Genomic DNA, 72,089 nt, shown 5'->3' on the forward strand with positions numbered 1-72,089 from the left:
CCATTCCAAGAGACTAAAAACGAGGGACACCGAAGCCGCTCGCCACTGGGGACATTTCTTTCGGGGATATTTTTTCCTGGACCCCAAATACATACAAGGAATTTCACTTGCGCACACTGAAAAAAAAGAAAGAAAAGAGAAAGGAAAAAAAAGGAAGCGTATTTTGATGTTTGGTTCCAACTATCCATTCCACCCAACACGTAAATTTTCAGCTTAAAATATACTTTTGCATAGTCTCACTACTCGTATTGTTTACCTAAAAAAGAAAAAAAAAATAGTGCAGAAAATAACGAGCAGAATAACGACGCTAACATCCTCCATGTTTTTCCTAACCCCAATAACGTCGTTTACATAGACTGCAAGAAATGAGGAGGCCGGATCCATTGCTGACTGGCCATTTTCCTGCGGCCTCCCGCCTTTTGTGCCCCCATTTTGCTTGACCGTCTTCCCGGATTCCCTTAACCCCCATGAGTCATACTGCCTTTCTTTGACACGAGACTCTACAAAGGACACACATGTCAGTGCCAGTGGTTGGTTGGTACTTCTCCTACTGTCCTCAAGTTCTGACCTACATAAACCAAGCATCACACCGTACTGGAGTCACTTCCACACGCTTCGTGGATCCGAGGAGATGGCGGCGTCACGTTGTCTCGCAGTTTTCGGCGAAAAGAAACGAGTGATATTCGTTGGGGACAAACGGCGAAGGATCGACATCTTAGCAGCCCTTTTGGAAACGGATCTGAGCTATCTGGTGGATGACAACTTACAGCTCCAAGTAAGTCGGTTTGTTTTGATTTCACATTTCACATGTCTGTGACCAAAGCTATCTGTATTAAACCAGGTCTACGATAAGGGATTTGAAGAATATCTCGAATTTGGAGATGACAGCACAGTGACAGACAACGATAAGATAAAGCTGATTTCCAAGATAGCAGCCTCGCCATCACGCGATGGTCCTGTTGCGGAAGGAGTTGGGGTGACCGTCAATGTCGTTGCGTAAGTCGTAACACAGCAATTCACCGTGTCTATTATGGTTAGGACGATAATTGCAATTCGGGGCAGCAGTGTTTGAACTGGAGATGTTCTTATATAATTTGTTTCGCGCACTCGTTTTTTTCGTTCTATTTACGTCAACCGTTTGTGCGTCAGACCCCCCTCCCTCGTCTGCAAGTCGCTATACGTTTTCTATATTGTCACGTCGTCATGTGTTTTTTTTATTTGTCAGGTTTATCAAATCGGCAGGCCGCAACGGCCCAAGCAACACTTTAGCGATTTTGTCCTATATATTTAGCGACGTTTTGCTTTGTAATATAACAGTTTGATATTTATTTTTCTGTTATCTGGTCCACTGCCCATTTCCACTTTTATAGGAGTTCGTGCTTATGAAGCAGCCGTATTAAATATTTCCGATTACAAAACGTGACTGAATTTACCCGTGTCAGAGCACGTCAAATCTTCGAGAACCCACTCGCCGGCCACGGTCAATGGGCGCGCTACATTTTCGGATAGCGGAGGAATACACGTGTGCATGCAGTGTGTATACAGGTATACACGTGTGTGCAAAACCATAAACCATTCAAGATAGGGCATGCCGCCATCTTGGCCCTGGGAACGAGGCCAACCGGAAGTTGCGCGTGCGCCAGTAATGAATTACGCTGTTGTTTGTACATTTCTACTTGAGGTTAGGTTAGTGAGACTAGCGAAGCCGTTAGTTAGGTCGGTGCGCAATGGCAGAAGCCCTGCGGCAGGCGAAACAACCGTGCTGCACTTCCGTCTAAGCCTCGTTCGCAGGGTTAGATATGAGCGTGCCCTATCTTGAAAATGTGTTTTACCCGCGTAGTGCGGGTGGTACGTAGTTTGTTCTGTGCCACTCAATTGCGCTTCGGCCACATGCATGTTATAAACCTCAGCTACTTTTCCTTCTTTTCTACAGTGCCGACGCGGCGTGTCCTGGTGCCACGGGGGAGTATACTTTTCCCACACCACCATTGGACCTGCAGGAGCGATTGAAAAGTGTTAAGGCTAGTGCCATCCCGGATGAACTTCGAACGAAAGTCGTCAGGTGGCTCCACATGGATGTATGCCGGTACACCTTGTAAGTGCCTTTTTCTTCAAAACCGTGCGAATGCAATGACGTGCCCCAAACAGTTATGCAATGAGTGCACCCCAGACTTGTGTTAGTTTAGGTAGCTCAGGTACATCCGTCCCTTTCCCTGTCTGTGTGCGCGGATTACCAGTCATATGACTCTCATGAAACAACCTGGTTTAAATCAGCTCATCTTTTTCAAGGAAGGGAACAAGTCTATTGTCCCAATTTTACCTAAACGCTCCCCTCATAACTTGATTGAGTCCATATTGGTCAGTAAGTAATTGCCCACCAATCAGAGTTCCAACTTATTTTGCTATGTTTTGCAAGAATTTATAACTGACCTCAGGCCATCTCCAACACTAGTGCATACATGCTAGTATGGCACTAATGTAACAGTGCGCCCACTTGTTGCTCTCAGGTACCCTGGAGAGAGGAATCTGTATTATGAAGCGGCACGACTGCTGGTGTTTTTCTACCCTGTTCTTCGAGATATCAATGGACCTGGCTTTGTAAGTATTATATTCTATACTTGCTGCCCGAGTAGGCGTAGCATGAACTAAGCTACGTCGAATCTCAATGTGTCAACTGGACGAAATACTATGGGCGTCAAGATGGAAGCTGGCAATATTTTGAATGGGAGTCTGTTCTTACACTTCAGAAATCTGTTTCCTGTTCAAAGCATCGGTAGCTTTCATTCTGGGGTTCCTTACTTTTAAGCGTGAGTGCTAATTTGCCTTGGTGCCAGTGTACTGAAGGACTACTTATATGTACTTGTTCATTTTCAGAACTCATGGTGGCGGCAGAACAAAGAACCAGCGGAAGTCTTTAAATGAAGTCCAAATCGTGCAGGCCCAGCGTGAAAAGTTTGGGAAGAGAAAGCGACAAGAAGAGACGCAGGGCTGCTCAGCTCCCAGAAGCTGTCTCCGAAAAACGGTAGCCTTCAATTGTCCACCTGTTCCGATATACATTATCTAATGAGACATAGGCTTGTATGCTTTACAGCGTAGTGCAGATGCCAACTGTTTATTCAGCTTTGCACAGTGGATAGCATTCCCCAAGGTACCATTGGTGTCGAATGGTGAAATTGATTTCTGGTTTTGCAGGTGACTTTACAATGCCAATCTGAGGATGCTGAAATAATAAATGCTCATCAGCTATTCATGATCAAGGAGATGCGGAAAAGCCCTGGAGAGAGGAACATGAGCCGTATCTCGGATGCCATGGCAAGGACTCACACCACGAGAAGAAGCCTGGTTGAGCAAAAGGATGGAGGCAACAATGCATCGCAGTGCCTCTCAGTGGCCGAGATACTTTCTGAGTACCCAGCTCTCATGTTAGAAACTGAGGTGAGCTGAATGTGGATCTTCCTGTTTCGAGGGTATCTACCTTTTCATCACACAGACACAAGTAATACACAGCGAGAAGTTGTTGGTGCAGCCGTGCCTATATAGAGTAGGACGTCTCAGAGACCTGATGACCAAATGCAAGACTCTTTGCTCACACAATTAGTTTGTTTTTGTTGTAAAACACAAGTTGATGGAATACCGGTGTGACAATTTTCATTGGTTGAAGCGGCAACCTGCCAGTGAACAGGTGCATATACTGAAAAGTGGGTGGAATGTTATTGGTCCCACTGGTTTATCATTCAATATCCTGTTTGCTGTTAGTGTGAGGAATATACCTGTCCAGTGTCCTGTGGCTTTTTATTATTTGTTGATTCTTATTATATTGACTCTTATTATTTTATTAAGTAAAGCTCCCTCCCATAATCCTTTTGATTATGTATTTTTTAAACTGATTAACTGGTCTTGTCCATCTGTATTCATGTGTTAACTATCAGATCAAACTTGCTACAGTGAGTTGGCTTGTACTCTACTTCTTGGTTTGATTTTAACCTTCCCAACTTCGTGCTGATGTGCTGATAAATTTGCCTGCTTATTGCAGATCCACAATGAGTTTTTCCGCCTCACAAGCTGCAGGGCTGACAGTGCAATAGGGAGCTTCATTCAAGAGTACGCAAAAGCCATCATTTCTGCTGCAGAGAAAAGGAAGCGGATGCAGAAGCACCTACAACATTTTCCAGCCCCATGCCCAGAGAGTGGAGATGACAAGGGTGAGTGCTTCTGACTTTGTATACAATAAGAAGTAAGATACAGCAAATTTACTGTGACTAATTGATTGCTGAACTTTTCCTCCAGCCTACACAGCTGCCATGGTGTGGACGGTACTACCAGTGCTGCTGAGGGATGTGCCAGGGGATATCATCCATACTGTAAGTACTCTTTCAGTCTTTTCGTATTGGAGACTTCCAAAGTCATGCAGGCTGAATATATATGAATGTAGAATATTTGTTTCCATATGTACCTCCTAATAAGATAATACAGGTTGGTCCATATTTTTCAACTTTAATTTATTGTGTTGTGTGCAGGAACCACTCCCTTCTCACCCGGCACACCCATGCATTGAAGTTTGTGGGCCACTATGGTCTCCGTCTTCCTTGACAGTGAGGCTTGAGAGTTTTGCAGTGGATGTTGTAGACCTCAGCACAGCAATGGCCGTGGTGCTATCACTGTATTGGGTCTACAATATCCACTACACCAAGCGGTCCAAAAAGGTGTTTCAAATGCTTGAAACTGTTGTTGGGCTGCGAAGTCTTGACCAAGAATCTGTACTTGTTACAAAGTTGCAAAACGAAATTGGTTTTGCTACAAGTGCATGTAAATAATTATCATTTTTGAAGTTCTGTAAATAAACATTGTGTTTGTGCTAACAGTTTGTACCTGTCAATTTGACCAACGAGCAGTGACGAGTTAGGAGCCACTAGTTGCAGTGACAGCAAGCAACTGCAAAGTCTCTAATTTCTCTAAGTAATGCTGACCTGAGGGGCAGTTATGATAGCTCATGGAGGCATGAGTGGCTCCTTATTGAAAGCACAGGTGGTGTATAAATGGCCCCATGGCAACTTCCACTCAGGGTATTGATATTAAATCTTTTGTGGGAACAATGGTGACTCCTATGCAGAAAAAGTAAGAGGAGTCTTTGTGGCTCCATGGACAGGCATGGCAGGCACTCCTATTAAGAGTGTGACCTTCACCTCCCATCTCCTCACCCCTTGGAGCAAGGGTGACTCCAGTGTAGAAAGACCTTTAAGTATTATTTGATCTCCACAAGGGGACATAGCGATCACTCCCATTAAGAGTGTGACATGCAGCCCCTGCTGGGAACAAGAGTGACTCCAGTGTAGAAACAAACAACCAAAGGTGTTACCTTAACTTCACGAGGAGGCACTGTGGTCACTCCTGTAAGCGGGGTTTGTACAACCCTACAATGTGGAGTTTCATTCACTCCACTGGGAGGAGTGTATTCTATGCCTTACAGGGCATTGCAGGAATGCCTTTATAAAACTGGAAACAGGCATAAACAACACTCCATGCAAGAGAGTTGGCATGACACCCATGAGTGGTGTCAGTATAGCTCATCTAAATGGTATCGTCATCACTCCCATAACATGGAGTAAAGTTTCACTCCCTATTAGGGGGAGTAAAATTTACTCTTAAAGGGAGTGTCCTACGGGACAAGCCACTTACTCCCCTAAAGGAGTTGTTGCCATACCTTTTTTTTTCGCAGTGTACGCAACACTACCTCAAACTGGACCATGACCCTACAAAGGAGTACACGACGCTAATAGCCCATAACATACAGAACCTCCACGAACGAAAGCTCATCACACGTGATGACCTCAAATATCTCACCCCATCAAACACAGGCGCAGGTCGTTTCTATTTACTGCCCAAAATCCACAAGGTACACGCCAACGAGCTCTATACGGCTGACATCCCCGGCAGGCCAATTGTATCTAACAACAACACACCAACAGGAAGACTCTCGAAATTCCTGGACCACTATTTAAACCATATTCCGACAACACTACCATCGCATGTACAAGACACACCCCACCTCCTCAGAATAATCAGAGATATAAACAACACTCGTATATTTGGTAGGGACACAATACTAGCCACGCTGGATGTGACATCACTGTATACTAATATCCCACACAACGACGGAATCACAGCCCTCTGCAATACCCTTTCTACAACAAACACCAGAAAAGACACGGAAACCATACTCGCTCTAATGGACTTAGTCCTTAAGCTGAACTACTTCGAGTTCAATGGCGAATACTACCTACAAGTACACGGTACAAGTATGGGCACACCTGTTGCACCCACATACGCAAATATCTTCATGGGGTTCTTAGAAAACAAAGTTCTCAGCGCCCTCTCATTGGAACCCACTGTGTACCTTCGATACATCGATGATATACTGATAATATGGAAACACGGTGAACATGAATTTCAAAAGTTCGTAGATCTACTGAACACCGCGCATAGCAACATAAAGTCACACACAACACAACAGTCAACTCACTTCATTAACTTCCTCGACACCACAATATCACTGGACAACGGCAACCTCACCACAACACTATACAAAAAGCCAACTGACAAACAACAATACCTTCACTTCAAGAGTCACCACCCGCGTCACTGTAATGTTGGAATTCCTAATGGGCAGAGTGTAAGACTACGCAGAATTTGTTCAAACGACACAGATTACGCTGAGAAGCTTGACGAACTCTGCAGTACACTTGCCCAAAGGGACTATCCAGACTCCCTCCTAACCGAATTCCGTCGCAAGGCACTCACACTCGATCGAAACCAGGTTCTGGAAAACCGAAAAAATCTATTCTAACGCACTTCCAAACATCAAAGCCATTCTACAGAAGCACGAGCCCCTCCTCCAAAGCAGTGACCGACTTAGCAATATATTCACCCATTCCATACAGGTGACATACCGACGCGCAAAAAACCTAGCAGACTCCTTGGTCAATGCCAAAATCAGCGAAACGAGTGCCCCGTACACGGGAACACGACCCTGCAACCTCCCGCGCTGCAAAACATGCAAGCACGTTCAACACGCTAACTCCATCAAAAGCACTGCGAGCAATTACACCCACGCCGTTAACCACGCATTCACATGCACAAGCTCCAATGTCATATACTGCATTGAATGCGGCGACTGCTCTATGCAGTACATTGGTGAAACCGGCCAACAAATGAACAACCGCCTTACCGGACACAGAACCGACACGTCCAACAAACTCCCCAAAGCAGTCGCCGAACATTTTAACGTTCCTGGTCACAATTTTGACAACATTAAACTATATATTTTAGAAACCGGGTTTAGATCCACACGTGACAGACGTGATAGGGAGTCGTATCTCATATACAGGTTCAACGCTCTTCACCCGTCCGGTATCAACAAATCACAAGGCACCCTGGAAACACTTCACAAATAAAATATGCTTTTCCCTTCTATCTCCATTATCAACAGTTATGTTCTGCATGGCCACTGCCTTCTGCTTTCTTTATTGCATGCCACAACTTTGTATTACAAATATTGAAAAAAAGAAGAAAAAAAACATTGCTCGTTCTGGAATTTTTCCCCACGTAACCACTAACCTCCTTTTCTTTCGCTATGATTGCCAATTCTTGCCTACTGTCCCATTTCGTCCACGTGTTCGTGAACCCCCCTTTTTCTGTAACCGGTCAGGAGCCTAGATGACTTCGTTCACACAATCCCCTGCACACTCTAACAAAGCGGCCATTCACTCCGGCCGTAAAAACCCGTACGGACCCTTTCTTCCCTCCGGGCTGTTGACACACAATTCCCATGAACCTTTAAACACGTCACACCTAACCCTTTAAATACCATGCCAATGATGAGGACGGTGCCCAGAAGAAGAACAGTCTCTGTTCGAAATATCGGCGGCTTCTGTCCTGAGGCAACTCCCTCCCTACATCTCTACCGGTTCGCTGGATTTCTCCCCAGCTACACACAAAGAGAGGTTAGGTATTACAATAGATGTTACACCTTTTTTGGGTTATATTTATTTATTCATGAATACACCTCAAAGACCCTTGCAGGCATTACATGAGGGGGGACAACAACATGGGTCACTTAACAAATACAGAAGTTACAAGGAACATGCATATTTGAAAGACAGACTCTGCTTTTCATTGGTTCATCAGTCTTGCTCAAGAAATTGTAGCAACGGTACACAATGTCAGGAAAGGAGTGCTCATCTATCATTCCGCAAGACTCATTAAAAAGGACTGTTTCAACACAACATGGTAGACAACGAGATTTGGTCGAGGCAGACCACACTTAGGGACGACACAAACATGTAAGCCTCATACGCCCGGAATCATCGAAATGCAACAACTCAGGGAAAAGAGGCGCTGACGCCAGGAATCGAACCTGGGTCTTCTGATTTCCGGTCAGATATGCTACCACTACACCACACCAGCACGCCGTTTCCCATGAGCCATTGAGTGCCGCAAGGTTGGTTGTCCCCCCCCCCCCCCCCCTACTTGCGGCACTCAATGGCTCATGGGAAACGGCGTGCTGGTGTGGTGTAGTGGTAGCATATCTGACCGGAAATCAGAAGACCCAGGTTCGATTCCTGGCGTCAGCGCCTCTTTTCCCTGAGTTGTTGCATTTCGACACAACATATTGAACTGATGAACCATGCATCATCCTGAGAGCTATAAGTAATCCTAAATGCAGATGCTGAATTAGTTTAAATGCGATAGACGAGCTGTGCGAAGAGCTGCCTCCAGTTAGGATGTTGGGTACTTGAAGCCTGTGACAGTTTCTGTGTGGAAGGCTCGCCAGATCCTGTTCACTGCACAGGCTGGGATGACCATGTTCTTGTTTTTCACAAGCTTGTGGCAAAAACACGTTGCGAACTGGCGATATGCAGTATATCCATATCATCTACGCAGATGTGCGTAAAATATAGTTTAGGCAAATAGGTAACCGGTCACAGTACAGGGTGTGTGTCGTGGCATTTCCACAGGTACTTGAAAGCAGGCGCGGATCTAGGGGATGGAGGTCCAGGGGTTTGGACCCCCTCAATTCCAGACTTGAACATAGGGTTCAATGGACCAATTCCAGCATGTACCTGGCACTTGTCCATAGCGGACCCCCCCCCCCCTCGGAAAAATGCCCCTGCTTGAAAGCGACTGTAATTTATCTGCACACGCCTTGTATATTACTATACACATGCTGTATTCTTTTAGAAACGAACATTTTTTACTTTTCAGTGAATCGAAAGTAAGAACACTCAATATCGCTAAAAGCCTACGCTAAAAACGTAAGCACAGGGCAATACACAAAAAGGTGACTAAAGACATATCACCTTTACAATTACACAGTTGCATAACACTGCTTTTCTCCAGTTCACAGTTCTGTATTGTGTCCTCTTTTATGTGGTGCGCCTTGCACTGGTGTTTTTAGCGACCTTAATGCACGACGAAACCAATTTTGAGCGCCCAAATTTTAACATCGTTCGACAGGGCCAAATGTGACTTACTTGTGAATATGCTCGCTCATACGTTCGCGCTGCCCACGGAATTCAATATATGCCATCCTCAGGACAGTCGCATTGAGGCATAGAAGTTGCAAATCTTCGTGGGTTGTAATGCACTCATATTGCTGTCATTCGGCTGCGCATTCGACTCCTTGCAGCACAAGCATTCGATCTCCTTCGGCATTATGACACACCAGCCGTACCGGCACCTTAAACAGGAAGTACGCATTAAATTTCAAGGAAAAGGACACAAAAGGACACAAAATTTCAGAGAACACGTTTACATGTTCGATCACAGTGTGCGTTAAAAAGCTCATCGCTTACCTGTCTGTCGAAGACAGGCGACTGATATCCTGTTTGCTTCATCTGTGACCGATGTTCGTACAGCTTTGACTTCGGCACGCATTTGCAGCATCGGCGACGTCTCGAAAGCGAGGCTTCCGAATTGTTCAGCACACAGAATTTCCTTCTCGATCGCAGAAAGGTCAGAAAAAAGTTACAGGCTCGAAGTCTCAGCATTCCTTGCTTCGACGTCCATATTGAAGATCGCTTTCCGGATGCCGCTGCTCTCACAAACTAACAACAGAACTTCCGGTCCGGGCGCCCAATGAAACGTGAACCTCATGTCTTCGTCACGCACACAGAAATTGGCGGATATCCACTACAAAGAGGCTAGATTTCGGCACCGATAGCGCGAGTTGAGGAGCAAAAGCCAAGCTGGTTTTCAGCTCCCCGTTTGGCAAACTTTGCCGCCGCGCACAGCCAAAATATTTCGCGTGTGGCTTGGAGGCATATTGTACCTTTGTAATAGATGCAAACGAAAGATTTGTTGAACTTCTGGTCAGAGTCCCTTTAATCTAGTATACAGGGTGTCCCAGCTAAATGCAAACAGATTTTTTAAAAATATATATGTCACTTTTTCCGAGATGGAGTCCTTTGCAATATAGCATATGCTGAAGGGCACTTCTTAAGAGGGCACCAGTAAACTCTTATGGCAATGTCCTAATTAACTTTCGATAATTAATATAAAAGCTACGAAGTTGTCCCACTGAGAACATCTGGTCCCTTCGGTCACCTGATACCGTAGCAGTTTTCAGAACAAAAATCCGTTCGATAGATCGTCCCCAAAATATTCGTGTTTTTTTTTCTTCAAAAGATTTTTTCTATATTTTGTTCACTGCGCATCTCCAGAGAGGCGTCTTTCCTTCACCCCCGATGTGAGAGGGCGAAAGAGCACACTATCGCCTCTTGCGTCCTAGCAAACGATGCGTCCTAGCAACCCAAGATAAAGGCAGTTCCGATAGCATTACCCGATCCATTTGTTTTTGTTTTGCTTCCCCAAGTTAAAGCTCATCTTCGACGCATGAGGGGGAACTGTGCTCCTTCACCCTCTCACATTGGAAGCGAAGGAAAGACGCGTCTCTGGAGATGCGCAAGGAACAAAATAAAGAAAAAATTGTGTTCCTTAACGAATCTTTTGCGGACGATCTATTGAAAGAACTTTTGTTCTGAAAACGGCTACGGTATCAGGTGACCGAAGGGACCACCTGTTCTTATTGGGACAACTTCGTAGCTTTTATTAATTTATAAAGTTAATTATTGAAAGCTAATTAGGACATTGCCTCAGGAGCTTACTGGTGCGCTCTTAAGGACTGCCCTTCAGCATATGCTATATTGCAAATGACTTCACCTCGAAAAAAGTGACATATATTTAAAGAAATCTATTCGCATTTAGCTGGGACACACTTTATGTATAATGGCATGAAAAGGATCGCTATTGCCCGTTGCTTGTTTAAGCACTAATATGTGAAATATGGAGAGCGACGTGATTTGTTTTGTGTATTATGAATTATTGTGTATCAAGTGAGTCCATACCAATCTTTCTAGTCCTGTGTGAAGTAACTGTTGAACTGCGCTCCAGGTTTTTCGCTTCACATCACCGACAAAATCGTTGCAGTAAGTTTACCCATGCTCAACAATGCATGTCTGCGTCAACTGTAGGTACGTATCGCAAGACTGATATATGCCTTGTTAATTTTCAATTATACCCATTCATTATTCATTTTGTTGCTGTTCAGTTTATCTGGCGCAAACGTCGTTCTGTTTGCATGAGTTGACAGGCTGCACGAATAAAAAGTTGTGTCTGTGTAATTCTTTGTTGAATGTGCTTACTACCTATTGTTGAAACAAGTTTTTAACTAATGTTCCGACTGTTCTGCATTTTTCAGCACGGAGTGCATGAGGCGGAGTTGTCTCCCCTGAGCCAAGGGTCTTTTTCTGGGACGAGTGGTTCATCTGGTGCAACCACAAGGACAGACCGTCGATGGAACAGAGGGACACACTCGAAATGACTCGGCTTTGCCGTGCAACTGTGTATTAAGTGACGAATTCGACGTGACCCGCTTCATTCGACCTGTTCCTAGGCCTTCTACAGTTATATGCCATAGGCGACAAGAACTTTTGCGAAAGGCATAGAAACGGCCAAGGCTCACTGAGTTACTGCACAAATGCCAAAGTTCGGTAGTGCAATAAAACTCCCTCCACTACATCTTTGTGTCTCATGTGTTCCATTAAATGCCCCGGACACCGGTCAAAGTATGTACCTCTCCTGCTAGTACCCTTCAAGTTAGTTACCTTATGTAGAGCGTACCGGATAGAGAATGCAATTGGTAAACACTGTACCTGATGCTTGGCGTACATCATACCACGTGTAACCCTCATACGCTGTACCCAATTCTTCGCGTACCTCATACCGGGTGTAACGCTTATACACCTAACCGTCTATCGGCTGTACCTTCCACACAGTGAACCTTATAATGTACCTTATAAGAGCCCCACGCCATTATGCTGGGCAGAAGAGCTTAACGGACAATATAGGGCGAGTGCAGTACAGTATAAGAGGCACATTTTTGCAAAAAATTACCTCTTAAACCAGAATTCCAAAAGGGAAGTTTATATTGTGTTTGCGACCACTGGGAAGACTACAGCCTTCTTTAGTGATAACATGTCATGGGATTATTTGGCGATGCTGGTGAGCTTTCCGGTTTTCATATTTTTCCGGACAAATGATACACGAGTATATTTGAGAGCAGATCTATTTATCCCAACACTCTGCACCCGTCTAGTTCGGGCGATCTCCATGCTGATGCAGAGGCATCTTGCTTGTTTATTACCTTTTTTTTTTATGCTTATGACCTTTGTAGTCGCTGCGCCAGAAAAATCCTAATCATCATCATCATCAACCTTTTTATGCATTCAGACGTTTTTGTTTTACGCATATTATGGCATTGCGTTTTTTCCGTCGTCCCTAGTCTTGAATATTTAGTTACGGTTCTATGCCCCAGGTCGCTTGTTTTTCAACGTTTTTTTTTTCAGTACCGGTAAGAAGTTACATTACTAGCTGATATGATCAGGGAATACACCTACCTTGTGAGCACAAACACCATATCGGCCTCTTTGCTGCCGTGGTATTCGTCAACCGCATCCTGGATTAAAGTCAATGAAGAGATGTCTGTTGCATCGAAGTTTTTATCCTGTTGTTGCTTAAGGTGATTCTTATCCTGTTCATCCGTCATCTGAAAATACATGCTGTTCTCAAACGTATCATAGATGTTCAGAGATGACAATCCGTTGACCATGAGACAACTGTCATCATGAGTGCCGATGTGCGAGGATTAGTTCTGACTAAACTACTGAGTTTAAACCCGAGATCAGTATATCCGCTTCATACAGACTAATCATACAATTCAATTTAATACAACCCCATCGAAAAAATATCTCCTGGGGTTAACCCAGAATATTCTTCTGTCTTTAAGGTTACCCAGAGACTGCTTGGGGTGAGGTAACCCCACACACTAAATTCAAAAACACATTTTCTGGGTAAAAAAATGTATTTTTAAGCAAATACACCATTTTAATTTCACAAACTTAACCAAAGGCCGCAAAACGGGTGCTAAAAAGGTGTATGACAAAATACACTCTTTATTACACGAACTGCTGTATCAAAAAGGGTGTTTTTATGCTTTTACACCTGTCTTTACACCCTTCAAGTAACACTGGTGTCGAAAAAGGTGTTTACGTTACGTACACCCTTTCTACACTGGTGTTGAAAATGGTGTTTTCATTCGTGAGAGAAAAATTACATTGGCTTGACAGCTCCGCTCATTAGGTATTCACATTATAGACGATAGCTTGAGTTGAAAACACAATATTTGACAGGGAGGGATGTCAGGAAGCTCGCTGATATCTTTGACTCGTTACAGGCGTACGTGTTAATCGCAAAGACACATTTTCGTCACCGTTACAGACGAGTGTTGCCGCACTAAGCTTAGCGAACGTACTCCAACGAACTGTATTTCAGTATATGATCAATCTAGTACGCCAATTTAGGCTACCGAGGGTGCCCGGGCTCATTACTGGCATCGTCTGAAGATGGCAGCATTGTAACGCCGCTCATTTCACGAGCACAGACGGCGTTACGATGTTGCGATCTTCACCTCTTCCCTTACGCATATCCAACTTTCATTTTATTTGATTTTTTTTTTTTTTTTTGCTCACACACAGTGTTGCTAGGACGATGAGGGTAGCCAGTGACTCGCTGCGCTCCAGTTTAGGTTCTGCGGTGGAACCACGGCTGGAACTGTGCCGTCTCTAGGGTGATTGTTGCCATACAAGCAAAAACGTCGGACTGCATGGCTCGGCATGGTGCCGCGGGAGCTTACACCCTTTTGAAAGGGTGCAAAAGTGTTTACACAAGGGTGTAAAAGTGTAAACACCCTCCTAAAAGGGTGTTTAAAGGGTGCAAAACAAGGCATTTTCAAGGAAAAGCACCCATTCAAAGGGCGTTTTACTCAGAATACACCCTCTAAAAAGGGTGTTCCAGACCATACGGTGTAAAAAGTGGTGGGAGTTATAGGACAAGCCATTTACACCCATAAGGGTGTTTTTCAGTTTACAGTGCAGGACCTTCTGGGGTTACCTAAGGAGCATCTGGGGTTCCCTCAACAGCTTCTGGGGTTGCCGCAGAAAAGCCTGGAGGTTTGCTGTGCTGCCCTAGAAATACTTATGATACTGAGGACCAGTCTGTTTTTTTTTTTAAATTCCGTCTTAGCGCCGTGAAACAACTGTGACTATGAGCGGCGTACAGACGTGGACAGATTGAGAGAGGACAGCGGAAGGAGTGGGGGACAGGGGGATTGGTATGCGTCCTGGGCCTACTTCAGGAGGAACTGTGCCGACATTCGTCTGGAATGTCTTTGGAAAACCCAGGGAAAACTTCAGACAGGACCGGTGACAGGATTCCAATCCGTGTCACCTCCCAGTCTCGGCGTGGAAAGCGATCATCCTAACCAACCATCCATCTTAAAGAAGCATGGAAAGGAGATTTGATTGGCTGAAAATCGTATTTAATTTGTCAAACTGTGTGTAAAAATCACTCTCGTAAAATATTTCAGCTGAACGATGTTTTGTTACAGCGCAATTCAATTTGTAAAATCGCCCTCGTGGCGGGGGGCTCGCGCGTTCGAGCCACAAGCCACTCCCCATTGGCTGTGACGTCAAACGTTAAAAGTGCTCTCATTCGCTACACCAAATCCGTCTGCTTCGGACATGGCATGCTCCTTGTTGACAGCTATTCACCATGTTCTCTTAGTTTAAGCATAAAACGGAGGTGCAAACGAACGAAAAGCATTACGCTCGTAATGGTAATGCGATCGTTTCTCTTATAATCATTGTGTATGCTTAATATGTACGTCTCCAACTAACGAAGACTGCCGGCGTCTCACATGAGGTGGCAGGCAATGTGGCGGTTCGCGCTCTGCGCGAAGCGATGCAACATGACGCGGCTCTCCTCGTATTTGTTCCTGGAAAACAAGACAAACAAACTGCGTTCTTCCTGCCGTTAACTTATTCAACTAGTTCAACGATCGCAACTTTCACTGGCACTGCACCTGCACGTCCCCATTCTCTTTTGGAGGAATGCTGACCTCAATCCACATGAGTTCCCGATTTCGTTGCACTGTGTATCCTTGTCGTGCAACCGAAAAGGAACGCAGAAAGTTCACTGGCGGCAGACTGATCAGACGACCATGTTTCCGACGCCATGTTTAGCAAAATGTGTTATTGATGTACTTTTCCGTAGAGGCGGAACACTAGCCCGTTTTGCGAAGCAAACAGATGTTCCTGATGCTAAAATTGCAGGCAAAATGTTATGTAACGCTATTTATGTTCGACAAATAGGATAGTGACAAATAGTGACCACACCGGCTCCCTCGATAAGCCGACCTTCCTACACCTGACACTTCATGTTGATGTGTGTGACAGTGGGTGCTTAGTTTCGCCTAAGAAAAACTGCGATACTTCGACTTTATAAAACACAACGCGAGCTCTAAATTTTAGCGCGCGCCAGGGTGTCGGCGTTGCGCTGGACAACCCTCCATCCCTCTATCGAACAGGGAGGTAACCTTCTTTGGTCTCCCATGCCATGAACAGTAGTGCTTTATTCGCTCTGCTCCCGATACCCTTTTTTGGCTTGTTGCGTTGACACTTTTCAGTTGATAGCCTGAGCTCGTCCGGTGTTGTTCTTGTGTTTTTCGCAAGTTAAACTTTACACTCTTACTTCGCGTGATTTCGAACGTTAAATATACAGGATGTTTCCTTTTACCTGAAACAAATTTTGATAAAAAGGGGAGTTTCCTTAGGGCGCTTTTACTTTTCGCATTCGATTACTCGGCGGGGCTGCTACAAGGAATCTATTTTTTTCCTCAGTTGGGGGACCAATTAACACATATTTTAATCATCTTTTTAATTATTGACTTTAGGGGACACATTGCAATTGCAATATTAAAGCCTGATCTGTTGAATTAACTCGGTCATGTGCTTCGTACATTCAGCCCGAGCAACCACCCAGTCCGTGATCCGTTCCAGAATGAGCGCGCCGTTGTAGCTCTCTCTCTTTGCCTCACACACAGATAAAGATGATGTAAAGAAAACAAAAAAAAAACGAAACCCGAAGTAGAGTTGACACCTAGTAGTTTGCAACGTGTTAGTCAACATGATCACCACATGATCCGCTCGAACCATTGATGAAGCACTAAAGTAATCTCAGCGCGTGCTATAGACACAAGTATTCCACGTCGGCCGTCCGCTGGAAACAGAAAGTGGTCACAAAAAGAGCGACGGTGACGTCGATACCTCCGCCCTCAGAAAAATGTTATACGCGATGTTGGCAAACCCTTATCGCGGTATGTTTCACAATCTTTGTTTTGTTTTTCTTTTTCCTTCCTTTCGTTCTTTCATGTGTTCGCAGTCGCTTGCCGTATCAGTCACTTCATCCTGCCGAACACAGATCTTGCCCTTCCCCGGTACGATAAGCGCTGATATGTAGTGGTGATGCGCAGAGTTCTTTTCAATCAAAAAGAAAACCAAAAGAAAACAAAGATCGTCAATCATTACGTTTGCCTGTGACGGTAAGTGAGGGCGGTTATATCGACGTCACCGTCGCTTTTTTTGCGATTACTTTGTTTCCAGCGGACGGCCGAGGTGAAATACTCAGGTCTATAGGACGCACTCAGACTACTTTACCGCTTCATCAGTGGTTCGAGCGGATCATGTGGTGACCAGGCTTTAATATTGCAATCGCAACGTGCTCCCTAAAGTCAATAATTAAAAAGTTGATGAAAGTATCTCTGTTAGTTCTCTAATTGAGCAAAAATTGGTTTCCTAGTAGCAGCCCCGTCGAGTAACCCAATGCCAAAAGTAGAACCGCCCTAAGGCAACTCTCCTTATGAAATTTTTTTGCAGATAAAAAGACACACCTGTATATTCCTCTGTGGCTGCAGCGCTGTGGTAGCTTTGTACTGGCATATTTGTATCATTCTCGTAACCCGTGTGACATTGCACTGTTTGTAAGTTGAAGCGACAACCGTAAGAAGATTCGTCAGATGTCAAAGCGTGAAGTAGTTAGCCCGAACCTGTAAAGAATAGCTGTACGCCTTCAGCATTTCAATCGTTTGACGTACGTAACATATCCGAGGGGTATGTATGGGCTGTACCACACTTTCCCATTATTCATTACAGATATTTCTGTTTGCAGGTACACCTTACGCAGCTCGGGAGATACACTCTTAAATTTAAAACACCCTTTAGGGTGTAATCTGGGTGTAACTGGGGTGTAAACTAATTTTTACTCCCATATTACACCAGCTCGAAGAAACATCCTGGGATGAGGGGTGTTAAATGGGTGTAATGATAACGTAACACCTTATTTACAACGTCCACTGAGCTCGGGTGTAAAAGAGGCGTAAAATGGGTGCAGCGGGCATAGAGCTTTTACATTAACTGTATTTCTTTTGAAAGCACAATGATATGCTTCATGTTACCTACAGATGCATATAGGGCACCTCAATAGAAATTTTGAGTCTACACTCTAAATCCTGTGACGAACATGCGCCAGTTAAAAAAGTTCCCTCAGAAAGTACAGCCGGTACACAGCCGTAACCGTCTGGAAGCAGCCGTAACAGCTATCAAATAGCAAGCTCAACGATCCCCATCGCCAGATATGTGTGCCCCGCTGAATAGTATGTGTGCCTCCTGAGCCGTATACTCGTGTACTTGTCGAATAATCCGTGTGCCGGCTATGTGTGCCTTCGCTGGAGCGTACTACGTTGTTCCGCGCCCCGCCCGTGAGGAGTGACGTGGCACCGCGTATTCTACCGCAGTGCATTCGTCGCTGCGTTCGTGCATGTTGTGTGCGCTGCAACCTCGCCTTTGAAAGGACGACAACCTTGCTTTTCAATTACAAGTTTAATGTTTGTTTAAGGTAAGTCAACCTGTCTGTGATGCAACGTACGACGCCTGCGTTTTGCTTGTGTTTAATAATCGTTCTGTTGCAGACGATGGACACATTGCAAATGGCGGCAGGAGTGGATCGGCTACGTCGGTGAAGCGACGATTTATATTACAAGCGAGGCTAATTGTATTCTTTCGTTATAGGTGAACGTGGGACTGTATCGACTGCAAGGACGTGAGTTACAAGAAGCTGTCATATTCTAGCATTAACGTTTGAACAATACCAGCGTGATGTTCACTTCGGTTTCTTTACAGGTAGTGTCCTGTCTCAACGGTCACGCATATGCCTGCAAAACTGCAACTGCTTCTCACATCGAAGAGTGGTCTGGTGCCACATGCTCGGACAATTATTCGTCGGCCATTTCGTTTGAGGAACTGTCGTGTTCGTCACTAAGGATGATCTTGGTTGAGCTTTGCAGTGCCAGCCTGGTGAATCGGAGGGGTTGTGTCCATGCAACGTGTGCTCCATATGTGTGTGCTGGGATTAGTGAACCGTGTTTCCATTCGGCCAACGATGATGTACTGGATGAAATTTAGAGGTATGTGCACGCCAAAAAAAGTTGGTGTTTCAAGTTCAATGTTCTTGGTGCATTTTTCCCCCCATTATCTTCTTCATTTTTCTTTTTTTTTTCCTTTTTGCGAAGCCTGGAGATCATTTTCTGTTAGAGAACTCGAGAGGCATAATGTGTCTCGCGTATTAATTGGTACAAGTATTCCTTCATTACGTCCGGTACACTGCGGCTCCTGGCGTCAGCAGCGATGTCGTACCAGTTGTTTCAGGGGGCACAGGACACCTACAGCTTTCGCAGGCTTCCTCTTGAAGTCATCTGGTGCACTTTTTTAGAAATGTGCCAGTTGATCAGGCTGCACCTATCCGTCAATGGGTTTAGAATGTACATTGTGCCTATTTGAGACATACTTGTCTGAAGTTTGGGTTTCTGGCTTTCACAGCATTTTGCAGCCTCTGTGAAGAGTCGTTGCAAGTAGTAAGCAGCAGGCAGGTCGGGAAAAATCTGCTGTGCCTGTTTATTACTCACTACCTGCAGGATGCCGCAGAAAGCAGCGAAACCATGAAACCCAAATGACAGACAGTATGTCGCCAGCAGTACATGTCCAGCTCAATATGACTTTTTTTCAGAGCATTCAAGAAAACCTGTGAAGCGAAAAAGCCGCTGCTCCTTGCTCGCTCTTTCGCTGCTCCGTGAGGGCACATTAAGCTTTGGCACACTTTGATATACTGGCATCAGGAGTTTTAAAGCAGTGTTGCCCAGCAGGAGTTTACATCATTCTTGTTGAATGTTTCTTTTAAGACCCCAGAACTAAGGGAGACCGAGCTTTGTTATGCAATGCACAAAGCAGGTGCTTTGTATTCTGGCAAGCAAGAGATTCATGCCATATATAGCTTCGGTGGTAATAACGGTTCTAGTATTGATATGTGGTGTTTGTCTGGTTTGCCCTCATTAGCAGTACAAAGGATTGTAACTGTGGTAGCAATTTGACCTCAAGCACTATGAAATAAAGAACCTGTATACTTAACCTACGTCTGGACTTTTCTTTTCAGGTGCATTTCCCAAATGCTGCAGTGGCTGTGCATTTGGTGCTCGTGGACATTTCTTGTGTCCACAGTAATTACCAGAGAGGCACTCCCCTGAATTATGTATGAGTAACTCAACTCCTCATTTATTGGACTGCGTACATGTGCATAGATTCACAGTTTCTGGCAGCTGGCATTTGTGAGAACTATAGCATCTATCTCTCAAGTAACACATGTATTACTTGACAGATAAACAACACCTTTTTGAAGGGTGTAATATTACCATGGGTGTTAAATTACACCCTAAAGGGAGTGAGTTATAGCAATTTTGGATTACACCCTAAAGGGTGTTTTTGAAGTAGCAAATTACACCCTTTTTTGAGGTTGTAGCCGGTGGAAAAGGGTGTAATTTACACCCTAAAGGGAGTGAGTTATCGCACTTTGGGATTACACCCAAAAGGGTGTAAAAAAATTAAGAGTGTAGAATGCAAGATGAAACGCTCAGAGATACAATGGGTATGCTATATATTTGGTGCCTGCCTCGCACGGGTATGCTGCTGTAACCGTGTTTTTACGTGATATTTCTTGCAGAGCAACGTTCTACAAAGCAACAGGCATCATCAATAATGATTCAAGCACTTGCTTCTTGGTCATGGGAATAGGCGTATCACTTATATATTTGATGGTATTTTATGCAAGAAAGAAGTTGGACAATAAAGCAAGACTTCTAAAGCCTACGAAACGCAGAGGAACAGATCACCGAGCCCTCAAAGCAGTGAATTGCAATCGCTCTTCATCGTTTGGACGTTGCGAATGCGCGCCCCATAATACCTTGTGCGTTGCGACAGCGTGTGCTTATGAATGGATACACTTTTAATACGTAAGCGTTGAATAAACTTATTTGTTGATGCTATTTATAGTATTTTTTTACTTTCCTGCGACTGTGCCTTAGAGTTCCCTCAGATCTTACACTAAGAAGAAAAATAGAACTTTCTGTTGCAACCAGAATTGTACTTAAATGAGTAAAACTCCAAGGGTTCAAACGTTTCTACTGGTATGAGTAGAATTGGTTGCACAACAGCTGTACTCAAAATAGTTCAACTGTTGTTAACATAATTATCCGTGCTGGAAATAGTCCTAATTAAAATAACCAAGAAATCTGATTCGGTTTAATTGGATATCATATGCACAATTCTCATGGAAAACGACCCAAATTTCCCATTCCCAATCAACAATTTTCGACAAATGCCATATTGAAAACAACGGCAATTTAGTGGGTTTTAATGAGAAATCACTCTAAGTGTCAATGGGAACGAAGTGGAACCATGCCCACTCACACTCGTTGGAGGCCAGCCTAGTTTCCAATTGGCTTAATGTGCCACAGCAAGGATTTTCCCATTAAACTCACCTTGGAATTGTAATTGTCGATGCACCTTTTGAATGTGCACTAACATTCGATTCTGCTGCATCAAATCAGCAGAAAGCATGTTTTTGCTGTTAAAAGGAATTCCATTCGATGCTTCTTCAGCGTGAACATTTACTCTTACTTATATAACAATGCAGTTGTAGCGGCACTGTGCGTAGCCGACGATAGGATGTAACTAACTATGTCACATAGGATGCAACTTCCCCAGCTGTCTCACTGCTGCCTGCTTGTGGAAAAGACATTCAACGCAGTCATTGATGTAACGCTTTGTGTAACTTTGCATCTGAGGGAACCAGTGACTACGGCGTATGTGCTCCACAGTTTTGTCTGCGGCGAAGTAACACGCGAGGTCATGATGCAGAATCAAAATGAACTTTCTCATCGACCTAGGGAAGACGAGCTGTTACGAAAAGAAGCAGACTTCAGGGTTGCGTCCGTCTTTACTAGCCCGTATCTAACATGTAACTGCCCCGAGCGTTACCCGTTCTCCCCCGTCCCGTGCCCCCATGCTCTCTTCGTGGTCGCTTCCGCTCAATCCCTAACACCATCCCCGGCGGGGGTTGGACATCGACTTCCAGCCGGGAATGACGCTGGACGGGGCGTGCCACGGATGATCCATTCGGTAGGCGCACAAAGCATGCGCGTACGAACGCGCAGGTGCAGAACGAAAACGCTGAAGTTGAAAAAGGAGCCGCTGCTTCGCAGTCTCGCGATTATTGGCCTCTGGGGGCAGTCCTTCACCGTTCACCATCAGCGGAACAACGTAGCGTTCACCAGATTTGTCAAGAAGGGCGGAAAAAAGGGCCAGGGCAATGTCTGCCTTTGGGTCCGAATTGGGGTCAGCAATTCTTAAGAGTCTGACCTCCACATCTCCGATGGATCCAGAAGATCGAAGTGGTCGCAGTCACAGGATACGGAGCCCACGGAAATCGTGCAGGCGGTTACGTCTTGGGACTGCCGCTCTACCCCCTGCACGACCCACCCGAAGACAGTCTCCACTACTGTCAGGGTGTCTGACAGACGCTCCACTCGACCGGTGACAGCTTTCCAATAGTGGTCGGAACCTATAAGAACTCCTATCTCATTCGTGCAACTCGTGTCCGCTAAGTCCAGCCCATGCTGCCACATAGCTTGAGCGTAAACACCTTGCACACGTCTTCCATGCCGGGAGCTTCGACGTCGACGAAGGATGAAACATTTGACAACGCGTGCAGGCGGACCCGGACACGCTCATAGCGGAATGACTTCAGATGATGGCTTGACGCGAAAGAGCAGATGGACATCTCCTCTTCCCCGTCAATCTCGCAACGAAGGTCTCTTAGAAGGTCACGGCGAATGAACGTTCGCTGGCTCCCCGTGTCAAGCAGAGCCCGTATCTGCTTTTTCCCTGCAGGTCCCGATGCCCATACAGTTGCCGTCTACAGGTGGGCGACTCCGGATCTTCGCGAACAGACGTTCGTGGTTAAGGTTGACACAACGGTTTTAGGGGAGATGTGGCTGTGGGGCTGCATCGAGGCGTCATCAACGTACTGGGTTGAAACTAATGCGCTCCCTGTACTGGAAGAGGTTGACGTATGCGGTTGATTCGGTGGATTCTGAACGTCACACAAGATCGTGAGATGACGGCCACGGCATAGGGAGCAACACAGCTGCGCAGCAGAGCCGCATCGTCTGGATATATGGCCGGGCTTGCCACATTTGAAACATCGGCAGGTACGAAAGATGAGGTTCCTCTTCTCCGCCGGTGGAACGCTGGCCGAACAGGACTCCAGGCGATGCTCGGTCGAAAAACATAACGGGCATAAAACATGCGATGCTGAGGAGTGGTTTTCTGCGTCTAGTCGTGTGGCGGACAAAGCAGACGCGGTTGCTGGTCGCAGAGGAACGGATCTGCACGGGCTGGTGAGTCTGCGAGGCACGTGGGGCGCCTTGTCGTGACTTAGGGCTACCTCCTCTTGCGTTTCAACTTGCACCTTCAGAAAAGAAAGCAGGTCATCGATCTCTTCGGTGGCTCCGTCAGCGTCTTCACGACGTTGAAGACTGGTTTCTGTCCTCCGTTGTTGGCGAAAAGAGACGCAGAGTTTCTCGGGGAGGCATCGCACCAGCACCCGACACAAGATGACCGCGTACTTCTCCCGACCGATGCCCAATGCGTCAAGAGCAACAACGCGCATCGTTACTTCATCGTAGAGGTGTCTCAGCTGCTCGACATGCTGCGCGGTCGGAATGGGGCGCAGCTCCAAGAGCCGATCAATGTGCTCAGTCCGATCCATGTGCTCAGCACTAAGCAAGTCAGATCTCCCGAACCTGTCCTTGAGTATCTTGATGGCAGACGGATAGGTATCGCCGCTGATGCGAAGCCCCTCAACCGCCCGTTTTGCAGCGTCGGTAAGGTGGGTGGCTAGGTATTTAAACTTCTCCACGGGCGACAAGGCTTCGTTCGAATGGATAGTGACATCAAAGTGCTCCCAGAACTGGTGCCATTCTGAGAGCTTCCCGGAAAAGGACGGGATCTGAAGCTACGGAAGCTGGACAGTGCGGAGGTGTCCTGCAGAAGACTGCGAGCGATCGGGCATCACATTCTGGCCCGGCGTCAGAAACAGCAGTGCACGAGAGATAGCTTCTTCAATGCCCTCTTCATATTCCATGGCGGAGACCTCTGCCTCCATAGCGTCTTCGGGAGTGTCGTCCAAGATGATCCGGTCCAAGTCGGAGAGCGCTTGACGCCTGGAGATGAGGTAGTCCATTGCGACTTCAACATCAGCGGCGGAGGGCTCAGGTCGAGCCAAAAGCTCGGTCAGGCGAGACTTAGTTCGGGTGAGACCGCTGCGAACTCCGGCACGAGCGCCACGTTGGCGGTCCATACTGACGGTCCGACACGAGCCGACGTACGGGTGTAGACGGGCTTCAACGGGGTCCGGCTCCAACTTTGGAAGTTCCTGGTGAGGCGGGGACTTCAGGGTTGCGACCGTCGTCTTTACTAGCCCGTATCTAACATGTAACTGCCCCAAGCGTGACCCGTTTTCCCCCGTCCCGTGCTCCCATACTCTCTTCGTCGTCGATCTGCTCAATTCCTAACACGAACAAGTCCCTTTTACGGTTTTCGTCCTCGTGTACTCAGTACAAAATGCCCTTTGGAAGCTTATATCCCTCTATCTTGAAGTTCTCTAACGGGTTTCTCCCCCGTTTGGGCTTCGTGAAAGCTTTCATTATTTATTTATTTATTTATTTATTTAAAAAGTGCCCAACAACGAAAAATCCTACTAGATAGTGCACCGTAAATATTCAAATACAGCTCTCAGGAATGTAAGAAAAAAAATCAACCATCATGAACAAAGTGCCTACCGTACCAAGCTAGACAATTCACGTTTAAACACAACATAGGGCGAAAAAATATCAAAGCTACTATCAATACGATGCAAACGGCCAGAATTAAAATGCACAGAAGGGTAAAAAGTCAGACAAGAACGCATGTGTTTACTTGGCGCATAAAAACAAACATTGTTAAGGGGACTGGGAGAATCAATGACATTAATTAATTTATGTAAAAAGAAAAAGTCTCAAAATGTTCTTCTAGAAGACAAAGTAGACAAGTTAATCAAGTGAATTAAGTACAGTGACATAAGTATAAAACAAGCACGTTCAAAGTATCTCTTATAGAAACAGTAAACTTCTTCTGCACTCTCTCAATAGAAGTAGTGTGAGCCAAATTCAAAGAATTCCATATAACTAAAGCGAATTGCAACCTACTGCACACCAAAGATGTATACAACTTAATGAAACAAGTAGGGTCCCGGAAATCACGAGTTATCCTTGATATAAAAGGGACACGTAGGGCAGCATTAGAAATAGAGGACACATGCTGGCAAAGTCGTAGAGCGTTATCTAAGAGTACGCTAAGGTCACGTATAACATCCACTCTATGTATAGTGACATGAGTGAGTTGATAGTAGCAACACAGCTGATATCTTTTTTTAGAAAAAGGTCTTAAATATAGGAACCGCCACCGAATGTTTCCACTGATCAGGAACTATTCTTGATGTTAAAGCCAAATTAAATCAGTGGCAGCGCACCGGCCCAATAAGTCCACACATCCCATAACAATGAAGTTAAGAATGTCATCCAGTTCAGCGGTTACCTAAGGTTCCAACCTCCGTATTGCCAGTTCCACTTCGTGCACTTCAATTGCAACACATATTAAGAAGCCACAACACTCAATCCTACTTTGTAACCGTGTAGGGACAGATGAAAAAGATGAGGCAAAGTGATCAGCAAACATCTTAGCCACTGTACGCGGCTCAGATGTAAAAGTATCACCGCAACGGAGAGAAATTGCACGATGATTATCCTTCCTTCTATCGTTTTCGAACCTATCTATCCAGCCTATCGTTTACGAACTTACAGTCCATCGGCTCAGAGTAGAGGGTATTTTCAACAGACTTCAGGTGCTGCGCCTTACCGCGATCATGCAAACTTTTCACACTAGCCGTGATGTGGCTGAATTTCTCATACCGCGTAAATAGAAGTGGTTTCTTATAAAGACGATGATAGCGAAGTTTGTGGCGTAATTGATATTTAACTTCCTTGGAAAACCATGGAGCGTATTTAGAAGGACGAGATATATGCCTGGGAACGAATGCCTTCATACCGGTCACGAAAATGTCAGTGAGTTTGTTTACCATGGACTGGACAAACATTTAATTGAACACAGAGGCACAGTTACGGTCCCGAATGTAATTATGGAGGTTTAAATAATCCCCATGTGGAAAAGAAAACCAAGAGTGACTTGTGAATGGCACTCGCGAAGGCGGCAATACTACAGAAAAATCGAAAGGAACATGAAACTTATCGATACGCGACAGTGGCTGTACCGCCTCAGTTACCCAAGATAGGCGAGTTAACAAGGGTAAGGTCGAGGACATTTCCAGCACTATTACAAATAGGGTTGAACTGTTGTAGACCATTAAAATGGGCAACATTGAGCAAAGCACATCCTTGAGCTTCAAAGATGTGTAAGCCCAGGAGCTGGAAATAGCCAGTAGCAAAGTCAAGTCCCGGGATATTAAAATCCCCGTATATGTGTACATGAAATTTCGAGAAGTCTTGCGCACCCTGGAGATTACAAAAATGATGCCTGAAAGCATCAACACAGCAGCGTGGTGGAAAGTAGTAATTACCTACGAGGATGTCTGGGCCATCATGGGAGCGAACTTGAATCCGTACACATTCATCGTACATCTCTAAGTCGTGTCTATGCCGTGTCTTTAAGGTTGTATCACAGGCGATTAGTACACCTCCTCCAAATCGCTGCCCAGTAGAAGAGTAATCACGATCACGCCGGAACACTGTGTAGGCTGGACTAAAGTAATCTAAGGTAGAAATAGACTCATCGAACGAAGTTTCTTTAGTACACATCAAAGTGTAGTTACAGCAGATCAACTTAGATATGAATTCAGAAGACTTAGTCCAAAGACCTCGCACATTCTGGTAGTAAATTGTAAATTCCATGAGAGTAGTTAGGAGTCAGAGGAAGGGATTTGCACGGGTGGATCGCCACTCAATCTGCCAAAGAAAGGATGAAAGATACAGCCTTCAGGCCAACTATCTGGATGATTATTCTTCTCGAAGATCTCATCGCTTTCCACGAGGATGTGAAATGAGGCGTGGCTGTCGTGTTTCGATTTCAATTTAGTACATTAGACGGAAATTCCCTCGGCAACAGGGCTCAGTGCTTCAGCAATGTCGACGTCTGTGGTAGTTGGGGCAACCTTGCCTGTCGTTTCGGTGGATGTAGTACAGAGCACAACTTCCTACAAGAGCTCTTGCCCGTGACATTCATTCGAAGTGACATCATTCCGTGACATCATTCGAAGTTCCTGATCTTGCGCCTGTATCATGGCTATCTAGTCTTCGACAGGAACAGTGTAATATACGTTTCTTGTGCATAGCTCTCGCAATCTCTCGGGGTCATATTCGCGGTTCGGCACTTCATCTCGCTAATCCAGCAGTACACGACCCAAGGCGTCTAACGTGTGCAATCTGTTCTCCAGCTCTATATGTTTAAATCTGTAGCCGTACTCGCTCGGTTGGTCTAACCATTGTGCTACTTGATGTCTGATGGATGTTGTTTCCTCATGTGAGCTATTGAACTTCCTTCTCACCGGATGATGAAGAGTGTAGGCGTCCAACGTTCTGTGAATGGCGAGAGCCTTCTTTTCTCTCAAATGACGCACTTTTCTATAGCGGTCCAATCCCCCAGACCACCCTCTGGTTTCTAATATCCCTCCATAAGTCGTCAACGCTATTGAGGCTTGCTCCTGCAGCTGCTGAGGCTCGTGAGATTTGGGTAGGGAAATCACTCAATTGTTGACGAGTTCGTAAACGGAAGAGTGCCTGATGGGATTGCCCGAGACAGAGACGCAACCCTCATGATCCCAGGAAATAACCTTTTTTAATTCCGAGACGACCCTTTTCGCTTCCTCTTCATCAACCTCTGCAGAAAGGAGTGAATAGTCACAGTCATTTGTAGCGTCGGACGTTTTGCTTTTAACGTCGTAGGGATCGAATCCGTACTGCTTGAGCATGCGATACAGTGCCTGCAGTATGAGTTTCACCTTGACGTTGTCACTCTCCTTCGAGGAAAGAATGTTTCCGATGGAGCCGGTCAATTCCCTTGGCCATTGGACTGGGCGTCAAAAAGGTTCAACATAGCGGAAAGCAGGAGAGGAGCCAACATCACCGTTCTGTTCTGCTCCCCAATTAGTGTAGTGACTCCCTGGATGGTCCCAATTACTGTGGGGGTCCTACCCTAAGAACACACTGTCGTCCCTGGGATATCCTGCGATTATCATACCAGGACAGGCAGGACGTCCTCAGGAGGGCGAAGTTGGTCCTCAGGGTATCCCTCAAGTGTTAAAATGGGACTTTCACATGTTCTTACGATATTCTTTTGGTTGTCCCTAGAAGGTCATCAAGAACCGATATAGAAGAGTGTGATGACGCAGCAGCGACATAATCTACCACCGTTTTATTGTACCTTATTTGTTTCCGTCAGAAACCACACGCACCCTTAGCAACTGTTTGGTTTCACTGATTTCACTGATTCATGCTGACAAAGCTGTCGCGTAAAGTGTAGTACTTTCCATAACGGAAATTAGCGCGGCGATTTAAAAAGACAGAAAAGAAGGCAGAAAAAAAGAAAGAAAAAGAAGTCGGTGCCCGGAGCACACAAAGGCCGAGAAACCCACTTCGAAAGGTACTGAAATTCCTTTCCAAAGAAAAATCAGACACTGTTCATTGCTTGCTATGCGATCCTCCGTAGGTTCGGGAGTACTGCTCGCCTCCGACACAAAACAAAAGGTGAGCTACTGAAGTTTAATTACATTTATTAAACACACACTACTCAAGCGACGAATCGCTTCAAGCGTCAACTCGCAAGCGATGCGAAGTCTATGTTTCTGACTCCTTTGGTTTGAGACATCCGGGTAGGACCTTCAACAGTCAAAAACAGTGCTACCGAATCGCGCTTTTCTGACTTTTCCGCGGAAAATGCTCCAAGTATCAAGGTGCCTTTGTAGGTTGTCGCAAGGAGAGATAATGAAGGGACGACCACACAGGCTGACGGTTGGCGTGAGAATGGTTTAATGGCGGTGGAGCGAAGCTTAGGTGCGAGTGGAGCGTGCGCACTTGGCATTCTCATCTTTCTTGGAGTGCCGTGCCACTACAGCTACTCCCCCTCCTTCGAGATGGGTGAAGCGTGAAGGATGAACAGGTGAAGGAAATGGTGAGTCTCCTAGAGTCGGTGCAGGCGACTGTCTTGGGCAGCCGACGCTCTGGCTCAGGGGGGACGTCAGGCGGAATGAGGGTGGGATCACAAAAGGCAGAGCTGGTTGCTTCCACGTAAGGGGGTTTAAGCCGGTCGATTGACACAACTACCTCGCGACCGTTGACGTCGATGGCAAAGGCTTTGCACCCCGGCGGATGACCTTGTGGGGGCCGGAATAAGGGGGCTGGAGAGAGCGCCGGGTAGAGTCGGTGCGCAGGAATACGTGGGAGGAGCTGGTGAGGTCCTGGGCGACGTACGGGGAAGAGGAGGAAACACCTCTCGTAGGTGTTGGACGCAGACGTTAGAGAGCAGCCTTTAAGCATTGGGCGTAGTCTGAAGGGGCTAGGGGTGATGGTTGCGAAGATGGCCGATGGCCGAAAATGTCAGCAGGAAGCCGGATGGACGTGCTGTACACAAACTCTGCTGAGGAGCAGCTGAGGTCGTGCTTCACGGCAGCTCTGATTCCGAGGAGCACCAATGGCAGGTGCTCGGTCCAGCGGGAACCGTTCAAATGGGCCATAAGTGCCTGCTTGAGGTGTCGGTGGAATCTTTCTACCAGGCCGTTACACGCTGGATGGTAAGCGGTCGTGCGCAAACGTTTCGTGCCGAGAAGGCCAGTGAAAAGTCGACTTTCAAATTGCGGGCCCCGGTCGGTGACGATTTCTTCTGGCGCGCCGAATCGGGCAATCCACGTCTGGAGGAAAGTCGCTGCAACAGTTTCAGCTGTGCTGTCCTGCATGGGTGCTGCTTCAGGCCATCTGGTGAATCTGTCGACGCATGTTACAAGGTAGCGATGACGGTCAGAGAGGGGCAGGGGCCCAACCATGTCAATATGGACCTACGAGAAACGGCTTGTTGGTGGGGCGAACTGGCCAAGCGGTAAGATGGTGTGGCGGTGGCACTTGCTGATCTGGCAAGGCGTGCAGGGGCGCACCCAGCGGCACCCAGTAACCAACTTGATGGTGGTGTGAACTCCAGGATGGACGAGGCAGTGGACGCTGTCAAAAAATGCGCGGCGGAGATTAGAAGGGACGACAGGGCGGGGTGACGAGCCCGACGTTTCTCAGACGATGAGAATGGCTGAACCGGGCAGGAGAATGTCAGCGAACATGAGGGACGTGCGCGAGGACGAGCGGAGTTGGCAGAGCTGGTCGTCCGACTTTTGTGCGGCTCCCAGGTTGTCGATGCTGAGGACGGGCTGGCCGGGTATAGCATAGACGCGGCTGAGTGCATCGGCGGCAACGTTGGCGGAGCCCTTCACGTGGCGTACGTCCGTAGAAAATTCCACAATGTACGCAAGGTGGCGAATCTCGTGGGGGGAATAAGTTTGACTGCCGGACGCGAAGGCTCCGACGAGGGGCTTGTGGTCTGTCCAGATAACAAAACGCCGTTCCTCCAAAAGTGGCGAAAGTGGCGCACGGCCGAATAAGCTGGCAGCAGTTCCTTGCCGAAAGCGCTGTAGCGGGGCTCGATTGGAGACATCTTGCGTGAAAAGAAGCCGAGAGGTTGGGTGCAGTGATCTACTTCTTGTTGAAGAACAGCGCCCAAGGCCCGGTCGGAGGTGTAGCATATCGTCAGCATCGGCAATGAGGAAGATAGCGCAGGAAGATAGCACCATTCACTTCATTCCTCTCGGGCTCCTACATATTTGGTGACCCGAACGCCAGGCTTTCCAGGGTATCAAGACCAGTCTTTCTAACGCAACACTCCTTAAGAGGCCATACCAGTCGGGGAGCAACTCCGATTCACGATTTTCCCGGTTCTAGATGGCGCCAAGCTCGCCGATCCTTATCACGCCGTTCGCCTCCGACTCACGAAATAATCCCCATTGCGCATGGTTGACCTCGCGAGATTAAGGCGGCCCGCGCCCTCTGCGCTGTTTGTCGAGTGGTAATGTGTCGGACTTTGCCACGAAAGGTCCGCAGTTCGATTCGAGACATTCACGTCTTTTTGCTTGTCTCCTATTGCTACATGAGTACTTTATTTTTATTTTTTTTGTTCTTATATATTCATGCTACAATTATTGTTTTCACAAGTCACTACCGCCTGTACTGACTGATTATGGAATTTTTAGCTGCTCTTCGTATTGTTTTACTAGTGCATACTTACTGTATGCCGATATACAAGTGTGATCGGATAGTACGGATGCCGGTATCTCGGAGGCTCTCAATTGGATCTACCAGCGGCTGTAAATTAGGCTATAAACATTGCCTACACACAGCGCTTACAATGCCAGTCTGGAAAATCTGCTCGAAACGGTATTCCTTTTTTTTTTTTTTGCACTCGCTTACATAATAATAATGATAATAATTTTACTCAAGAAAGCAAACTACAAATATAATAAAACAGGCCCGTCTAAGCGGAAAAGCTTGTGGCACTGGGCCTGAAGCAGTCAGCGGCATACAGTTTGACAGTACATGAACATATAAAGGTACTACATCCTATGATAAAGTTGCCGTAGCGCTTTTTTTAGTTTGTACTTCGATTGTCGAAGGGGAGCTCATTAAAGATACGAGGTACATAGCATTGCCTGCGACAAAGTCCTTTTCGTCTAATAAATATATTCCCCTCCCCCGTCGCTGTCGTTGGTTGTCGTTGGTTTTCCTTGCTACGCGAACGTGAATTTGGGTTCCGGAAAAGACTGTTGCTCATTGCGTGGGCGGAAATAATTGTGCAAGCGGCCGCTTGATCGATTTTTCTTATTGGTTCACGTGGAGCGTCCATGAAAAAAAAAGAAAATAATAAAGATAAAAATAAATCGATCAATAAAAGAAAGAAAGAGAAACAACAAATAAAGCTGCAGTTCTAAGTACCGTTATCCTAAGAAACATTTATCTGTGTGTAATCCGCTTGCTGGCTGTTTCAACATTACGAACGTTGAACATTACGTTGCCCTTCGTATTGTTTTACTAGTGCATACTTAGTGTATGCCGACGTATAGGTGTGATCGGATAGTATGGATGGCAATATGGGCACACACACAGATGGTATTATAAACGAATGTTGCCAGCAGTGAGTCTGAGCACAAGGCGATTGCCAATTAAGAAATCAGGAAATGGCCAAGGAAAGGTAACCTCATATGCTATCAAAGCTCGCCCGAGATGTCGGTATCACGGAGGCTCTCAACTGGATGTACCGGCGGCTGTAAATTAGGCTATAAACACTTACAATGCCAGTCAGGAAAATCTAGTGCTCAAAACAGTATTCCCTTTTTCTTTTTTTTCTGCACACGCTTACACGCAATTTACCTTGATAATAACTCTATTATTCATGCAAAAATGACATTTTGGTATGTATATTTCTGGTAAGTAAGCATTATCAAATATTTGACTTCATTTACAGGGCGTTGGTGCAAAATACTTTTCAAAATTTTCATCGCAGAATAGACTTCTTTACCAGAAAACTACAGTAATCCTTTCCCCCATGTTGCCTCTCCTTTTTCTTTCACATCGGCTCAGAAAAATGATGTCGGTCGACAACCCCCAGTGACAGAAGACTCCCTTCTTCTCGCCTTGGTGTGCCACTTTGCAAAACCGTACAAAGAACATGAAGGGCGATAAAGGCTTCGGGTCGACCCAACCAAGGAAGATACGGAAAGGTCGAGCGGCGAGACCTCGCAGCGGGAGTCGCGATATTCCCAACATATACTTTTTTTTCTGGACGCCAAGAGGAACGATTCGACAAAAAATAAAAGGGCACACAATAGAAAAATATTAACAATGGTCACCTGACAACATAACAGGTTCTTGTTTGAGTGTTGCAAAAAGTGCAGCTCGGTCTCCTTATCATGTGGGACAGGAAAATCACCATTCTTGTAGGGCAACACAGTTCTTGTAGGGCAACACGTTCGAAGCAGATACATACTCTAAACAAGATTGAACTAGTTTTATATGGCTGTTAATACAATATCTTTATTTTATACTATGGCGAAATTTCCTTCTTAGCATTCAGACTTCGAGTGCCTTTCGTCCACATATCACTATCCCATTTAGCGTGAACCACATGGCCCGAAAAGCGTCCGAATTCTTTCCGAACCGAATTCGGGACCGGACTTTTTTCGGGGAACAGAATTTCGGGCCGAAGTCGGCCCGATCTGACCAAGCCAGATTTCTCCTCCGAAATGGGAAGTGACGCCAACCGAAAAAAGAGAAGCATCCAATGGCTATTCAGCCGGAAGGAGAACCATAGCAACGATGACGTAGCAGTCGGGTCGACTGTTGCCGTGTGTGCGATTTCTACTTCTATGAATACAGGGATTATCTCATTGAGCTGGATTGTTGAAAGGCGATGTTCCCCAAGGCCAGAAGTCTTCGGCCGAAATTTGGGGTGCATTTCGGTAGCACGCGGTGATGCACAGAAAAAGTTCGGTCCCGATTTCGGTTCGGCCAGTTTTCGGACAGTTTTTCGTGCCATGCCCAGAAGAAGCACAGACTATTGGCTGCTCCCAACCTGAAGACATTTTGTTGTTGTTGTTGGTTGGTTACATAAATAAATAACAAGGGGAGGTTGAATTCGCGCAAGCGAATTCTGCTACCCCCCAAAAAAAAAGAAAAAAAAAAGAAACCATACGATCGTACGATCGTGAAGACATTTTCTTCGGTATGTGTCCCACTGGTTCGCGGGATACAACAATAACTTTATTTCAGGATGATGGGTAGGGAGTTCATCGCCGGGGGATTGAAGTAATGGGTCCCGTTACAATTTCGCGGGATACTTCCACATTGTTCTATTCAATTTTATTTTATTTTCAGATGGGAGAGAGTAAAAAGCCAGAAGGCTGTGCTGTTCGTGAATGACAAAGGTCTGCAAATAACCAGTGGGGTCTTTAGCTGAAAAAAAAAAGAAGCAAGAAACAAACAAACAAAAAAGGAGAGGACACTGATTGCCTGCTCCATATGTTCGAGTCAAAAGTTACAGAAAAAGAGGTGCTAAGGACACGCTGCGAGCTTCGAACTCCCTTCGAAGAAACATCTTTCGAACAAACGGCGTCGATCAACCGGCTTGCGATCAAACGGCTTTCGACCAAGCGGCGTTCGACCAAACGGCGTTCGATCAAATGCTGTTATGCTGTTTATGATGTTTCTTACTCATGTTTGTACTGTTATCAATTACTTTTCTTCAAATAACAGCTTAGGATTTCGGAATATAATTTCGGTTATAATGTGATCGGTGTGTTTTTCATCTTCGCTGGCTAATCTATTTGCGACCACCAAATGCTATGCATTCCAGTTATTTGATTTCTAATACAATAGCCACAAAACTTTTTCATAATCAACATCATCCCATTCAGTGGTCATTCACTGGAGTGCTCACCCCGTGTCTCTTTGGCCTTTCCATTTTCAGCCTTCTTATTTTCGGCCTTCTGACAGTTCGACGTTATGATTTTTTGGTCTTTTGGCTTCCGGCCTTCTGATAGTTCGACGTTATGATTTTCGGCCTTTTGATAGGCTCAATACTTACACTCAGTCAGCCTAAATAAATGCATTGCATTTAGCAACAGCTATTTAGAAAAAAAAGAAATAAGAAAAGGAGAAGGGAAGCTCCTAAAACTCTTTGAACTCCGTCTTTATGTACGCGAGGAGGTCTCGGAGCACAAATTACGTCTCATAATGAACTGATTATTACCCGGAAACTTCAGTACTATATTGTTAGACACTCCTTGGTTTTCACAGGGTACTTCACATTACACCAGACCTTTCGTTACTAGTTTCGTCACTAGTTCAGTTGAGAATCCCCAGTGACCCAGAGTTCCTTATCTTCCTCAGAAGGCTTCCCTTTGTTTGCGGTGCAAAGAACGACGGGTACAGGTTTTGGGTCATCCAACGCGCAACCAGCAAGAAGTGTCGAAAGATGGAAAATCCAGGGAACCGGTATCGAAAAATTGGCCGTATCTCAAAATAACGTGATCGAAGTCGCCGTTGAAAAATAAACAACATGAACATGAAAATGCAAACACCGACCTAACGTGCTGTTCCGTCGCGTCCGCCCCGCTAAGCCTAAGAGCCAAAAATGTGGATCTCGTTCGCTAAAATGACTTGGACAGATAGCGAAATTTGATGCATGATGTAAAACCCCGAGACTAGGGAACACGAAGGGACAGACACAAACACGAAGTCTCAAAAACACCTGTTCGTGTCTGTCCCTTCGTGTTCCCTAGTCTCGGGGTTTGACATCATGCATCATCTTCAGCAGCTCGCTTGCTTCCTAGCCATTTTTTCATCGGAATTTGTTGAGTTTGTGTGGTAAATAGTGATGTCGGACTTTTAAACATGGCATATCACCGTTCGAAGCAATCGAGCATTGTCATTGGTTTTCCTTTTTTCGCGAACGTGAATTTGGGTTCCGGAAAAGACGGTTGCCCATTGCGTGGGCGGAAATAATTGTGCAGCAGTCGCTTGATCGATTTTTCTTATTGGTTCACGTGGAGCGTTGACGAAAAAAAAAAAGAAAATAATAAGATAAACATAAAAATAAATCGATCAATAAAAGAAAGAGAAGAACAAAGAGAGCTGCAGTTCTAAATGCAGTTATCCTGAGGAACATTTATCTGTGTGTAATCCGCTTGATCGCTGTTTCAACATTACGAACATTACAGGGCAGTCCTGTTAAACGTCACTGGAATGTTTGTAAAGTCGGCCTTCCACTAATCGTAAATACGACAGATTCTCGTAAGCCTTATGAGACAGTTGACTGAGTAAGCACAAACCCGAAACGTCAAAATCGGGCAAATTGATGTTTCATGTGAAGCTAATAAACTCATCTCAATTCTCTATACGCGCACCGAAAAAAGAAGACGGTTGTTGGTCTCTGGTTGTTGGCGACAATGCCTCAGGCTCAGGCAATAATCCCTTTACGAGCAGCTAAGTAAGCTTTTGTTCTGGTCTCCAAGGTCATGCCCTAAGTCAGCGGTCCGGGAAAGTACAGAGGACAGAGGAGCCAACAGGACGGTCAGGTGCGCACGCGCACGCTTGCTCGGCGGAAGAATACGATCCGCGCGGTTTTGCTGTCGCGTCACCAGATGGCAACACAGAATGACGCCGTTCACGGGGCTTTGAGTGGGCGATTTTGCGTACTCACGTTTCATGCTTTTTTATAAAAACTATAAGTGGTAGACATATAAATTTGATGTCTATCGATTCCTGAAATAATTCCAGAGAGAGTAATGGAAAAGTTTTTTTCGAAATGGCTATAGAAGTTTAATAAAACCTTTTCAAAGAGGGAGGAGAAAAATTGTGTATTTTTTTCGCATTCGTGACGTCGCCGTAAAATACATACGACATATATGAGAAATCCTGTCGTGTAATTCTCTTCATCTCGTCTTCCTCTTTGTGATGAAAGCACCCGCGTCAAAATCTGCGCGGCGGTTACCGAGAGAAAGCATAAAAACTGTCCCATAGGAAATACATTGGGACGGAGAGCTGGTATGCCCTCTTAACCACCCTAAGCACGAAGCCCAAACAGAGTTGCAGTCGGCGCTGTTCTCCAGCAGAAAATCGATGGCGTCTAGTGCCCCATAGCGTTTTTCTCGAAGCCCCTCAAACCGGCAGAGGTCAAATACAGCACCTTCGGAAGAGGGCTCCTGGCAGCGTACCTGGCCGTACGCCATTTTTCGTTTCTTTCTCGAAGGCAGGAAGTTCACTCTCTTAACCGACCACAAGCCCCTGACTTTTGCCTTTCGATCCGCAAGCACTCGCTACTCCCCGCGGAAAACGCGCCATCTAGCTTTCCTTTCGGAGTTCTGCACCAACATCGTGCATGTGAAGGGCTCAGACAATAGTCTCGCAGAGGCACTCAGCGCATCGACGCCATACACGGCACGACTTGTTCCTCCGAGGATATTGCTCGAGAGCAGCAAGCGGACGTCGAGCTCTAAAGCCTCCTGCAATCTTCCTCCCCTCTATGCTTTGAAGATCTCGAAATTCCCGGTTCCTCCCTCCGTATCACGTGCGACACGTCTACAGGCCGCCTCTCGCACCCAGGAATTCGCGCTTCACAAAAGCTCGTTGCTGAGCGTTTCGTATCGCCCAAAGTGCACGCGGACCTACGAGCCTGGGTTGCTTCCTGTCCTGCTTGCCAGACCACCAACTCTTTCATCACACCACAGCTCCCGTAGGATGTTTCGTCCCTCCCAAAGCAAGTTTTGACAGGGTGCACATGGACATTGTCGGGCCACTGCCACCTTGTGAAGGGTTTCGCTACCTACTGAGGGTGGTTGACCGCTTCACGAGATGGCCTGAAGCCACACCAATGCCTGACATCTCAGCGCGAACGGTCGCTTCCACCTTCCTTTCATCGTGGATCTCTCGGTTTGGTGTCCCATCAAAATAGTCACCGACAGAGGCTGTCAATTCGAAGCGCATCTTTTCGCCGCCTTCACGACGCTCTTGGGAACATCTCGCAGCCGCACAACCGCCTACCACCCTGCTTGCAACGGCCTTGTAGAACGGTTACACAGGCAGCTCAAGGCAGCCATCATGGCTTACGCAGAACCCTACCAACTGGGTTGACATCGTTCCCATCATCCTCCTCGGAGTCCGCTCTGCCGTCAAGCAAGACCTCTCGTGCAGCAGTGCTGAGCTTGTATTTGGCACCACGCTTCGACTCCCGAGCGAATTCTTCCATCCATCAGCTCAGCCCTCCACAGCCGCGCCCGAATACATTGATCGCAGAAGACCAAACACGTTCGTTGGTCGGAGCCTCCTCCCACAGAAACTTGACCTAGCCGGGCCCTGGGGACTGGAGGAGGTCCTCCAGTGGCCGGAGTATCGACGCGCAGGATGGCACAAAACGCCGATAAAAGTTGACCAAGCCGAGGAAGCAGCGCAGTTGACGGATTGAAGTGGGACCGGAAACTCTGCGATGGCCTGGATCTTCTTGGGCAGAAGGGAGATTCTGGCAGAGGATATGAGATGGCCCAAGAATTCAAGAGAAGGCTTGCCAAACTCGCACTTCTGGGTGTTGATGACAACACCATGGTGTTCGAGGCGGGCAAAGACTTCGCGAAGGTGGTGGAAATGCTGCTCCTTTGTTTCGGTGACGATGAGGAGGCCATCCATGTTCGCGAAAACGAAGGGAAGGCCTCGCAGTATCGAATCATTAAAACGCTGGAACGTCTGCGCAGCGTTCCTCAACCCGAAAGGCATTCACAGGAATTCAAAGAGCCCAAAAGGTGTCACAATGGCTGTTTTCGGAACGTCCTCTGGCGCTACGGGAATTTGGTGGTATGCCTTAGTTAGATCAATTTTGCTGAAATACTTGGTCCCGGCGAGGTTCATGGTGAAATCCTGTATATTGGGCAGCTTATAGCGGTCGGGTTTCGTAGCAGTGTTCAAGGCTCGATAATCCCCGCATGGCCGCCAGTTTCCGGTTTTCTTGGGGACCATATGTAGGGAAGATGCCCAATTGCTGGAGGAGGGGCGGGTGATCCCAATAGCCAACATATGGTCGAATTCGCTGCGAGCGATATTCCACTTCTCACGGGCAAGACGACGCAGCTTGAAGTGCACCAGAGGCCCCGATGCGTTGATATAATGGACGACGTCGTGGCGAACGGGCTTCGTCCAATCAGGTGGCTGGGACAGAGAAGGGAATTCGCTGAGCACGGCAGCAAAGTGAGACTGAAGCGACGGGAGGCAGCTGACGGGCAAGGAAATGCGGGGCGTTCATCTGATGCCTGCTATGCGCAGGCCCGCATTCGAGTCAAGGAGGGTTTACGACGCACATCATAGAGCACACCAAAATGCTGCAGAAAATCTGCTCCGATAATAGCCTGGTCAACGGCTGCAATTTTGAATATCCAGGGGAAGGAATGACGTAGGCCGAGGTTTAGTGTCACTGACTGATCTCCGTAAACGGGAATGCTGGTGTTGTTGACAGCGGTCAGGTGGTAAATCGGGAAGTTGCACTTGTTCGCCTTGCTGGCCGGGAGGATACTAATCTCTGCACTACTATCCACAAGGAAGCACCGACGAGCTGCTAAGTCGGCGACGAAGAACAGGCGCTCGCCGCCTTTAGCGCTCCCCAGGAAGGTTTCCCGGCCAGGAACACGGCGGTTGGCAATTGCGAGCTTGAGCACCGAAGGAGCAGTGGTACACACAGAATGGTTGGCACGCGCTGGGGAAGGGGACATATGAAAGTGTCGGGATTGTGAACCGCGAAGGAATTGCTGGCGTCGAGGGGAGGCAGCGCCATGGTTCGACTGCGTCGAGGCGATAAGGGCACGGAGCTCATGAACGTCGTCTCAAAAAGCGGCAATTTCTCTTGTTGGCTCGGCAGGACGGGAGGGAGGCGGAGGGGCAGTCACCGAAGTGCAGGGTGCAGACACGTGAGCGGGCATTGGGAGGGTGACCTGCATGATGGCTAGTGAAGACTGCACCACTTCCAGAATCTTGTCCGCATGACGCGCCAGCTCTGTGAGCGAAAGGTTGGTTGCAGTGGCCAGTATCATCTGCACGGTAGATGGAAGGAGCTGTAAGAATAGCTCCTTGAGGACAGCTTTGTCAAAAGTGGAGGTGCGGTCACCGAGCAGGCTCTGCATATGCCGTAGAAATTGGGATGGCTGCCGGTCTCAGAGATCTTCAGTGGAGAGAGCCTGTTGGAAACGCTTCTGTTCAGATGCCATGGTGCGCTGAATGATAGCAGCCTTAAGTGTGTCGTAGGGCATAGGGCCCGACGGGCCAGAGCGCAGAGAATGTCGGTCACATCGGAAGCTACCTCGGGTGGAAGGACAGAAACGACGTGCTAATACTTCGTCGCTTGCGTGGTGATGCCAGCCAGTTGTAATTGGCATTCGACCTGTACGAACCAGATGGTAGGGTTCGTTGGCCAAAATGGTGGTAGTCTCACTGCAACGCGACTGGCGTTGCTGGCGGGTGAGGAATCCTGCACGGCAAAAGCGATCAGCAAAGGGCATGCAGTTGGATCAGCAGGGTAGTTCGGGTCACCAATTGGTGGGTTGTCACGACGAGGGATAATGAAGAGAGAACCACACAGGCTGACGCTTGGCATGAGAATGGTTTAAGGGCGGTGGAGGAAAGCTTGGGTGCGAGTGGAGCGTGTGCACTTGGCATCCCTCATCTTTCTTGGAATGCCGTGCCACTACACCTTTGTGCCTTTTCGGAGGGCAGCGTCTCTTCTGACGAATGTCATTTAGCCCCTGGGGTCGGCCCAGAAAGCAAAACAAATGTGTCACTCAATATTTGGAGTCTTAGCAGGAAAATGGAGCAAGGTGGCATTTCTCGTCCCTTGAGCTACCTACGGGGACTGGCACAGGATGTACCTGAATAACTCTTCACTGACAATCCGAGAGTGTCAACCTCAGGACATTCTGGGGATACATATCGAAGGACGAGGACACGATGACACTGTGAGGATGTCCTGGAGACCTCTGTGTTCTTGGGGTAATTAGCTCTAATTGCTAATTTAATGGTGTCCAGGCCCCCTGTGTGTTTGCAGATAGTCGTGGTCGTTCCATACTACTTACCTGCATGTGCATGTGAGGGACATATACCTGGATGAACCAATACATGGGCCACTAATACCACGATTAGGTATAAATTACGAGGGGAGTTCGAGTCAAACCGGGACTTTCTGTCTCCTGAGTGTACAAATGGCTCGCGCTACTTCTTTTTCGTCGTTTTCACACGCGACAGGCTTCCGCGTTCACCACGTGGTGGTCCAAAGTTTGTGCAAAACAGAAGACACGTGCTGGACGAGATGCCCAACAAGGAGGTGAGCGCGCACATCGAACGGCGAATTGTCATGAAGTTTCTCGTGAATGAAGGCGTAAAGTCGTCTGAAATTCACAGAAGACTTCAGGCTCAGTATGGCCACGATACACTTAGCCGCAGCAAAGCGTTTGAGTGGTGCAAACGGTTCCGAGACGGCCGTACATCAGTACAAGACGATCCCGGCTGAGGCGGCTCAGAGCCCAGTGTCAGAGTTCCTGAGAACATCCAACTTGTGGAGCGCCTGATCCTCAAGTACCGACGGATAACATGCCTCAAACTGGCTCGAAAGACGGACGTTTCTGTGGGAACGTTGAACACTATCATTCATGAACACTTCCAGTTTCGGAAAGATAGTGCCCGCTGGGTCCCGAGGCAGCTCTCCGTGTTTGACCGGCAGAGAAGACTGGAAATCTCCCAAGAGCTAAGGTACCGTTTCGACACTGAAGGACAGCCGTTCCTTGATCGGATCATCACATGCGATGAAACGTGGGTGCACCATCCCAGGCGAAAATTTGAGCTGAGAAGTCAACTGGTACCAGCTCATTCCCAGTTTGCACCAACTGGTGGTCAACTGGAACCAAGTGATACCAAAGTGGTGGCAACTGGAAAGTAAACTGGTACCAGTTCAAGCTGGGTTGGTGGCAACTGGGCACTTTGTGGTACCAGTTCAACCTGGACTGGTAGCAACTGGGAAGTAAACAGGTACCAGTTCAAGCTGGGCTGGCGGTAACTGGAAAGTGAACTGGTACCAGTTCAAGCTGGTCTGGTGGCAACTGGAAAGTGAACTGGTACCAGTTCAAGCTGGAGTGGTAGCAACTGGAAGTGAGGTGGTGCCAGTTCGAACTGGACCAGTTTACATATTTGAGGGGGAGTTTCGGTTTCAGTGCCAGGACATGTTAATATGAAGATTGCAAGACGAAGTTATAAAAACGATCAGAAAGTAACTTTATTAGTAGAAATAATCATATTTAAATTTTGGTAAAGTTCCTGTTAAAGTTATTTTGGAACTCTTATTTTTGTATTTTGTGCGTTCCTGCTCCCACGATGAATGATGCGTTTACTGTGCAACGGTCGCTTGCTTAGCAGCGTGCTTGTACAGCGATTTTTGCCCGTTATGTTCTTAGCGTGATGTGTGACATAGGCGTTGGTTTTGTAATCTAAAGGATTTGTCTTCAAGTTACGATAGCGCGACAGTACAATGAGCGCCAGTGGATGGAAGGGTGGGTGTTATAGGATTACAGCTCGACTACAACTGTGGAGACCGACGTGAGTACTACATGCTTAAGTGCTTTTCCCTTGTGCACTATTTAGAAATATTACTTGCACTAGAACCTCTTGTCTTTGTTCCGCGTCACATTCGTGGCACCTGCAAGTGCATGCCGTTTTACGAGTAACATCTGGTTTATGTTAATGTTATGCTACCAGCAACTTTTTTCATTCATGCTTTTGTTTTTGCTTTTTTTTCGTTCATTCTCGTGTTTTAGATCCTTCACACCACGGATGTTGTCGAACTAGCGTAGTGCGCCAGAGTAGTACTCATTGCCCCCGAAAGCCGGGGAATCTCTTAGTTCAAAGGTCCAACTACTGCACGACGGAAATGTTGAGAGATTCGCGTACTTTTCGGGGCCACGACTGCTCAAATTGAGTGACTGTTTCAACTTTCCAGAAACCTTAAGCCGCTGGGGCTCAAAGGAAAATATCGATCCATCGTGTGCTATTAAGAACATCTCAAATAATTTGTTGAATGATTCAAGATGTCCACAAGGCAATCAAGCAAGGGACCAATCAACCATGAAGTATTATCTATTCCATGTAACTCTCTGGTTCATCTACTGCTATAATTTAATTACATTATAGTTACGCTACATGTACATTAAAATATGTGTAATGGTTGACTACAAATAAAATACAATTTTGCATTGCAGTTCTTTGGATCTGCCGTTGCTGGGAACAGCGATCCTGCAAAGGGGCACCGGCTACATAGAAGCTAACCTCTGTTCGAACAGGCTGCTCTAAGTGAAGCCACTTCAACCGGTCCCAGCTCAACAATGAGGTTTGCAACCAGTTCCAGTCTAGACTGCGACTGGTTAGAACCCAGTTGGGCCAACTGGTACCAGTTGAGACTAGGACCGGCCAGAAACCAGTTGGGCCAACTTGTACCAGTTGATCGAACTGGTCCCTGTTCGATAACACAGTTCGCCCAATCCCAGTTGCAACTGGGCCAGTTCAACTGGGACTGGGTGAGCTGAGTTATCGAACAGGGACCAGTTCGATCAACTGGTACCAGTTGGCCCAACTGGTTTCTGGCCAGTCCCAGTCTCAACTGGTACCAGTTGCCACAACTGGTTTCTAACCGGTCCCAGTCTCAACTTGGACCGGTTGCAACTGGGACTGGGTGAACTGTGTTATCAAACAGGGACCAGTTGTCCCAACTGGTACCAGTTGATCTGGGACCGGTTGAACTGGTCCCTGTTCGATAACACAATTCAACTGGTACCAGTTCAAAAAATTTTCGCCTGGGATTTCACTCCTGAGTCTAAACGCGCATCAAGATAGAGGAAGCACCCGGGCTCGCCAGCTCCCAAGAAGTTCCGAAGCACTCCGTCTGCGGGTAAGGTCATGGCCACGGTTTTCTGGGACAAGGCTGGCGTTGTTCATGTTGATTTTCTGCCCAGTGGTACCACCATCAATAGTGCATATTACTGCCTGGTTCTCAGCGATGTGCATAAGACGCTGAAGCAAAAGCGGCCAGGCCTCATCACCAAAGGAGTCCTCCCAAGCAAGCAATGGCCGATGGCCGACAGTTGGCAAAAGGTCGAATGACAGTTGGCCAACGACTCTTTTGGCCATCCAACGTTGGCGCAGCGTTGCATAGTGATAGGCAGAGCGAGGATTGGAAAGTCGTCGGCCAGGGTACAGATCCGTATCAAGAAACGAGCTTGTTGGCCAAGCACTTGCCAAAGCTTTGATCAATCTCGCCTGGGGGAGAATGGTCTAGCGCTCCATACGTTCGACTTTCGATAGACCAAGGGAATTTCTCAAGACTAAAGCAGTAAGAAACAGAAGCATTACCTTCATGGTGAGTGAATACGACAAGCAATTCATCATATCAGTATTGTTTGTGTACGCGCCAAATTAAACTTAGACACGCCTCACCCTTCATTTTGACACACACGCCAACAGACCTCTCGTATTTGCGGAAGCTCGCGAGACAAGTAATGTATAGTGTCTGTTTTTCCTCAGGAAACGTTGTGGGAAATACGAGCAACAAACAAATAATGGTATATCGTTACCTTACACCTCGAGACAATTGAGTCTGAAAATGAGGGACGCCGCAGTAATCCTTTGGTCTGTATCTTGGCGCAAGCTTGGCACAACGTAGGCTGGCCAATGCTTGGCAAATCGTTGCCCAAGGTACAGATTCGTATCAAGAAACAAGCTTGTTGGCCGATGATGTACCAAGCAAGGCCAGGTAGGCCAGCCTAACTATAACCTAGCTTGGCTCAACCTTTGCTTCTTGCTTGGGCTCCTCCTACAGGACAATGCACACCCGCATACCGCGTATCTCACGACACACACCTTACAGGAACTTGGCTGGGAGTTGCTGCCACATCCCCCTTACAGTCCAGACTTCGCCCCCAGCGATTTCGATCTCTTCGGGCCACTGAAGGCGTTCCTTGGGGCCGCCACTTCAGCTCTAACGACGAGGTCAAGAGTGCGGTCCAATCACGGCTGCTAGGCGCCGGTAAGGATTTCTACGCTGCTGGCATCCAAGCCCTCGTGAAACGCTGGGACAAGTGTTAGTGCAGCTGGAGGTTACGTTGAAAAATAAAACTAATTTCCCGCCTGCAAGTTCATTTTACTTTTGCGAAAAATGAAAAGTCTCGGTTTGACTTGAACGCCCCTCGTATGTATAATTTTAGACATGTTACGGCTCATTGGATAGATGAATACTGTAACATCTTAGACGATTGGTCTAAAAAAGATCTCAATCGATGCAATGCAATACTGCAATTATCTGGTTATCAGCCCTATTTTTAGCATTACGTTAGTCGGGCTTGGGGAAGGCTAGGGGACGGATACGGAGCAAAATAGATACTTTGTTAGACGTCAAATAAACCTTCCGAAAGTTTACATTTAGACGTTTTTTGGACGTATACTAGCGCATCGTACGTTGCCTGTGCACATGCCTTCAATTCGTCAACGATATCGCGTATAACTGCTCGCTCATGACTGGAGGCATGGTAGGGGGACGGGAAACAGGCGTACTTCCAGGTATCACCGTTATGGTGATCTCCGCGACAGTGGTGCACCCAAGCTCTTGCATGTTGAAAGCAAAGCAGTCTCGGTGCTGATTCAGTGTCTGATCTTCAGTGTTGGTTTCTGTATTTTGTTTATGTGATCTACAGGACTTGACTCCCGTCTTCGTATACGATTCTGCTGATTAAGATCTAAGAAACATCTTTCCAGAACAGCACCGCAAGAGATACTGCCCCGATGACCGTTTTATGGGCTGCGCATTCAAAGACACGGCCCACCCGAAGGCAGACTGCATTATTAGGAGGGTAGGCAATTCTCTCTGAATTGTCTAGAACAAAAACGCACGACTGCTTGGGAGCATCTTTGTCGACTAGTTGTCCTCTTTCGATGGTCTACATGGTATTGGCTTACATAATAGTTACATGTTGTGGGCCTCTTCTGAATCACGTGGCGGATTGGCGCGGAGCTTCTGTTTTTTTCTTTGGGCCAAAGTGAGTGAGTTCGCACATTTACAATTGGTTATACTTACTCCGTGGATGAGGTCTTCGCAACACAGCACAGCGAAGCCGTTTCGCGTACGCAGCTTCCCTGCGTAACTTCCAATTCAGTCATTGAGAAGTAGTCAGCTCATACACGTTGAACGAATTAGCAGTCTGATTTTTTCACATTGAATCTCATTAAAATTGTGGGGAGAAGTCAATGAGATCATGTCTATTATTTCCAGCAGGGATAAATGCTGTTTGAGGGAATCGGGCTGTCGGGATCCAAGTGTAAATGAATCCATTCAAAGGACTGCAGCTTCAGCTGTTAGGACTACCTAGCGGCGAGACAGGCGGGTAGGTGGGGTACTGTTATGTTACATGTGAGGTTTATCTGCACGTGCTGCATGTGCCCCAGGATATGACTGCAAATAATTTTGACAACCTTGAGTCCTTTTGACGTTACAGAAATCTCCCACATACGGTGGTGGAAGCAATTTTTACCTCCTTACACTGCTACTGTCCTTGGCCGTGTTTGAACCTGCGACCTTGAGCTCAGCAAAGCAACAGTTTCCCACTGAGCTACCACGACCTTCCCTTTCTTTCTCTCAAAAGAAACTACCAAAGCCGGCGTTGTACCCAACCGTGCCAGCTGCGGCCTTAATTGTTAGATGGAGAGAGGATTGGGAGGCTGGAGGCTCCTGCTTATACCCAAAGAGAACGCGCGCGCCGGTTCAACGCGGCCTGTACAAATACCGTCGTTCTATCCGCATGGGTAGTTAATTTTTTTTAATAATCGGGTGTTTACGTCGCGAGACCACTGAGATCATGAGCGACGCCACAGCGGTCGGTCTGTGGATTGCTTTTGCCCACCTGAGGGATCTTTAACGTGCCATGAAAGCTCATCACACGGCACCCCGTATTTAACGTCCCTCGCGGAAGACAGCGTGTCTAAGCAACTTGTACCCTGCCACCAAGCTGCTGGCGTCCTCGGCCGGGTTCCAACCCGCGATTAGAAGGCGAACACGCTACCGACTGAGCCACCGAGGCGGGTACCCGCATGGGTAGAAACTTCTACCTAGTTTCCTTAGAGTACACACTAAGAACATTTACGCCCATTTAGGTGTTGAACGGGTGTGTTTTGGAATTTACACCCTACAGCCAAAAGCGGAACACCTATTCAGGTGCAAAGATGATGTACTGTACAGTTTACACCCCACAGTCAAAATAGCAACACCTGTCTTGGTGTAAAAATGGTGTACCGGCTGACACAAAAGTTTGGGAAACGCACGAGCGGCGTCAACCCTCTGCGGAGCGACATCCTGCGAAACAGGGACGCCCACTTGATCAGAGGGTGGCCAGTGGCTGTTATCACTTGCGATAAGGCTGCTTTCCATGCACATTCGAGGCCAATGTCAGCCATCCACCCCTGAGTGAAAGTGTCAAATTCCGGTTTCCATTTCCATTTGACACTGCTCACACGTTTTTGACCGAACCTGTACACCCCAAGTCATTCATTTATGAAATTTGTTTGCCCTGGGTCCTTACAGAGTCTAATTAGTGTAATGTCAGCGACCTTCTGGTATCAAATTGAAATAAATGAGGTATGAGCTGTAAAAGTTCATGATAAGAACAGAAGAAAAGAAAGAAACAGTACTAAAAAAACTGCATTCAGTTTTCAGCACTCCTGTAAGCTGTGCATTGCAGTTTTTCAAATTCACTACAATGTTACAAGACTCCATACAGGGCCGCTTGCGCACACAATGAAAGGAGTGAGTCATACAGCTCACTAATAACGCTACTGCGTGTGGAGCTGAAATAAAAAATGTGAAGCAATAGCATACCAGTAGTGACACATTTTATTGTGACAATGGATCACCCATTAACGTGCACGTTAATATGTATCAATATGAACATTATTAAAGCAGAAAAAAAAGCTTACTCACAGGGCCCTTGTCTAATACACCATATAGAGATAATGATTCATGCTGACTCTCGCTTTACTGGTTACAACATGGTATCAGCTGATAGACATCATAAAGCTGATCAGATACAGCTGATCAGACAAACATAATCCTACATGCGTACATCATAACTAGAGCGCGGATAAACATGAAGTAAAAACTCCTGAAATATGCGTGAAAATATGCACTAAAAATCCCGAATGTACGCACTATTTTTGTTAGATTTGCCGTAACATAACACTATATCAAAGGCGCCCTGCAAGTACCAAAACTATTAAAAGGGATAGCAATACACAAAAATCACTCCTTGCTTGTCAGGCACTCAAGAATAGGTACAATAGCTGAATTATGTGGATAATTATTATATCAAACACAGATATGGCTCCAGGGCAGTTAGAACCTGCACGCACAGCTAGGATAATATTAATATCTTTTACAAAATCAAAGAAACGCATTCTGCAGCATTTGTGGGCATCTACGATTCACCGCAAACTTTTGAGATCATCATAATGTAGTGGTCTACTTTTCTCTGCACACAGAGAGAAGCACTTGACATGAAAGAAATACAATACACTCCAACTTTTTGGTGCCATTCGCTTGCACTGTCTTTGGCAACCAACCATAAGTATACCAAAATATACACTTACGGGCACTTATGTGCATTTATATGCAACATAAAATCATCGTAATCGGCCCAAAGAAAGGCGAGGAACCTTTTCTCATTGCCCAGATTCAAGACCATATCGAGGAAAAAAACTTGAATTTGTATAAAAATCCGCACTCTAGTTTTAACAATAACGCTGACAAAAATAATCTGCTTGCTTGATATTAGGGCCCACAATGCTCCAGTACTTCTTCATGTTTATCACTACCCAGAGTGAGGAAACAAAAACTTTCTAACACAGCGCAGAGCGTGGGTTAATGACGTGCCTATTCCCAATCTTTTGAACTATCAGCTGGTCATTTCGAGAATCGTGAAGGCTGCTCAGAAGTGTGTACTGGTGTGTGAAATTAACAGTATACACATGAAAGTGACTGTCAAACTCCACTGTTTCAACGACCAGTGCAACCCCCAGGAACAACCGGTTCACCACATAAATGTCGCACAGCTGCACAAACACGGGTAGCTCATCATCAGTGAGCTTCAGCACGAGCACACTTCCTGCTGAATGCAGGATGCCATCAATTGTGACAGACGTCACCACCATAATGTTTTCACAGATAATGTTTTGTTAATGTAGGTAAGAAACTAGAACATCTGGCAGGTGTTCGAAGAGACAGGGCTTGCAGCCTGATGTGGTCATTCAGAATTCAGTATAGCCCTGTGAAAACATGTACATCTGCAGGTACTGATGCCTTGTTGCCAGACTGTAGGTGATGTTCTTGAAGTTTCGAATTTTGCGAGCAATGCCCTTAAAATACTGATGCTTCCCTTCGAAGCGCATAGCCCACAATCCAATGAGAGGTCCATATTTGTAGATGTACGACGGGTAATGAATAAGATAATGCATTTTGCATAGGACTTGCACGGATGGGAAAAGGATGTGAAAGTTCATCTGGAAGAAGTGGATACGACGCTGGAGATACGGCACATGAGTTCCAGGAATAGTTTTGCTCATCACGAGATCGACGATCTCCCTCAGCAAGGTGTATAACTTCCATACTGGATTGTGAGATGGGACACGATTCCCAATATAGAATGCAAGATGTCTGAAGGTACAAAGAATTTGGCTTGCATTTCCTTTTATGTTTCCCTTCTTGTGGACAAATTTTCTTGACAGTTCTTCGGGCTTGTTTTTCTGGTCGTACATCCCGTCGACAAAATGGACAATTTCTCTGTTTAGGTCATCTAAGGTGAAGAGCCCTGAAGATATGGGGCTTGATATTATGTGCCTTATTACAAATGGAAGAATACCTTCATGCACATCATCATAAGGTCAGGTGGAATATGTTTTGTGGGGACAAAGCCAGTGAATGTCAGATAACATGGCTCCTTGACACCATAAAGCGACACGGTGGATACTCCGGAACTCAGCATGGCTAGATGGTATCGGTGAGCACTTAGGGTACGCACAGTAAAGTCATCTTCGAGATATTTGAAGGAAATCTCATGGCGAAGTGCAAGGCAGAATCTGCAACTTCGGCCATGGCTAAAGCTGCATTTGTAGCCGCCCAATCTGTGCTGCGATAAATTGTCTCCTGTGACCACACACACTGTACCCTTCATCACTTCCCCACCTACAGTGATTCCTTCATTCTCCAGATGGGAGATGTCTCTCAACAGTGGGGAAAGGATGCTACGTTGCTACGTGCTTGTCCTTCACAAGAAGGGCCAGCTGAACACTTGAGAGAGATGACCCGAACTTTTGATGGACATTCAGAATGGAAAAGTAGACAGCCATGATCTTGTGTTTTCCCGTCTTGTTCCCAAGTGGATCGCACACTTCAAACTCATCACTGTACAACTGTATGCACAGCTTTGATGTGTCACCCTGAAAGTATGGATGATCACGGAATTCTGAGCCATCAAAAACAGATGAAAGGTGGTCGCATTCTGAATTTAAGTTAGCTTGTCTTTCTCGCACACTTGGGGTCTGTAGCAAGTGCGTCAGTACGTCACATATGGGAATGTAGTGAAGCATGTCAACTTTGCCCCTTTCATTTCGGCCAAGAACAACAGTACGAGGTTCAACAAACGGCAGAACTGCTTTCCAGTAAGACTCTCGACAGCGTCTTGTTTTTAGTTGCTGAAAGCCGTGTCCCACGAGTGAGGTCATGTTTTCTTGCAGGTTAGTTGTAGGATCCTGCTCAACAAATCCCTTAATGAACATCATAATGTCGTTTGCAATTTCGTCCAAAGTGGACTCTGGCACACGTCTGCCCTCCTTCCACTTTAGAAGTAACATAGCAAGTTCCTTAACGGCATCAACTGACTCTGCAACAGCAGGGTCGTGCTCTGGCTCTTCCAGAGTGTCGTCAGCTGCAGTGACGCTTCTGGGGCTGCTTGCTGGCTGTGTACTGTCAGGTTGTGGCTCAGCATCTCGTGTGCCCTCCTCAAGTAAATCGCCATGCCGTTGCGCAACATGGCTCCGATAGGACGAAAACTTGGAGAAGGTTCTTGGGCAATTATTCAAACCACGGACCCAGTTGCCTTCGTGCCCGTGAGTTTAACGGAGATGCCGGAACAAGCACCGGAGAGAGAAAGCCCTCCACTGGCACCTGGGACACGTGAAATAGCGTGTTGCAGGCATCTGGTGAATAGAATTGACTGAGGTTAGTCATGCGAAAAGCTGTACCACATGATGTAAAAGTGAAATGGGACCTTAGTCTACAAGAAACAAAAAGAGTGATGTTTTTGTGCCCCCATATATTCGTCCGTGTTCTTTGTGATGTCATACGACTATCACAACAAGCCCACATCCCTGCCTGCGGGTTCTCCCGTCTTTTTATTGTTTTCCACCTAGCACTTAGGTCCTTATATACTTTTCGATCTGTAAATCTCGACCTGTACGGCACCACCAGACGACTAAACTATCCGTAATAAGGTATCACCAGAAATCAATGGTCACACCACTGCAGTGTAATAGGTGGCAAAAAATTATGCAGAATGGACAATACGGAAAATATCCCTCGTGAATGTACTTCTGTGGAATTATTCAAATTAAGAAGAAATGGAATGAAACTTACGGTCATCTACTGTACTGGATGCTTTCTTTTGGAACCTTCGACAGGTTACATCGTAACGGGAAGTCAATTTACTGCGCTTGCACAGACGTCGACAGCCAACACAAGCAACGCACACAGTTGAACATGAGAGAACTGCATCTTTCATGAGAGAACTTCCATCTTTCAACGCACACGGGTCACGAGTGCCTCACAAGCACCCTGGAGTTCCAGCTGTTCATCCGAAGCACATACATTCAAGGGTACTCCCGGGTCCGCTTCGCGTAGCCTTACGCGCTGCCGAGAGAACGTAGTTAGCATGGTAGTTAGTCTCTCCGTCGGCTTCCTTCCACACGGATTATCTCTTCTGTTACGAGTAGTGCTTCGAGTGGTGTTGGGTGCTCAGTCGGTTGAGGCGCGCTCTGTTTCCGCGATGTTGTGATTTATGAGTCGTGAGTTCGGATCCAGGCTGGTACATGTTTTTTTTTCCTTTTTTTCCTTCTTTCTTTTTTGCCTGTCCAGCTACATTCTTCAGGCTATGTAAGGTTAGATTTGGTTATGATAGGTGACGATGGCACGAAGGGTGTCGTTAGGTTCAAAAGTTTTGACATATTCACGCTCGGGTGGCGGCAGCAGCAATCACGAAGTTCATGTTCTAATGCATGATACAGTTCAGTCTGGATTTTGAATTACATAGGTTAGATTCGTTAGGTTCGATGAGGCTAGCATCTAGGGAGCCGTTAGGTTGAAAAGTTTTGACATTCACGCTGAGATGACGGAAATACTACCGAAGTTCATGTGTTGGGAATTAGATTATATTTGATTAGGTTAGATTAGATTTCGTTAGGTGAGGTTAGCATCTAGGGAATCGTTAGGTTCAAAAGTTTCGACATATTCATGCTGTGAGGTTGAAAACACTCGATAAGTTCAGTTTCACGTACCACACAGTTCAGTTTGGGTTTGATTTCGTTACGTTAGGTGAGGCTAGCATCTTGGGAGTCGTTAAGCTCAAAAGTTTTCACATATTCACGCTGGGAAGAAAGAAACATTGACTAAGTTCGCGTAGCTGACGATTGCATTGTATTGCATTGCCATTGCAGCGATTGTTTAATGACTGCACGACTTCCACGCTATCAAGTTGAAAACACTTCAGTAAGTGGTGCCAACACAGGATACCCGAGCGATTAAGGCAATTCTGTGTGTTCTACGCTCGCAAAACGCACAGGCGTCCACGAACTTCACAAGCAACTGCAAACAGCCCCATGTCGATGTATGGTAACGCCTTATACCGAAACCGAAACCACCAGCCCTCAGGAGCGGGTAATCACTGTTCGTAGTTCGTATTCTAGCCTGCGAACGCGGGCCAGAGACTATTTTACCACAATAACACTTTAGATGAAAAATTTACAGTCGTCGATGTAAGTAGGATCGAGTACGTAATTGTTTGAGTACGCGCCGGGCATACCACACCCGTACTGGCGCGGAGCCTGTAAATGATCCACCCCAAGTCAATCCGCTCTCAGGTTAATGGCGGGATGGTGTGAGTTCTGCTGCGGCAACGTGGACCTGTTAATTGTGGAACGCGCGTCAAAAATAAGGTACTGTGACGGGTTTTGAGCTCGAAATTACGAGTGAGTGCTTTCCGAACTCGCTCATGTTCACGAACAATGTCCACGGTCGCATGCCTTGTGGAATTAGACGCAAGTTTCAGTTTGATGCCCATGATGGCATTTTGACACTGACTAAGCTCAAAGACGCAGTTAAAGCGGACGCAATAAGTACCAGCTTGCCGTCCAATGCCGTCTTCAAGGTATTGTACTCTCTTCAGCTGTTACAGTTCCGAGTTGTTGGAAAGCCATACAGTGCGCATCAAGCTCTTCTAGCTGTTCTAACTTTTCTTATTTGCACTTCAGTTGTTTGACAACGACTTTAAGTGTTTTGTGACACTTGCTGATGGTGACACAATTCCCCACCTGTCGACCGTGCGTGTTTGCGCAAGCGAAAGTTCGAGGAGCGACACGGAAGAACAGGTATCTAATCGAAACCAAATCAAAGCGTTTGCTGTCATTCTCACGAAGTTGTTTCGGGTATTCTAGTTGTCGACATCAGGGCAGTCAGCAGCATTGAGTGGCCTTGTGGAGGTCGTACCAGGCCCCAGTACTGGGGTGGCACAGTACAAGTGAGCAATTCTAATGGGCGGGAGCAGCATAATAGAAACTCATTGACATTTTTGTGATAGCCTCCTAGTGCGTTCCTCACTGTACATCCATAAACCGGAACTCTCATTGCAGAGAGAAAGTTGGGGATCATGATGGTAAAGCATACAGTCTACCAGAGTTTGGCGGGTTGCACACGGAGGTGCAAGCAGTCTCTAATGGGAGGCCACTAGTGTCGTCGCTTGAGATCAAGATAGTTGAAACACTGTACCAGTCCATGGTCAAGATCACACTGTGAGCATACTTTGCATATGCTATCCATCTGGCATGCAGCTCTCCCATACATGACATAAGCTCTGCCCACTTAAGCAGGAACTTGCTTTGGAAGTTGTTCTTATGCGCTATCCTTTTTCACTAAGCTATCTATCCCGGGCATTCTACTATAAGGCGGTTAACCAGCTTCTGGTCAAATATCCTGGCCTGACGGATGTGATCGGAGACGGCTGTGTAAGTGTCAGGATCTCCCTTTCCTGCTTCCCTTGGTATGGTGTCATTCCTCTGCCAGTTTGCATATTTCATTGCGTATTTGTCTTGGGCAACGCCCATTGTGCTGCCGTACTGCCACTGGCTGCAAAGCTCACACCACTAACATACATGTGCTACTTCTCTCGGAGTTAGTAATAACACTGGGCTCCGTCCCCAAGCAGAGTCAGGGAAAGTCCAGCAGAAATTGGAGAATGTTTGTTGAACAGAACCCTGTTTCCAGATCAGGTCTAAGGGTTTGCTCAGCAAACGTTCCCCAAGAGCTGCCATGGTGTCTGTGATCTTGCTTGGGGACGCAACCCCGTGTTATCAACTCCGCGAGGAGTTGTACATGGTCACTGTCCAAGTATCTTGAATTTGTTGATGACATTTTGGAGCATGTGCACCATTTTACAGTAAGAGGGCAATAATTTCTGCAAAGATTCTGATATCTTGCAATTTCATTTCCATAGCTCGTGGCTCGTGGCACTGCGAAATAAATTTAAAAATCAACGCAGGAAAATGCTGCAGAATGATGAGGTTTTCGAAAATCGCATCAAATATGGGAACAGAAAGCGCCACAGTGGACCAAGTGGTGCTAGTGGCCCTGTGCACGAGTTGCAGAGGACTAAGTATCAGGTATAGTGGTTGGCGGATCAAAGTTGGCCAGGTGGTACGAGTAACTGTCCTTGGGTTTAAAAGACAGAATTTCATTTCACAGGACATCATTCCACCTGCTTCCTGCCATGAGGATGCTGCAAGCCTGGAGATCCACGAGCAGCGGCTTAGAAATGAAGACAAGAAGAAAAACCCTGACGAGTCACAAATAAAGGTGCGAATGGCTGCAACGCAAGCCGCCAGATGTGCAGACCTCGCAACGATGCCTGTGCTCGAAGCGCTGGACAAATACCCATACTTGAAGGATTATCAGCGGGTAACTGGAGTTCTGTGCAGACTCTAACATGACTATAAATTGTCTTGATGCCTCTTCTAGTTTTTCAACGAATTTAAAACCTTGACTGGGCAGCTTGCTCTGCAGCCAGTGGAACATGGAATAGATGAGGTGGTTAGCACCACGCTGAAGGGCCCGATTCACACCTGCGATTCGCTGCTAGAGTTGCTGCAGCAGATACATCTCCAGGAAGGGGTGTACGAAAGACGTAAGAAACGTAAGCTATTGCATAAGCCCCATCTGAGCATGCAGTCATTTGGCATTGCATGAATGCGCGACTGACTTTTGCGTTCTGCTTATGGAGAAAAGTGGTTTCACCAGGGGTAGATCCAGGACTTTTATGAGGGGGGGGGGGGCGGCACCATGAACTAGTGACATGTTAAAGTAGAGAACTGATAGGGAGTCTGGACCTCTGGACCCAAGCCCTGGATCCATGCCTGGGTATAACATGTTCTGTTTACTGCACAGTAGAATTTCTTGGAAAGTGACTTGGTCGAAATGTCCCTAAACAGTGATATTAAAGTCAAATAGAAGTACAGTTAAAATATCATTCTGTGAGTGGCCTCCGCTGCTGCTAAACATGTGGCCACATTTTGCGCCTGCTGAGTGTAGCACATGTCCTCGGTTGCAGATAAGCTTGCTGTTGTTGCTGTGCGTGTAGTCTGCCGCTGCCTTCGTGAAACAGACGGTCTGTCAAAGCTCTTCGTATCTTCCAATGTGAGTTCCTTCCCGGAGGACTGCACAAAGAGAGTGATTAACGGAAACCTGAGCCTATTCTTGTGGTACTTCAGTTAGAAACAAGTGCTACATCAGAAGTTCCACCTGTTTCTAACTCCAGTACCACAAAGATAGCTAAAGATAAGGAAGATGAAGTGCACGACGGGATCTGGCCCAGGAGCAGCATCGTCATCATAGGTGCTTCTTCCCCCACTGCGCTACTTCATCCTTCATCCCATACGGACGTGTCCTGCTTTCCTTCACAGTAGCCTCAAGTTTCCGTTAATCGCTCTTTTTGTGAAATCCTCTTGCGCACTTTTCTTGGCACACTGTGTGTGATATGACAGGCCTCAACTATCACCCTTCTGTACATGTCATACATGCGATCAAGAATTGCCCAACGTGCACGTCACTGCCCGCTGCAAATGACGTAAACACGACGCAAAAGACAAAGGGACGAAGGAACAGACAGGACGAGTGTCTTAGGCCATGTGCTTGGGCAAGGATCCAGAAATACTGAAACCTACGTTCTGAGCGCTCCTGATTGTCTCTGGCCATGACACACGACACCCGCAGCCATCTGGAGCGGTCAGAACGTAGGTTTCAATATTTCTGGAGCCTTGCCCAAGCACATGGCCTAAGACGCTCGTCCTGTCTGTTCCTCCGTCCCTTTGTCTTTTGCATCGTGTTTACTTCATTATGCATTTGCACCAACTAGCCCAATTCTCGTCGTGTTGCAAATGAGTGCGTGGCACGGCACGATGAATAGGACCAAAGCATGTCAATACTGTAAGCGAAGCTTATACATCGAAAGCGGGTCAGCGTGCTTCACAATGAGAACGACAAAAGAAAGCTGGATGCTATTTTTATGCTACTTGAATAGCAAATAGGTGCTATTAATTATGTAGCACCTGTTTCTTACTCAAGTATCAGAAAAGTAGCGCTCCTTTTTCTTTTATTGGTCTGTTCGTGAAGCGCACTGTCCCCAATAAAGATAGACACCCTGCATATTGGTTATTCCACCAGATCACGGGGGAGGGGGGGCAAAAATTGTGCCAATAATAATTGTGCCAATTCTCTCGTGTGTGCTCGCACTGATGATGTCTCCTGCATGGATGACAAAATGTCTGTTTAAGAAAATTGTTGTTTTGTTACGTGAACTCGGTGTATCTGTATCTTTATCCTTTTTTTTGTCCCGGCTTGTGGAACATTTTTACAATAACTTCATGGCAAAAACTTATCCAATTCATGTGGAAAATTATCATCAGGGTGAATTGGGGGATAAATCTTGCTCTGTTGTACGTTCGCCATTTCATATATCCGGATTTTAGGTTTAGTATTAGGTGTAGAGAGCAGCTGCATTTTTGTTAAACGTTATTTGTTGCTGACTTGGTGCAAGCTTCTGCCAGTTTTGCGGGTAGCTATTGGGCTTAACCCAAAACAGGAACGCCTGCGCTTGGGGTGCAAACTTGTGGAGCATAGGGATTAACTCTACACTTCAGAGTCTATGGATATTCATACTAGAGTGTGTAGCTCTAGAGACAGCAAAGAACACACTGGCGCAGCAAGTCGTAATCACAAGGCCATTTTCCGAGGCAGGTACCACTTGCCCCACGTGCGGTCTGTCAAAATTGCTTTCTGTTTGACCCCTCCTTCCACCAGCAATGTGCGCAGTGAATAACACAAAAGCAGAATTACATTTGCACTGCAGGCAAAGGATATCCCCATGAGGCCATGCGTGGTCTACACAGGACCAAACTTCGAAGAAGCTCAGGATATCCACCTTTGTGTGGAACGACAAGAACTTTTTCGTGTCATCGATGACCAAGAAGCCCTGGCAGCGATATTTGCTGCATACTGGATGTTCCAAGTGCAGTATGAACCAAAAGTCTTCAATGTGCTGACATTTATGGAACGCTGGTGGTTCAAGCTCCGCAGCACAAAGCCAAGAACATCGGTGGTGAAACTCCTCAACAAACTTGCAAGTGAATTTTGTGAATTTTTGTAGACGCATCTTCGTGTATTGTCTGAACCTAATCCCACGAAGTGCTCCTTGTGTCATAAAGTAGAGAAATAACTACTTGCAAGAAGATTGCATGCTCATCAGCATTTGAGCTCTGAAACGTTTTCCCAGAGCACATTGTAACGATGTAAATTTGATCTGTGGCAAATTTTATTTCTTGCTAGCTCTGAATTTTTTTCATGTGAACAAAAAAAGAAAAAGTGCCTCATGGTTTCTGTAGAGGAAGGTCACTCTGGGCTTTTCTGATTTTACCCTAGCTTTTCTGAAGTGAAAGAAAAGCCTCATGGGAAGGCACTATTCTGAGCTGACTTCAAAGAATATGTTGGGAGGCCAGTTGTTCATGGCAGTATCTTTATCAATGGTAGCATATTTGAAATGTAGGACATAGTTAAAAGGAAGGTTTGTAAAAGAAAAAGACCGATGCATACCCCAGAACTGGGTGAACAACTGAGAGTGGTTGGCAGTCATTGAAAGAGGACATTGTTTTGATGAAGTGCAGGCGTTTACCCTGTTCTTGGGCTGTGCACAAGGCTTTCTTCTTTTGCAAGCCTTCTTCTTAACGTGTCATCTTCCTAACCTTTAAATGCAATGCCTATGATGAGCACGAGCATCCCTGAATGTATCATCTGCTTTTCGATATTTGTCTTTTGCTCTTCCTTCTCTTCCATGTTACACAATTGAACAAAGTAAACAAGCCAGACTTGAAAATGTATAGGTCAAATTTAGTTCAGACACTTGCAAACATTTCCCGCAAATGCACATGACCGCATAATCCTCAGGCAAGTGCAGTCTTTCAGTTAGTTCTTAAGCAAGTTAGGTGAGCACTCTACTGGGCTGCAATCTACATACTGCATACAAGCTGCATACTGGTGGGGGAATTCCCCCACCAGTATGCAGCCCAGTATGCAGCCCAGTAGAGTGCTCACCTAACTTGCTTAAGAACTAACTGAAAGACTGTACTTGCCTGAGGATTATGCGGTCATGTGCATTTGTGGGAAATGTTTGCCAGTGTCTGAACTAAATTTGACCTATACATTTTCAAGTCTGGCTTGTTTACTTTGTTCAATTGTGTAACATGGAAGAGAAGGAAGAGCAAAAGACAAAGATCGAAAAGCAGATGATACATTCAGGGATGCTCGTGCTCATCATAAACTGCACGCCATGCCGTATGTCAAAATAGCAACTGAAGAACCAGTTGCCTTCGCTCAACTTTCCACGTGTGTTGTTATTCATATCATTTCATCGCCAGCGCAACTTTGTTTAAGTACCTTATGTATAATTGCAGATATGTACGTTTTCTTTTACCACATGTTCTTATTTTTCATCAACCGAACTGTGTTTAGCATATGCGTTTAGCATAGCATGTTCCTTTTTATCAAGTGGATTTCTTTATCATATCCCAGCTGACTGCTGTGTTTAACTTTTACCTCCTTCTGTACAAGATGTGTCTAGTCAGACACTCTCAGTGTGATGCCTAGTCAGAAAGTGTATCCATGCCTGAATAGTCAGGAATAAATCAATATATTCAAAATGCATGCCAGCATTTTACTTCCACCAGACGCATGGTTGTGGGTCCTCTGGTGGATGCACGCATAATGGTAACCTGCTATGCAACACAGCATCCTCTGATGGCTCTTGACTGTCCAGCCTTGCAGTTGAAGCCCAGATCACCATCGGCCCATGCATCTAAAGGGTGTAATTTCTTACACCCCACTGCTTTTACACCAGGACTGGTGTAAGTTATCAAACACCAACTTTACGCCACAAGAGGTGTACGAAATATTTCAATTTACACCCTTCTAAAGGGTGTAAATTCTTACACCCTACTGACTTTACACCGAATTTGGTGTGAGTTATCAAACTCCAACTTTACACTCAAAAAGGTGTGATATGTTTTAGTGTGTATATGGTTACCAGAGACCTTAGGGTAACCCCAGGAAAAATTTTCGACAGGGAATACAATTGAATAATGCAGAATAATGCACTTCTGAGCGACTGCGTCCTTTCAGACTACTGGAACGCAAGTAAATGCAAGTAAAGACAATAAATTGTACCAGATAGGTGCTGTGCACTTTCATCTTGAGTTTGAAGCCGGAACTTGCAGCGATTGCATTGAACTGAAAAGGTAAAATGTTTGTCAGTGTAAAAATATGCAGTACATTAGTAATCCTCGTCAAATGATTTTATGTACTATAGATTTTCCCGAAGTCACAAAGGCGACGAAGGAATACAAAGATAAAACATGGTGAACGTCGCACTTCCAACCTTTATTATGAAGAATGGTGAGAAAAAAGAAGAAAAAAAAACACGCACAAGATCAACAGCGCCCTCCAGCACCCATGAGGTAAGACAACACCTTACCAGTCGTACTGTTCGTCCTGATCGAGGAACTTTTTTGTGCGAAAGCATGGCGGTGGGTGTCATAACCTATGTACCCCAACTTCATTATCTCTCTGAGGTGACTCAACCACCTGCCTGAGATGGCGATCTGCTGACTTGCAGATAATTTCCGTCTATCCGAAGGGTGGCAAACACCCACAAACCCCAATACGCACGACCAGCTGCGAATCTTGCCCATCCCCTGAATATCAAATGTCTCCAATGTCAATATCCAAGCGACGGTGCTGTGATGTGAAAACAGTAGGAATCATGCAGTCGCTTGGATGTACTTTCTATGTAAACGGGCTCTCTGTGAAGTTCCCATGAATATCCAAACATCCAATTTGCAATATCGCAGGGATGTACCTAGGATGTATGTGGTTTACTGGGCTATAAAGTCCTACGTTTTTCATTATTTTAGCCGCTCAGAGTCAGCGCCCAATGCTGTGTTCTACTGGCTGCCTTTGATTATGTAACCTTGTTTTCATTGAACACCAGCAGTTTGTGCATTTCAGCAGTACAAGATATTTACTCTCCAGCCAAAAATGAAAATGACGTCATCAAGATCGTATGACGTTACTCAAGGCCGCAGCCGCTCCACCCTCATATCAGTCAGGTCATCATGACGTCACTGGATAAGATAGTTAGTCCAGTGATAACATATCATTGATAAGATTATCAAGTAACAATAATAACATCAATAGCTCCCGTGGCATAGTGGTTAAGATGATCGCTTCCGACGCCGAGACCGGGAGGTGACACGGGTTTGAATCATGTCACCGGCTGTGCTGTCTGAGGTTTTCCCTGGGTTTTCCGAAGGCTTTCCTGACGAATGTCGGCACACTTCCCACTGAAGTCGGCTCAGGATGTATACTAACCCCCCTGTCCCCCACTCCTTCCTGCTCTCTGCGTAGTTTCAGAACAGACGGCGCGACACTGTTGCTATAGTTCGTTTAGCAACATCTTCAAGAGATGGCGCCACTTCCGCCAAATTTTAAATTTACCTGTTCAACAGATGCGCTACTTCCGCCCGAATTTTAAATTTCCCGCCGTGTACTTTGTGTCATGTTTAAACAGATGGCGTTACAGCGAATTCCCGTTGACTTTTGCATCATGTTCAACAGATGGCGCTACACCGAATTTTAAATTTCCCGCCCATAGTCTTTGGTATTGCTAAAGAAGTCCTCACGATGATTTGATGTTAGAATGAAAGAGAAAACAATGGCGAACCATTTCTATGTCAGTTTACTGTCAAATACCTCGAGTGATGTATTTCCTACGAACACAATGAGGAAGTTAAGTTTATTGCGAGAGAAAGCAATTTCTTTAGCTTTCCCTACATTGCTAGCGAAACATAAAAAAAAACGAGCATAAAAAAGCGAACAAGTCCAATCTTTTTTTTTTCGAACGAATAGATCACACAGGTATCTTTCAACCATATAATCATTTCAAAGCGTGAGCAAAGCTTAGTGCTACTCTAGTTCAAAAACAGTTGAGCTTCTACTGAAACAGTAATCGATGACATTTGGATTTCATACTCTTTACCCTGTTATACAAAGTATCGAGCGGAAATATCGTAACACAACTACGCACATGTCTTGCTGTATAGATAAATATTTCTTCTATTGACATTACATGAAACAGTCAAGCTAGCACAGCATCGAATCGACATTCAAGTTAAGTCGATCCACATTCTGTGTGAGGTCGACGATGACGGCAATGCTGATTTTGAGTTGAGATATGCAAAGGGGATGGCGAACAGAATGTGCAACAGATCGCGGCTCTGTTTGAAGCGATTCTCCGAAAAAAGGACACCATCACACGCAAGTCTTGGCTGATGAAGTTGTACGAAGACTTCCCCGTTGTAAGACAGATGGTATTTTTTAGAAGGTTGCATCGCTAGTGTCTATTGTCTAGTTTCTTCAGTAAACCAGGTGGCATGAGGAAGTGACAGATACAATCGTGAACTGTTCGTACTTCACTCTTTGGATGCTACAATGACCTCAGCTGCTATGAGCGAAAAAGACAAAGCACACACTGCCACACACTAGAGAGGGCTCTGTCCCAGCAGCGACTGCCTCAGAACGAAATCCTGAGAGGCTCAGGGGGGCCACCTTACAGGGCAGGAAGGTCACATGATTGCCTCCCTCTGGATTCGACGCTGTGCAAGGAGCTGCGTTGAATGTTTCAGCAATATTTATGTTAAGGTTTGCATTTCCCCATGCTTTTATTGACAACTTCCACGTGACGACAGCGTGTGTTGCAGACGTCACAGACACTCTTTAATCACTTTTCCGCAAACTCATAGCTAGCCGAGTCTCACTTCGACCCAGCAAACACATATGATTCCCAGATCATCCTGTTTTCATCTCACAGCCTCACCGCGATGAGTTCATCCATGCGTCGTCCCCCGGATCTCCGGGACCCAGCAATACGAAATCCTCCCATATTCATCCTTGTGACTGTGGGAGCTGCCTGCGAGAATGCAACCCTCCGCGCCTCCAACTGCGCTTGCGCGGTACACAACTGCGGCTGCATTTCGTAACGTTACTACGTGATCCTTAATATGATCCTTAATCCTTAAGGCCATAATGCGAGGTATGCTAAGTATAATGCATAATGGTAGGTATGATCCTTAATATGATCGTTACCGAACACGATGTAAAATTTATCAATGTCATTCTTCATGTTTTCGCATGGCAACACCCAGTATTTTGTGGTTGTAATAAAGATACGCGACTTGCGCTGCTTATAAGCGTCCAGTGGGAGCGAGGTTCAAACGTTCAAACCGTTAGCAAGCTCGTCCGGGTTGCAGGCTGGAGGTGTTGTGGTGTGACGTTACAAATGTGAGCGAGTTTCGGAAGTCCATCATTTGCCACTGTGCGGAGCTAAGGTGGCTACTAGCGGCAAATGCTCATTTGTGTGACTGCTGGTGAGTGTAGCTGGGAGAAAAGACACCACTCTGGAACCAGACTCTACGCTGAGGTGCCAAAAAAATGGGGATACCATCACGCACATTTCGACGAAATGTCAGTGTCCCCGTGAGTGAGAGCCTGCCAGCAATACGTTCCGTAAGGTACAACGGCCAAACTAATAATGTGACGGCAACAGGGGTAGCCTGTACCCTCAGTCAGGGCATGATGATACGAGTAACAGCGGTCCAATGCTCTTGAAACACTCGCTCTTGGCGCGTTTCTATCCCGCAATTCTCAGACAAATGGTTTGCATGTCAGGGATATCAAGACTCTTCCGATCAAGGTACAGAAGGAGTAGTTTATGTGTTACACCAGCGAGGGTCAGATATGGCTCATTTGAGCAACGCTTGTACGGAACAAGCGTTACCGATCGCAAAGCGTCGATGACTAAAGTGCATGAACGCTTCTACAGATGTTCAGTCAGAGTACAATTCTGAAGGACGCTCTCCACTGACATACATGGACTTGAGCAACGTTCAAGGTAAATTAATCTTTATTACCACAATTTGGGAAGCGTTGAGTCAGTACATTTTTCTTTGTAGAAAATTATGTCACGGCAACTTCTGCAGCATGACAGTTCCCCCGCACTGAAAGACCTGACCCTTGTATGTCAAGTGAAACATTGTTACAGAACATGATCACTCTTTGTTGATATGCTGTCACGCTGTCTCTGCTGCAGCATCAAAAAGCGCAGACCAATCCAAGATGTGCCGTACGCCACCACCTACGTGGCAACCTTATTCTCACTGTATGATTTATTCCACTGTTTCGGGGACTTACATTGAACGTGTTGTACTTTAAGGCTGGTAAAATTAAGACTATCATGCAGTCAATGAAGCTGGGCATTTGGACCCTAAATTTCCTATCGGGGTACACAGAATTATATGTATATCCATTCACACAAAACGCTTTTGAACATGCTTTCGTCATGGTGGGCAAACCAATCACACCCAAATTTCAGAACCGCGCGGCTGGACCTCATATTGGACATGTTAACAACGGCACCAATGGAAGGACCTGCAGAAAATGACATCTTGAGGGAGCCATTCTAATATCGTCAAGATCTTCTGCGATTTGATGTCTCCCTTTACCATCACAATGGCTATAATTGGTACGTTCTGTCTACATGTATTTGGGATTGGGTTTGTGTTCTGTTTTCGTCAGTTGAGTAGCTCATGGCTCTTCTTAAAGGTACTCTGACCAGAAACTGTGGGAGCTCTTTCGTACTTGCAGTCGATAAAGCGCCCAACAAGGACTCTCATGCGAAAATTCGCGCATTAAAACCCCACGGTTTCTCTAAACTCGAATTTTAAACATTCGACTTCATCCGAGTGCAGCACGTCTAGCGTCAAACCGAGAAAACATACGTTTATATAGAATATCCACCCCGGCCCACCATCAAGATGACGTCAACACGTTGGCCACTGCCAACACCCATAATTGGCTCGAACGCGTCACGTGGTCACGCAATACCTGTCAGTTTCGTTCATGAAATGAAATTTATATGTTAATGTTTTTGATACAGAGCCTCAAAAAGAAAAATATACCCCACATTTATCACCTGCAATAGGTTCTACGATTTTCTTTTTAATCTGTGCACGGCGTTCGATATGCTTCCTTATCCGGTCAGCTGTAATGGATGCCGTATGACGACGAGCTTGCGAACTGCGAACTTGTGTGACTCCCCGCTCATCCTGCTTTTTTCGGGTCATTGGGTTGGTGTTGGAGTTGTTCGCCATAATCTGAACATTTCATTGCGGTGTACTGTTCTTGATCTGCTGCGGAGCAACGAACCGCAACGGCAGTCACTCGCCTCAGCGAAATTATGTCTACTGCATATCAAAGGAGCATCGGGACCTCATAATACCGTCACCTAACCCTTCATCTAAAGAAACCAAGTGTGCTCTCGTGTGGTCCTGACGGAAAAGTAGTTTCAACAAGGTTAGCACATTATTTTTCAGTTCCAAGTCTACGCACTGAAAACCATGCAAGTGCAGCCGACCATTCTCGTAGCTGTTGTGTAACGCGTATGCTTTCTTACGCATCCCGCAGAACCCTCCGCTTTTTCAACCCAGTTATCCTTATGTGATCCTTCTGATAGCTTCTTACTAGGTTATGCCGCTCTGAAGCAATGAGATGATGAAGCGTCGTGGTGGCTGCACCTCTGCTTTCGAAAGATCAAACAGTCATTCCACACTGCAGTGCTTACTGGCTTTGTATCGAGTCTGACAAATCCGACAGACTTGGACTGCCTTTTTCAAGAAAACTTGAAATGTAAGTATGTGTATGTTGGTTTCACATATCCATATTGAGTATGTGTATCATTGTACTTTATATGCTACAGCGTATTAGCGTACGTTATTATACAACACCTTGGGAGCTATTCTCGTCAAAGTAAGCTCCTGCTTACTTTACACGTCACGAGCTGTCGGGCTGAGCCACCGCGAAAAGATCCGCCTGAACGCTCCGCCCATTTCTAGGTACATTTATCCCCAGCGCATACACAGCTTGTAGAGCATCACAGCTTAGACCTACAGTGGCGCTGTGTACCGGATTTAAATAGGTTGTATGGGAAAAAAGGAGAAACAAAAGTACAGGGGTTGAGGACTATGATGCTGTGCTAGAATCAAATATTGCCTATTGTTTAGGGGATAGCACTGAAGGGCCAATTTAAAAAATAAGGGCAATCTGATTTATGTTCTTGCCGACATGGCACAGCGTACGCACAAGGTAGCTGCATTTCAGAAGCCTGAGAACACTCGAAGCAATTAGTGTGCTAGCATTAGATATGGTGTACAGCATTACATATTTGCTTTTGCTAGGGCAACTAAGAAGGGTGGATAGAAAGGAAGTTACAACCTGTTTCCACAAAAGACACTCAGATTCATTAGCAATTTCCTGCAAGAGAGCTAAGGCTTTTCTAGATTACTTGAACATGGGTACCTGGTTATAAATAACAAGAATTCATCCACCAGGGGTCAGTGTTTCACACTCCCTACTTTCCATCAAAACTATTAAAAGGTGTGACCCCCCAAACCTGCGCAAAATTCCTGGAGAGTCTTCACTGGACACTTTTCTGTCCCTCTCACCAAGTGCTCTCTATGAACCTGACTCACAGTTCTGGATGCACTGCCTGAGCTAACTTCAGCATGCTTTCCCAACACGAATGGTAACTGCTATGAGGAGTGTTGTACTTACTGAAAGCGATATGAAATGCTGTGCCTTGACAGGTAATGTTGATATCCTTCTTAAGACCGTAGAGAGATGTTCCTTGCTCCCTTTATTCCAAACCGCACTAACAGACGCAAGCCCACTTGCCACCAAGCCAATGAGTTGTGCCTCACAGTCAGGGTAATCAAGGGAATCTATTACAGAGGCTCAGAAAAGCTGTTTTCCATCGGTATCTGATCCAGGACTGAGCCGTGAGTAGCCCCGTGAAAGCACCAGTGTTTCCTCGAATTTTAGATGTGCCAGCTTTTATTTTCCTCCCCCTTCCTTTTTTTTAATGTAGTAGCTGATTACTTTAGTACTTTGTACTGCTTTGGAGATTGAAGATGTGGAGATGATGTAAGAGGTGGAACTAGGCTTTAGGCACAATGAGGCAAAGTGTGACTACATATCTTCTGAGAATGTTTATGTATCATTCACACAAAGAGAGGATAGGTGTTGCAATAGATGTGACATCTTTTTCCGGTTTTGATATTTATTTATTTATGAATATACCTCAAAGGCCCTTGCAGGCATTACATGAGGGGGACATCAACATGGGTCACTTAACAAATACGGAAGTTACAAGGAACATACATATTTGGAAGACAGACTCTGTTTTTCGTTTGTTCATCAGTCTCGCTCAAGAAATTGTTCACTGTAGCAACGGTACACAATGTCACGAAAGGAGTGCTCATCTATCATTTCGTAAGACTCATTAAAAAGGACTAGTGTTGTGTTTCAACACAACATATTGAACTCATGAACCATGCATCATCCTGAGAGCTATAAATCATCCTAAATACAGATGCTGAATTATTTTAAATGCGATAGACGAGCTGTGCGAAGAGGTACCTCCAGTTAGGATCTTGGGTACTTGAAGCCTGTGGCAGTTTCTGTGGGGAAGGCTTGCCAGATCCTGTTCACTGCAATAGCTCGGATGACCATGCTCTTGTCTTTCCGAACCTTGTGCCATACTCACCTTGCAAACTGGCGATACGCAGTGTATCTGTATCGTCTACACAGATGTACATAAAATATATTTTAGGCAAATAGGTAACTGGTTACAGTACAGTGTGTGTGTGCAGTGTCATTTCCACATGTACCTGAGAGCAACTGCAGTTTACCTGCCCACACCCTGTATATTACTACACATGCTGTGTCCTTTTAGACACCAACATTGTTTTACTTTTCACTGAATCGACAATCAAGAACACTCAATATCGCGAAAAACCTAGGCTAAAACCCTATGCACAGGGCAATGCATAAAAGGATGACTCAGGACACAGCACACTGACAATTACAAAATTTCCTATATAGCTTTTCTCCAGTTGAGAGTTGTGTATTCTATAGTCTTTTTACGTGCTGCGCCCTGTACTGGAGTTTCTAGCGACTTTAATGCAGGACCAAACCAGTTTTGAGCTCCCAAATTTTAACATCGTTCGACAAGGACACATATGACTTTTTGTGAATATAGTCGCTCAGAGGTTCGCGCTGCTCACTAAGTTCAAAATATGCTACATTCAGGACAGTCATATGAAGCATAGAAGGTGGAACTCTTCGTGGGTTGTAATGCACTCATACTGCAGTCACTCAGCAGTGTTTTCGAGCTCCTTGCAGCACAAGTATTCGATCTCCTTCGGCATTATGACACACCAGCCGCACCGGCACCATAAATAGCAAGTGCGCATTAAATATCAGGACACGAAATTTCAGAGAACGTTTACATGTTCGATCACAGTGTGCGTTAAAAAGCTGATCGCTTACCTGTCTGTCGAAGACAGGTGACTGATGCTCTTTGCTTCATCTGTGACCGATGTTCGTAGAGCTCTAACTTCGTCTCGCATTCGCGGCATCGGCAACGTTTCGAAAGCAAGGCTACCGAGCTGTGCAGCACGCAGAATTTCCTTCTCGATCGCAGAAAGGTAAGAAAAAAGTTCCGGGCTCGAAGTCTCCGCATTTCTTGCTTTGACGTCCATATTGAAGATCGCTTTCCGGACGGAGATTTCGGCGTCGATTGCACGAGTTGAGGAGGAAAAGCGAAGCCGGTTTTCAGGTCTCTGTTTGGCGAACTTTGCCGCCGCGCACAGCCAAAATATTTCGCGTGTGGCTTGGAGGCATATTATACCTTCGTAATAGGTGCAAACGAAAGATTTGTCGAACTTCTGGTCAGAGTCCTTTTAATGTTACGGGAGCACGTTCTTCTGAGATGCGGGGGCAGTGGCGAAAGGGACACCACTAGACTTATCCTGTGTCAACTGATGTCAGATGATGTGGCACATAACTTTAGCTACAAGGGTCGTAAAGGAAAGAAGAAAAAAAGAACTTCAGCGCCCTCAATCTGGGGCAAGATTGTCATTCGTATGTACTTTACTCTGCATACTAAAGTGGTTATAACACTCAAATCGTCCAATTGCAGCCTTGAAACTGTCTTGTCATGTTCTCATGCATGCTCAGACGACTGGAATGTAGCCCGCTCGAAGGTTCTGCTTGCCGAAAGTGCAGAGGTAAGTTATACTGTGATACTTTCTGGAGCATAGTTTATCTAATTGAAGTACTGTACACAATATTTCCTTGCGATCTGACTTGAAACGTTGTTCCTTGAAACTCTAATATGCGAGGGAAAAATCGAAAACTTTTGTGATGTACAGTATGTCTCAGCCACATATGATGGAACGAGGAATGTAACAAGAAAAGGCGATAAGTGTTGTATATCAAGAACAGCTGTTGAATGTTTCGAAAAGTTTTATGCTTTGTTCACATGTATCTTTCCTTGAGACAAATTAATTAGCTTTGAGTAATTGCCTAATAGTGCCCTGCGTAGACGATGTTCGGAGCAAAAAGATTGCGAAATTACCACAATACGAAATGATACCAGAACTGACAATCTGTTTTACGCGAGCTTTGTGCATTTCGATAGAATAGCGTCCACGCGTATGTGAGAAAATGTCCACCTTTTCTCTGGATTTCCAAGTTGTAACGCAGTGTATTTTTCTTGAGAAATGAAAAAAAGGTGTACTTTGACTGAGACACGGGGTAGGTGTTTCTCAACCCAGTCTAAACCTTCTGGTTTGCACATCGACCCTATAGGTGGCGTGCATGTGACGTCACGGCGCCGCTTCCCCTCTCGTTTCACTCTCTCTGGTGATCCATCTCCCAGACGCACGTGTATCCGTTCTCCGTATGTTTTGAACGTTCATGGTCCATCCGCTCGTGCGAATTTTGTCGATTTGTTATGCCGAGTTCCTGGACTGCATCAGGCTACACTGACACGCTCAATGATGTGGACAGAAAGCGGTACGATGAAAAAGCTTTGCTATGTTATGGTGATCCGTACAAGATGGATCTTTCGGAATTTTCGTTTGATGACAGCCAATACCCTGACGTTGGACTCGTCGAAATCAACAACTATCTAGTCCTTTCAACGAGCTACATATCCAGGAAGCAAATGAAGGCCTTTAGGTCACTAGAAGCGCACAATTATGTGACTAGCGGGCGAGTTAACAAACCTCGGACGAAGATTCTGCCGGACAACAGGATCTTGATGATCTCAGAAGTAAGTAAAAATGCTCGCATTTGCATAGTTTTTCTAGTACTGGAGCAGGGCAGTATAGTGTACTGTATTTGTTACTAATGTGCTACATTTTTTATTAGGTCTTCCATTCACAGCGCTTACGGGAGTCACCCCTGTCTGTGTGGATTTTGATTGAGTCTGACGGCGACGTCGTCACTGCTCACTGTTCGTGCATGGCTGGGATCGGTGAGGTGTGTTCGCACGTCGCGGCCGTGTTATTCTACACGGAGGTTTCTGTGCGGGCAAGAGACTCCGTGGCAACGACCGACAGGGAAAACCAGTGGCTACCAGCAGCAAGAAAGGGGTATGTGTCGAAGGCCCCACTGGCAAAGCTGGACTTCTCATCCGCAAAGAAGAAAAAACAAAAGCTTGATGCATCATATTCACTCAGACTTGATGAAGATATCCACCAACCGAGAAGTCCTTCTGTGGCTGCACAGCCTGGCCCCTCACCAGAAAGCTATAACAAGTTCCTCGACAGGCTGCACAAGAGCAGCTCTAAGCCAGTCATACTTTCATTACTGGAGCCGTATGCTGAATCACACATCCCTGAGCTTTCCAAATATCCTGCCGTAATGCTAAAATCCCTTTATGACCCAAACGCAGTGAACAAGAATTGGAATGACCTAATTGCTGAGTGCTCCACACTTGTGAATTCACTGAACCTCAGTAAAAGAGCCCAATCCCAAATTGAGGAGCAAACTCGTGGCCAGGCAAGCTCTCACAAATGGTTTGTGTACCGGCTGGGCAGGGTCACTGCCTCGGTCTTCTATGATGTATGTCATGCAAGTGTAGGACAACCACCTATGAGCCTGCTAAATAAGATATGCGAAGTTGGAAAGCCCGTGAATGCCCCTGCTTTAAAGTGGGGAAGAAAAGAAGAGAAGAATGCCAAGGCTGCATACCAGCTACGTGCTCAGTGCCTGCATGACAATGTAGAATTTCAAGATTGTGGCCTACTTGTTTCACTCGATAATGCCTATGTTGGGGCTACCCCTGATGGACTTGTTTCGTGTACATGCTGTGGCAAGGGTGTGTATGAGCTCAAGTGTCCTTCCTCTGCAGTAAATCTGTTATTCGACGAAGCACTTGATCTGCATTCATTCTGCTTGGAGAGGAGGGATGGCAGCGTCTGTGTCAAAAACAGACACAGGTGCTTATATCAAGTGCAGCTGCAGATGTTCTGTACTGAACGACTGTATGCAGACCTAGCCGTGTGGACGCCAAACTGGATCCATGTAGAAAGAGTATACTTTGATCCAGATTTCATAAAGGAGGAACTGGGGAAAGCCAAGGTGTTTTACGTGCAAGCTATTATGCCCGAACTAAGAGTGAAATGGTTTACTCGTCATGGCAAGCCCTCTGCAGACAACATGCCAGCTCGTGTGCTCGCACCAGTGCCACAACCCCAGCAGCTGACTTACTGCAAGTGCAAAGGACCCGAAGAGGGGCGAATGATCTGTTGTGACAGTGACACATGTAAAATTTGTTGGTACCACTTCAAATGTGTGGGCCTAAAACGTGCTCCAAAGTCGAAGAAATGGTTGTGTGATGCTTGTCAAGCAGAAACGAAACAGCAAAAGTATAAAGTTTGAATGAGCCACACACATGCTTGTTACCTTGACCCATACAGCTGTCTAGTCCATGTTGTTTTATTAAAGTACCTTTAAAATCAGAACAAAAGTTGTAGCTACATACACAGTAGATTACTCAAACGGCACCACTGACTTACAAAAGTTACACAATGCACAGCAAACTGTAACTATTTGGTCTAGCACTGTGAGTTCATCACATTCATCACCAGTTTTCATGAACTCAACAGGAAGGCACCCCTTCAAAATTCTGTATTTCCTTCTCACAAGTCCAATAACACGTTCGACGTGGATTCTCACATTTGAGATCTCGCGTGACTGCTCAATGTCTGCAAATGAGAGCTGTCGTTTGCCGCGTGTAAATGACGGGATTGCCAGGCTGGCCTGCCTGATTCCCACTGAATCGCTTATTAAGAAACCTCGGTCTGCAAGTACAATGTCTCTTGGATGAATGTTGTCCAGGACACCTGAAGTTTCTGTAATTTCAGTGTCACTTGCACGACCACCATAACCACGTGAAATGAAGATTATACATCCTTGTGGTGCAATGCCTAGGAGATATTTTACAGTATTGTGTCCCTTATAGTTGGACCATGTAGCACTTCGTGGATTGAATGATGATGGCCTGTCCATGAAAATTTCAAAACAGTCCAGAATCACGGAAACCCGTGTCCCAAAACTCTCTCGAAATGCCATAGGCATGGTTCTAGATTGTGTACGTCGATCAGGCCACTGAAT

General features: G+C 46.0%; 2 protein-coding genes and 2 non-coding genes across 4 annotated transcripts in view; 1 reads left to right on the forward strand and 3 right to left on the reverse strand.

The window, feature by feature from the left end:
• Positions 1-8,392: 8,392 nt before the first annotated feature.
• Trnas-gga (transfer RNA serine (anticodon GGA)) lies at positions 8,393-8,463 on the reverse strand. Its single transcript has one exon. It is a non-coding gene; the product is annotated as a tRNA-Ser (tRNA).
• Positions 8,464-8,559: 96 nt separating this feature from the next.
• Trnas-gga (transfer RNA serine (anticodon GGA)) lies at positions 8,560-8,630 on the forward strand. The gene has a single exon. It is a non-coding gene; the product is annotated as a tRNA-Ser (tRNA).
• A 29,672-nt stretch (positions 8,631-38,302) lies between these two features.
• Positions 38,303-39,288, reverse strand: LOC135392289 (uncharacterized). The gene is made up of 2 exons (XM_064623006.1): positions 38,881-39,288; positions 38,303-38,731 (listed from the first exon to the last, which is right to left on the reverse strand). Exons 1-2 carry the CDS (start codon positions 39,286-39,288, stop codon positions 38,303-38,305), a joined length of 837 nt encoding a protein of 278 aa, XP_064479076.1.
• Positions 39,289-72,075: 32,787 nt separating this feature from the next.
• Positions 72,076-72,089, reverse strand: part of LOC135392290 (uncharacterized) — a 1,325-nt gene continuing 1,311 nt past the window's right edge. The window contains exon 5 of the mRNA XM_064623007.1: positions 72,076-72,089. This exon is cut by the window's right edge and continues 37 nt beyond it. Within this exon, the coding sequence (XP_064479077.1) occupies positions 72,076-72,089 (14 nt within the window).

Source organism: Ornithodoros turicata, chromosome 4 (assembly GCF_037126465.1).
Source record: "Ornithodoros turicata isolate Travis chromosome 4, ASM3712646v1, whole genome shotgun sequence".
In the NCBI taxonomy this organism is placed as follows: Eukaryota; Metazoa; Arthropoda; class Arachnida; order Ixodida; family Argasidae; genus Ornithodoros; species Ornithodoros turicata.

Coding starts and splice junctions, on each gene's coding strand:
- LOC135392289 (XM_064623006.1), bottom strand. CDS start 39,288: ATGTCCCCTTCCCCAGCGCGTGCCAACCATTCTGTGTGTACCACTGCT. Junction 38,732..38,880: donor ATTTTGGTGTGCTCTATGAT/GTGCGTCGTAAA, acceptor TCTCTGTCCCAG/CCACCTGATTGGACGAAGCC.